This window comes from Ixodes scapularis, unplaced genomic scaffold (genome assembly GCF_016920785.2).
Source record: "Ixodes scapularis isolate PalLabHiFi unplaced genomic scaffold, ASM1692078v2 PGA_scaffold10__122_contigs__length_95168666, whole genome shotgun sequence".
NCBI classification, from domain to species: Eukaryota; Metazoa; Arthropoda; class Arachnida; order Ixodida; family Ixodidae; genus Ixodes; species Ixodes scapularis.
In genome coordinates, this window is record NW_024609836.1 from 76310658 (window position 1) to 76382746 (window position 72089).

Here is a 72089-nt window from a genome sequence, read left to right on the forward strand (position 1 = left end):
CGGAAAATGCACGAACGGATGGACGGACAAAATGTTAAGATTGGGGGTAGCGTCAAAAAACATTTCATGATTTTAAAAGGCGCGGTAAAGAGTAGTTATATCTTTATTCAGCAAGTACCTTTCGTGTGTAAACGAATGGGGAAATAGGGGAAAACGTGTGTGGATGAAAAGGGAACGTATGCTTATCTTACCTCGAAACAGCAAGTCGCATATCCACTTAAGTTTTCTTGTGTTCTATGATTCCTAAACAAAATTTAGGTGGAAAAGTGATCAGGATAGTTATTTCATTTCCGGTGATTCGAGAGCTGCGTGGGCACAACTCAAACGCGAGAGTAAGACATCGATAAAGCACAGCAATGCAACTAAATTTGGTGAAATCAAGTTCAATGAAACAGCGTCATCCGATTCGGTGAAACGGCATTCGATCAATCGGCGTTCAATGAAATGTCCAATTATTCGACGACACGGTGTTCTATGAAACGGCGTTCGATGAAATGTCCGGTACTCGTGCCTATTGGATCATAATACGGATCTTTCTAGTTAGTCATCCAACCAAATAGAGAAAAGAAAACATGGTTCGTGTTTAGGGTGGCTGTTAACGTAGACTGACCGACGTACAAACCACAGACGTTCCATTGAGGCATGTAGACTACTTGGCGGTTTTTAATTGTCGAGTGTACAACACAAAAATCATGTTTGCGTGGAAGAGGGTACAGCTCTGAAGACTGGTTGTGACACCAATCAGCTACTTTCTTCTAAATTTTCTTCTTTGCAGACGAACACCATTTCTTGTTCGTTTGTGAGTCTAAAGCCCGTTACGCTGGTCACCAAAGAAATTGAGCAACGGGACGAAGCGACGGAAGTTTGCAAGTTAAAGCTAGAGCTTTAACTTGTTGAACAAGTTTGTACGCATATCAACCTGCTAAGCTTGGTTTGTATGCATATGAACCGTACGTGTGCGGCGTTTCTAATGTATAACATCCATGGTAACCCTGCAACGTATATTTTTTCGCCTGCTTGGTGTTGACCAGTGTAAAGGACCCGAGGGCCAGTCGAGCTGCCTACTGCAGCTTTTTAGAGCGCAGCTCTTAGACGCCCGTTTCCAGCTTGAGCGGCGTCGGCGTCGGCGTAACCGCGAGCCCTCCCCCCCCTCTCCCAAGGACCTCGGGTTCCTTCGGGAGGACCTCGGGTACCTTCGGTGACCACGGGGCGGGGAGATCACGTGACCCCCCTTCTCCGAAGTCACGTGACACCCCCCCCCTCAGTACCCTTCCCTCCTCCTCCTCAAGAGCTGCGTTCTAATTCGGCGTTACAGGGAGTTGTAAACGGCTTTCACTTTTTTCTCTTTATTTTCATCATAATTTAGTAGAATAACATTATTTGTAAAATAGTTTGTTTGAAATTTAACGCTCTGTAGAAAAAAGATAAAAACAATTTTAATGATTTCGTCAGATTGTTAACGTTATGCAGTACACTCGATAAATAAGTCACAACTCCTTCACCAGATGACGTCAACCCGTTTTCTTTTTCGTTAACTTCATGTTAAAAGATATAAAATGTTGAACTTGGTCGAATCCTCGGCAGGTTCGAGACGACCCTAATTCTGTCATGACCTCCAAGCCGACAAGTCTGCAACACTCTTGCCTCGCTCGTGACGTCATGCTACAAAGTGTTGTACAAAACCAAAAATCTAAAAAAAAAAAAAAAAAAAAATAAACGGCACTTGTGGTAAGTGAAATACGAGAGAAGGGTATCCAATGGGCGGAGCCGGTGTAAGGCAGGCGTTGGCGTCGCTTACGGCACTCAAAAAGGGAAGGAGGGAGAGAAGGCTCTTTTGAATGAGTGGCCCTGAACGGCGGCTACCGCGAGAGGTGTCTCTTCAGCTGTTGATCGCGCCTCATGCACAAGGCCTTCTGTTCCGTGCCTGCCACGCCAGAATGCATCCCGAGCGTGCTTGCGAGGACACCGATTCGTTGTTGTGTCCGAATCTCTTTGCCCACTCACGCTCTCTTCTTATTGTTTCCTTTTACCGTCTTCTTTTTTTTCCCTTTACACCGCGCTCACGGACAAAGTTAGCCACCACCTTGTGCGAGGCACATACCTATGCTCTAACTAGTGGCCTGATACCAAGAAGTGGCATATACCTATGCTCTAACACCACCTATTCGCGCCGAGATTAGAGTGCTTGCATAATACACAAACGCGCTTTTTGTTTGAGTGGTGACATCTGAGTAAATGATCGGCCCAGTCAACAGTTTTTTTTTTGTCATTTGAAGAGCGTGTTATTCGAAACTGAGTGCGCCTACAAGTGGCGCGCTGGCCGGCCCACTCAGTGCAGCAAAGGAGGCCTTCGCCCTGAGGCAGACAGACATGTAGAGGCACCTGAAACACTTAGGTGGCACCCCCTTACATGGTTTCCGTTCGTGACGTCACGAACAGAAGTTGCCTCGCCGTGACGTCATAAGTCTTATGATCAGTAGCAAACCACAACTTCAATGGCGTGTGTAAAAAACACACACACAAAAAAAAAACTGTCAGTTTTTTCACTCTGGTGAAGAAGGAAGACCGGCGAAGCTGTACTATGATGGTGGGAATAAAGTAATGGCCGGCCGCAAGTCGACAAGCCAGAGTGGAAGTGGTTGACGGCCATCTATGAGCGACGGGGGCCACCAGACAACTGGCAAGCCGGTTGTCTGGCTGCCACCGTCGCTCATAGACAAGGCGTAGCTGTCCAGAGTTTAATGTCATCATTTGTTTGCTGACGGACACGATACTGGGGAAACTAGTCCTTAACAACTCCGCTGTAAAAAAAACAAAAAACAATAGGAGCTTGGAGTTGTCGCATACTAATACCCGATTCACACGACTTTTAATAGGGATGCCGCGAACTTTTTTCGAATCGAAGTTTCGATGATCGAATCAAGCGGTTCGAAAGGTTCGAAAAATTTTGATTTTTCGAATTGTCTATATCGTAAAATTCGACGGAGGTCGAATTTTCGACCTTGTTAAGCTAAGAAGTTCGACGCTTTTCGAACCGTCGAACTTATTACGCTAAAAAATTCGATCTTTTTCGAACTTTCGAACTTATTGCGCTGCAAGGTTTAATGCTTGTCGAACTTTCGAACTTGACTGACCAAAAAATTCGATGAATTTCGAACTTTCGAACTTATTTATCAAGAGAATTCGAAAAGTTTCGAACTTTCGGATTCTGAAAAGTCAGAAGTTCGACGAACTTCGAACTTTTAGGGTAAAAGTTCGACGTTCGTCGAACTTCGAACGGTTTCATTTGATTTCAAGTAGTGGGGTACATTCGTAATTTTTTTTTTCACGAACTTTTACACGCGGTGCTGCGTTCCTTACGAAAGACAATGTCGTTTATTTCAATGTTCTGGCATGCTTAGGTTTAAAGAAATAAATCCCCGAAGAGGCGAGGAAGGACGACGGGTTTTTGACGATTATCGTTTGTGCCAGATTTGAAGCACGCTGCAGCCGGAGCTATTTATGGTAGATATGTTATACTTTTTTTAAGAATGATCTATGTATAGCCTAGGTAAGTGCCGTCTTAAGATGTGATTATTGTTATTCAACGTGAGTTTCGAAGAAATGTCCAAACATGTATCTGCATGCAATTATAACCTAAACTTGATATTTATTTTCGTCTAAGTTGTTTGAGGTATCGCATTTAAATTAACACCACAGACAGTACATATCATTGCCATCTGCAGAATACGAAATAATATATTTATTGTTTTTTCACGTTAAGGAATAAATTAACTCATGGGAGAACATTTCTAATAGAGTTCAAGTTCAGCACGTCATTAAAAGAAAACTTTTTTTTTTTTTTTCGCTTCACGTTCCTGGGACGTGTTTCTTTTAGCCTGTACACATTTTGGTAAAAGAAACTTGTTTCGAAGTTCTGAACCTCTGAATATGCAAGAATAGAACACTTCCGACGAATTCTTGATAGTTTTTTTTTTTCTCCTGCTTTTTATTCCCGCATTTATTCTTTTTTTTTTTTTTTTTGTTACTATCGGCACAGGTGTTTAGGTCGAAAAGACAGCTTTGAACTTCCGAACCACTAAGCATGTGACGAGCAGTGCTTTCTGACAACGAGTTTCTAACAATGACCATCTACGCAACCTTTTATGCAGTGAAGAGCGACAGTAGCTATACATATGCATAAATACTTTCAGATTAAAATAAGCTCGACCACGCCCTCTTTCCCCGTATTGTTTTCTTTAACAGTTCGAAATACCTGCAAGGGGAAGAAGGAGGCTGAAGACCCCCCCCCCCTCCCCCCCCCCCCCCCCCCCCTCTCCCGCTACCCTCTTTCCCCCCGTTTTTCCTCTTCCGACGCAACTTGTATGGTAGAACGCTCCTCGACCTCGAGTTGTGTCGGCTTTTGTGCTTTTTGCAAACCGATTCCTCCGTCCCAGAAAATAAACCTCCAGGACAATTATAAACTTCACCGGATCGGATTACTACCAGCGTGCAAGGGGTGGCGAGGTAGTTTGCCAGGCCGCTTCAAGGTTTTTCTGAGCCTCAACCTCCTGCTCGCTCCTGGTCGTTTCGAACTGGATGAGTCTCGTAAAACAGTGTGTTCGTGCAATCACTACTGCGTGATGCAGGTTAAACCCCCCCCCCCGGGGCTGGCGGTCACAATTCTGCACTGGCAAATATTCCAGCACATCCGGGACACTCGTTGTCTCATTTAATTGCCTGACCAACTTCGCAGAATTTAGCTATCACACCCTAACTTTTCTAAACTTGATTTTGTGAAAACCAGTGAGTCGTGAAAACGTTATTTGAAACTGAAACTGTGGAAAAACTTGAAAATCGGACTTCGAACTTTAAAAACTTGGACTAAAAAAAATTCAAAATCTTCAAAGTTTTTTTTTTTTAATTTAGCGTTAAAAGAGAATCGAAACCTTCGAACTTTTCGAACTTTATGCAAAAAGAAATTCGAAATCTTCGAATTGTTCGAACTTCATGTCTATAAAAATTCGAAGCGTTCGAAGTTTTCGAATTTTGTTTACAAAGAATTTCGAGATCTTCGAATTTATCGAACCTGAAGTAAAAAAATATTCGAAATATTCGAATTCGAAATTTTGGAAACCGTGAAAGCTTCGAAATTGTCGAATTCGAAACTCCGCTGTGGTCAAAAGTTGCGAATTTTTCGAAATCGAACCTCGGTCGGTACGAAAATATCAAAATTTTTCGAAATCGAACCTCAGTTCGCTTCGCAAATATCGAAACCTTTCGAAATCGAACCTAGGGTGGTTCGCGACATCCCTAACTTTTAACATAGATTCCTTTGATCCCTTTGCAATCGGCGAATCAGCCCGCGCGTAAAAGAGATAATCGGGGAGCGAAGAGTCGATACGTTCAGCGCAGCCTTCATTAACGCCTCTAATTGAATCGATTGAATTTAATTAGATAACATAATAGAATTTGGAAACAAATAGAGAGATAGAGTAAACGTTGTAATTGGAGCGTTTTGGTTTTGTCTTCTTTTTCAATCTATCGCGTGGATTAAGACGGCTTCTCTTATTTTATTTCTTTTTTTTTTTTCAATTTCTTCGTAGAGAAACGTTGTTTACACGGACGGAATTTGGCGATTCTCCTGCCACTGGGTTCGCATCGACTCGTAGAAATGTCGACACACGCAAAGAGATAGCAGAGCTGGCCGAATGGGACACGCAGAGCCCAGAAGCTCCGCCCCACGGAACCAGCCTCGCACTCGCGCAAATTAAGGGACATGCGCAGCACGTCCGCGCTCGTCCGGAGTGACCGAATGGACGACGGAGCCGCCGCGAGCAGCTCGCCAGAAAGTCGTGTACCCTGTTTGGTAACAGCGGTCGCTCGGCTGCCACTTAATTCGTCATCATTACACCCGGCAGGGACACAAACGCTCGTTCAATTACTACCAAACAACGACCTAGGTGCCGCCACCGTCCTCCCCCTTCCCCCCCCCAACAAAAACCGCAACACACCGCGATTAAAAAGAAAAAAAAAAAAAAAGAATGAATACGCTAAATACAGAAGGGGGTCCCGGACAGGAAACGTGAAGGACTAAGCGCGCGCCTGAACGCGAGCGCAAAAAGCTCCTCGTTAAAAAAGATCCGCTTTGACAGATGCGGGCTGTTGTAATCGGAATTGCGCGTGACTCTGCTCTCCCGGCGAACCCACCGCCAGGGAACGAGCCGCCCGCTGCGTGGCGCTGCGGACGCTCGCGCCCAGTGTGGATGGAGGCTGCGCAGCACGGAGCGGTTGGAGTGTCGTTATTGGCCGCGGATTTGTTCTGTCGTGCGCGAACTGCTCTTGCTGTCGCGTACTTATGTCACTCCGCGCGTGCGCCGGTTGTGTGTCACTAAATCCGGAGTCTACGTTCGTAACCATGCAGAGACGGCAGAATTACCCACAAAGAGTAACTAAATTACTTTACTAATTAATTTCCTGAAAACTGTGGAAATGTAATTAAATTACGTTCTAAATTGACGCATACTAAAATTAACACTATTACAATTACTTTCCAAAATTAATGAAATTACTTTGACAGATACTTTCTGGGAGTAATTTTCGAGCTCATTTTCTTAACATTATGCATTTTAGAACTCGGATCTTTCTGTTTACGTCGCAACTGTCTTCGTGCGCCTCAAAGTGAACTACACTGAGCAGTCGACGTTTCGGTGGCGCACACGAAAGAAGTGTTGAACATGATGAATAGCTTCCTCTTTAAATGTTACCCTGAGACAGTCGAATCACCGGTTTCGCTGTTAATTCAACCGTGAACGTCTTTAGTTAAAAAGAACCCGGCGGTGTCTGTCAGTTTGTCAGCGGCGGGGAGAGAGAGAGAGGTTGGCGCGTGCTGACGTCAGCGCCTCGAGCCAATGGAAGCGTCACACGCGTCACACGCGTCACCCTCTCCCCCTCCTTCTCCCTTTCTCTCCGACGCTGGCAAACGAAAAACACCGCCGAGTTTTCGGCAAAACGAGCGTTCTAATGCTGACGCATTAAAACAATAAGAACGGCGTTTTTCGCACCGGGGGTGATTAGACGATTAGTTAACATGTCTGCCATAACCACCATACGTTACAGACAGCACGTACCATCTCGCCTTAATTACAGTCATTTTATTAAGTAATACGACGAAAGGCGTTTAGCTGAATACCCGTATGGGAGATTGGTTGAAAAGAAAGTACTCGTGATTCGCATAACTTATAATACTTGTTCTTAGAAGAAACGAGTAATCAATGTATACGATAAAATACTGATATAACCAGGCAGGTCACATCGCGGCTTGCGTCACTAGACGTGTCGTTATTGATCATTCTCCATCCGGTCGCAGACCGTGAGAGATCTCTTAAACATAAACCGGTCGCGTACCCACGTCACGTACGCTCCTCCAATTTATTTTAAAATGAGGGTCTGATCTGAACAAACTATGAAAAGTGGGGATGCCATTAGCGGTGCCGTCCTTTACTCGCTGCGTTCGTAGTCGCCCGAGAGTTCGATTACTAGTAATCAATTACCTTTTAGAGTAATTTTGTAATATTTTAAATACATTTATTATGAAGCAATATCAAGAGTAATCTGATCACTTTTGGAAGTACTAAAATTCCTCCTGACCGTTACTTTTTTTTTTTTTTGCCCTCCCTTTTTAATGATGCACATTGTAAGTACAAGATTACTACCAGGGAACCGTCGAATCCAAGCTCCCACGGGAGGATGGTTTACCAAAATTGGTGGATTAAGAAGATTAGTGGTTCATAATGCGCTGGTTATAATCTAATATTCAAGAGTAGACCCGTCTTCAAACCGGTAGAAAACTCTGGCGGTTTGTAAATCGGAAGTTATCGAAGTAACGCTTACTCTTTTTTCAAGTAACGGTCAACACATTTTTCGTCTCGTACATTCGAGTAATCTAATTGAATACTTTGTTTTGTTTTGTTTAAGCGAGAGGAATCGTGATCGTAACCGATTACTTTATTCGAGTAACGTGTATACAAGACTGAGCGTGAACGTAATGAGGGATGTCCCGCGTTTGTTAAGTTGTCTGCGACGATTGCATACGATAGTAATCGCCTGCGTCGGCCTCCTTCCTACCGGTGTCTCTTCACCATTGCAGGGGAAGTCGGTGAAAACTCAAATACGATGCGCGGCGTGCGAAAACTTCAGTATAACTGTAACACACCGACGAACGCCTAGTATTTAAAATTATGGCGCCGCGATAACACGCTTCGTACACCATACATAAAAAAAGGCGTGTTTTGGTTGCGGACGTGATAACAGAATCGTCTGCCGGCACAACTTCAAGCGCGTTCGCAGAGTATATACGTATATATATGTTCGCTGAATATACATCTGTACGCTTCAAAAATGTTTGCAGACATTTCTTTTTTTTTTTTTTCTTTACGATGTATTGGTTTTGTGGCAACGGCTCAAGCGAAGCGACGCCACGCCGCGGAAAAGACGCGAAGCTGTGGGAGGTATTGGCGCCGAGATGTTTCGGTGGCGCCCTCTTATGGTTTCCAACCGTGACGTCCCGACTGGGATTTGCCTCGCCGTGACGTCACCAGTTGTTATCCTGGCTACTTACCACCAGGTGCGACGACGAGTTCGGTGGTGTGTTTAAAAAGCACAGTAGAAGCTAGGAGCCATCGCAATCCGAAACTAACACTGTCAAAGTTGACAATCTGACAATACTCATATGCCCATGGTTTGGCCAATCGTAGAAAGCTGACCGCAGCGACGCTTTTGGTCGCGCACATCGCTAATACAACCTATGCTCGAGCGTGCAGTGAAAACTGGCGCAGTCTGGCCAAAATGTGAAACGGAGGATAATAACAGACATACCATTTCACATAAACGGGCTCTCACCATCGCCAGAACAAAAAAATGGTGTGTATGCATCAATAAACATACAAGAACATATAGGATGGCATAAGAACATGTCTACGAGCTATATTATTTGCATAAGTTCGGGTATGTTTACAAAAAAACTCGAGAGATTTTTAAAAATTTCTTTATTTTTTAGAGCACGTTTTAGCTTTTTCTTAATGGGCACGTGCCAGCTTTTCCCGTACAAATACTTCCGCATGCACACCATTTTGCATACTCGCTATCTCACGAACTATACATACACTCATTTTCACCAAAACATCTTCTCAAACAAACACGCTCACGCGCGCACGCACGCACACACGCACACCGACTGACAAACGTCTTCTATCTGCAAGTACCGATCTCCATCTTCCGAACAAGTCGTTCTCTCGTTCGGCTCTCAGAAATCCGCATTCGCCCACAGGGCGCGAACGCGCGCATAAAAGAGTTTCATTCCGAAATCTCGATTATTGACCAGACAACTCCTCCGCCGCCAAATTAAATTTGGGCCACCCCACGCCGACCCCTCCGACGAAATTTTGTGCGCGACGCCTTCTCGAGCCAAGTGTATACTACTTCTCCACTCCAGACTTCCCTTCCATGTTCTCCTCTCGTCAAAGTTGGTCGCCACCCATTGTGTGTGGTAGTATGCGCCTATACTTCGTTTGCCCCTAACCTGACAATGTGGCGGTAGCCACATGCTCGTTGGAGCTAATCGGACGTTTGTATATTTAGTCACACGATCACTCTCCCGCCAATACTCACGCGTAGAGAGGTGGGGTCAGCTGACGAAGGGGAGGCTGACGTTATAGGTCCGCGGCGAGCGAGCATCTCGCACCGCACTGTCAGCTCGGGGATGAAATGGAGTTTGTGGCTGCGCTAACGGACTAAAACTTTCACCATTTTTGCGCACGCGGCTTCGTTGCGTTGCGGGGTGCGCTTTTGTGGCCACGCGGGCCCCCGCACCTTTCGCGCGACCACTTTAAAAGTTTCTGTCTGTGTGCGAAGAAACCGCTCGCGTGGTATACTGACCTGATCAAGAGGTTTCGGGGGGACAGAAATCTTCAGGAAAGTGTGTGTACGCATGTGTGTCTGTGCGTGGGCTTGCACGCCCGCATGTGCGTGAGTGTGGGTCTGCACGCGCGCTTGTGTGTAAGTGTGTATCTATATTACTGCGTGCACGCACTCGTATGCGTGCGTGCGTGTCTGTGTGTATGTGCGCGTGCGGGTTCGGTGTGCGTTATATATCTGTGTGCGCGAAACTCTATGCGTGATTGTGTTTGCGTGTGTGTGTGTGCATGTGTGCATGCTTGTGCCCGTGCGTGTGCGTGTGTCCGTGCTTGCTTGCACACAGATGTGCGCGTGTGTGTGTGTGCATGTATGTGAGTGCGCGCGCGTGCACGCCTGCATGTGCGTTTGTATGCGCCTGTGTGCCTGTCTGCGTGTGTCTTTCTCAGAGAAGTGTACGTCGCAAGGCCGAGTTTAGAGTTCGACCAGGTTCGATTTCTTCCTAACTCGTACCGACCGCAAAGCTTGACAAACTTCGACCGAAGTTAGGCCATTGCGCTCATGCAGAAACTGAGAAAGAGTCGAGGCCATCTGGCGGAGAAGGAGTGAAATATCTGTCTTCTTCATTCTTTCACTATCTCAGATTAATAAACTAACCAGCCAAAAACCAAACTTTGTTCCAAGGAGCTGCGCTTCTTGGGGTATTGTCCAACATGTTCTTTTTTAGAGCGGGGCCACATTTAGTAGTCCTATTTTGGGTCAGACTCACTTGGGCACGAGTGAAATCCCTACATATATTTAATCTTCTTTTTTTTCTACTTTTTAACGCTAAAATAAAAAAAAACACACATAATGTTATATACGTACAACTCCAGATACAAACACACACGCATGCATAGAAGACCTCGCAACATGAATAGAAAAAGCACGCGCTTTCACACGCACGCACGCATACACACATACGCAAGCAACAAGCACGCACACTAATTTGCGCGTAAACAAAAAATAAGCGGAGTCAAAAGAAAGAAAAGCGAATAACGAAGGAAAACATTCCGTCAGTGCACCGAGCTGTTTATCTTAGCGCCCCGAAGCGCCCTGTCCGCCTCTCCGCTGACAATAGATAAAGCGGGTTCTGCTACAGCCTCGACGCCAATCCGTGTATTAGCGCTGGGGCTGATGAACACTTGTCATGCGAAGCGTGTGTGCGTGTGTGCGTGCGTGCGGTGCGCGGCTAGGCTTAATCGTCCTCATGCACGACGCTCATTGAACATGAATCCCTGTCTCTCTTTCCGTTCTCCTGGCAAACCTGGCATTAGCAGACGGAGATCGTTAGCTCACCTTTGAGTATACCCGTCATTTTGGTTTTTGTTTCATTCTGCTCCTTCCATGCAGTTTTCTCTTTATTTTATTTTTTTTACTCGAGTTAACGCTTATCTCGAGTCCTCGAAAACAAAAACAAAACAAAAGAAGCGCTCAAAATTCGTGGGGAGATAAAAAAGAAATGCGTAAAACCGAAACCGAAACTCGGCAGCGCTTTGTGTAAACCGTTTTCGTCTGCTAAACTCGGAGTGCATTCGTCGTCTGCTAGCTGCAGCTTCCCGAATCGTTCTTTTTTTTTTTTTTTTTTCTAGGGGGCGCTGTCCGCCGGACCAGCCTAGAGTTCCTGTATAGGCTCCCCCGAAGGGGGAGCAGAGTTGCGCATTTGTTTTCCCCGCGCCGACACCCCGCTATTCGCCGAGATCCATCACGTGAGGAGCAAAGCATCCACGCCGTGCGAGAAAGCCACCTTTACGGTCGCCCCGCCGACGTTTCTCGCGCCCTGGCGTATGTTCCCCTGCTTTCCGCCTCCTTTTCCTCCTCTCCTGTTTTCCGTGCGCGGCGGCGCGCGCGGCGCCGCTATTCGCCAAATTTAGTCACGTGAGGAGCAAAGCATCCATGGCGTGCGGAAAAGCCGGCGCTACGGCCACCCGCCGAGGCTGAATGCGCAACTCTGCTACCGTAGGTAGCATATACAGGAACTCTAGACCAGCCGCCTGCATGCCTCGCTTGCTCTCGCGCACTCTCGAGATTCAACGAGAAGATAGACTTTCTTTCGGTTGGCTTCTTTATGTTTTTTTACTCGTTTGAAAAGCGAATTTTTGAATAAAAGGAAAAGAGTGAATTTCTCCTTTGCCATTTTTCTTTTTCTACCGCCGTCAGGCGCGGCGCAAAAACGCGAATAGACGAGCAAAAAAAAAAGCAAACTATATATATATATGTTAAATAACATAACCAAAGCTTCGCGGTGCGACCACGAGGTGGCGTGCTTGTCGCTGCGAGCCCGGAAGTCGTCTGCACGCAAAAGTGGGTGCTACCGGAAACGAGGCGTTTCGTTTGTCTTCTACGTTTGTTTGTTCACGTCTAAAATGCTTATATATACCGTTTTTAAGTTTTGTATAATGTTTTATATGCCAGCACGTCTGTGTTCCAATTCCTGTTGGTGTTGAATGCTCTACACGCGTAGGTACACATAGGAACGCAGAAAGAGCGTGTTTTTATATCTTCCAGAGAAACAGCCGCGCGTCAAACGGCGGGATTTTTTTTATTGCTACTACTGCTTCTATCAATACCTGAAGCGCCCTTGGGTATTATGCGGGGACCATCAAACATTACATAAAACTTTTTTTTTTGTGTGTGTATATGCACTTCAAAGCATTAGTACAGGTTTTTATTCTAGAATACTACTCCGTAATTTATTGTAAAAATATAGTATTTTCAGAGACGGAGACCACGTTCTTCTATATCTCAATTCCACTCCCCAGTTGCTTGGAGTGGAATCGCCGCTTTTAATGGTACAGCCTCGAAGATACGCGGTGCGACTCCCGGATGTAAAAACTGCCTTCAATGTCAATTCCTCCGTAGCATACACTGTGAAAACATTTCTGCTTTAGGCAATTTGTTCCGTGTTTAAGAACGTCCAAATATTTTGTGGTCCTTATTCCTGTACACATTTCGTGGGTCGGGGGGGGGGGGGGGGGGGGGGGGGATGGAAGGGGTGGTAAACACTAGTCAAAAGATTTCGTGCCTGATTTTGAATAGGACTTTACTTAAATGCGTATAGTAAAAACTGAATTCCAAAAATTCAACCGACAATTACACAAAAATTTTAAGCACGCGAAAGTACTTTCACGCTACTTTCGAAGAGCCAAAATGGTTACCGCGGGTACATATAAAATATGGTTTCGGTATTAGCACGCTTACAATTTCCGTGCGATATTTATACCCACCCGTAGATTGTTGATAGAAAGAAAAAAATCTATCTTTATCTTTTATAACATATATGAGATTTCCGCTTTATTCTAAGATGGGTTAAGAATTAAAAAAAAAAATAAAAACACAAGCGCATTCTAGATTTGGACAAATAAAATATAAATAATTTGCTGCAAGCTTTACGCTATGGCGTGTATTTAATTCCTCCGGACGAAGTGCAACATTTCACTATAGACTTTGACACTTTGTTAATAAATTACATGATTTGTTTTAACGAGCGAGAAATAGAGTGTCGGGCACTAAGATCTCCCTCTACACATTCAATTATGACATTATTTCAGCTCATAGGCGGTCTGAAAATGAACACCAAGAAAACAATATGTGCAATCGAGAAAGCATAAACAAAAAAAAAACACATTTTTCTACTGTTCTATATATAAGTTGCACCAGACTTCCAACACCAAAACAGTCTCGCACCAATGGCTTAATATGAAATATTACACGCTTTTACAAGTGGTGTTTTATAAATATAAGAAATGACAATGGCCGCTATACACATCCGTAAAGTATAGCCCTAAGGCCACGGGCACTGGCGCGAGGATCTTTGACCGTTCAAGCACCAGGCTTTGATCGCGACCAAACATCGGCAACGCTGGAGATATCGTTTTATCTTAAATCTTGGTCAATAATAAATGACGTGGCGCGGAACCAAAAGCGTTACAAAAATAAAAGAAATGGCCCAATGTTCACGCGTTCTTTTAATGGAATTTAAAACGAACTGCGTAAATTGTGCCATTTCGTCGATAGTTTATCAAAACCTTTTTCAAAAGACCACGCTGTACACCTGAGGCTGTCCGTCATAGTTTGGTCGTGCCTGGCATAGTTTGATCGCACTTGCTCTGAGCGCGTATTGGACACGAGGGTGGCGTCAGCGTTCGGCGTAAACTCGGACCCAATCACAAGTCTCCGGGCCAAGGATGGATGGATGGATGAGAATGCCTACACCCTTTGTAACGGGCGGTAGCTTGCGTCACCTATAGACTAAGTTTAAAAAGACCAACATTTTTATTCCTCCCGCCCTTTTAGGACCAATTTTCTCCTCCTATCACCAAATATTGTGGGATGGCAACCGCCAGTGTTGCTTGATCGGGTCTTTGAAAGGGGTCTATAATTAGCACTGGACAGGACGAATTGCGCCATGTTGTCACGACCTAATTAAGTTGGCCCTTAAACTTCAAGGTAACCAGAAAATCGAGTTAAAGTCATACTCTAACCTATACCTGCGGTAACGTGTTTATAACCTCCGTGAATTATACTAACGTAGCCATTATAAGTCTTAAGCGACTCGCGACTCACAATAAGCTTCTATTGTGTGCCATAGTTTGTGCGGTAAAAAGCGGCCCTGTCCCGTAGACCACAAGTGCATCTAGACCAAAAGCAAAGAACCAAAACACCTAATCTTAGTTTAAGTTGCGCATGGTCCAAGTTGACGGACTATTAGGCCTAATTTGGCTCCAGCCGCAGAGAATGGGAAGAAAAGCCTGGAGCTCCTAATGAAGCAAGCCCTCTCCCACGACCAGACATAGAACGTGTACGGATGAACGTGAATATTACAACACACACACACGCATAAGAAAAAAAGCAGACGAAGAAGATACAATTACACGCAGGGACAGGCCACGATGCAAATATACAAGCATCATTCCAAAACCCAAAAGACTCGTAGAATCCCACACACGCGAGTGCTAAGACAGTTCTCGCTGCAAGCACATTAGCCTACACGTAAAAACGAAAATAAGAAAGGCGTCTACTATGTGTATAAAACATGTATATAAAACAAAAAACAAAAAAAAACATAGCTTGAAGAGGTGAAAGACACAAAACCCTAACGAGGCATCCTAACCGCCCGGTACATGATTGTAGACCACATGGACAACGACAGTTATACACACTTGATGCAAGTTCCTACGGAACCTGTACTTTGGGACAGGATGTATAATAATCTGGCGGTTCACGCCCCTCGCCTATTGCTTCGTGTGTGTGTGTGTGTTCCCCTTCGCTTTTCCCTTCTTTTAGCGGACCCCGCCATGTTTACCTAAAGGCGACAATTAAAACGGCCAGATTATCCGTCTGTCGCCGAACAGATAATTAACCTTGGCTAGCCGAAAAAAACAAAACAAATAATGCCTGGAACGTGGCCCGAGTCTGTCTGGTTCGTATGCCGACGAAGACAAAATAAAAGAACGTAATGATCCTCAAAATGACGCCACCCGGAAAAAAAAACAAAAACGATAACCTTGACGACGTTTTTCTTATGCAAGATCATATATTATAACTATAGTGCATCGCTATCTGCGTCATCTGGTTTTGGATATATAATGTAGCGCGGTCCTTGAATGCCTCCTCTGGTCTGCAAACTTTTCTTTGTTTCTCTGTAACCATTGAATGTATTTTTTTTTTTTCATTGTAATTCTACAGATTGTATCTATCCGTAACTATATAACGTAAATATATGAATAGATAGATAAAAATATAATATATATCCCGCTTTTGAATTGCTATACACGAACATTTAAGACGTATTGAACGTGGCTTTTATTCAAACTAATGGGTCTCCTGAAAAAATTCTTATCCTTATATATTGCGATCAGTGACACCAGTGTCGGAAAACTTTACCGGTCCTTGTTCCATTACGCTTTCGAGCATCTTTATCAATATACACTCATGTCACACTTTGCGTAGCAAAACGTACGATAGCATCAGCTAAGCATCATATACAGCAAGACCGTACACAGGACATGCAAACATCAGTACGAATCACGATGTTTAAAACCCGAAACTGTGGTGAGGGAAAAATAGGAAACTTTGAAGTCGAAGAAAAAAGGTACGGGAGAGGACGTATATTTCTGTGCCATTAACTATCACCAGCTCTTTGCACACTCGCTGTCTTTCCGTCAATCAACATGAACGCACACTATACCCCGATTACTGATTCCATATTCTGCGCTTCTGCCTTTTATACTCGTCGTTTTGAAGGTACGGAATTCCTCGGTGATCACCTGAGCAATATATAATGTTCATTGAGTAATGTAAGTAATGTAAGTAATATATAATGTTCATTCAGTAATGTCATTTCTCAAATGGTATTAGCAACGGACCAAGGGGTGAATCTCTTAGTAAGAAGTAAACGCCCATGTCGTAATCATTTGCAACAGCCGATAAAATAGCCCGCTCAGCCGTGGTTCCTGTGTTCGCTTCCCCGCAAAACACGTCGTAGAATGGTGTGGAGACGCGTTTTTCTATTGAGTATGGGTATTTGTTTTACTTCTTGCGCTGTTCGGGTGCGTTACGCCAGGTGTTGTGCTGTGACGAGTTCAAAACAAAGCTTCTCGGCCACGTCGACTGTCGACTAAAAACTACTCGGCTACAACACAAACCACATTTACGTTGCAGCACATTGGTCTTTCTGTTCGATTTTGTTTAATATTAATGTACCAAACTATTAATATACGTACTTTCCGTCATATCTCAAGCATGTTCAGCAATTCCCCGAGAACGCGACTTTACTCAGTATATAGGGAACAACGGGACATATAGCAGACAACAGTTACATTGGCCCGTATACGACTGGAGCTACGGCTCAGGCCAGCGTTCCAACATTATTACCTGCAGAAGCAGGTCAATCGATTGTACCGTAATCGCTGAAGCGGTCTTAAACTCTTTAATACAAATCAGAATACACACCTACGACAGTACACATCATCTCATCTTGCTGTTTCACCACCGGCACGGGAAACACACGATGACGTCGGTGACGCGACTCCATATTTGTTAACAACGCACAACACATGGAAATGCTGGTGACACGCTGAAATACAAAGCTACGGCGATCGTCGGCTGGCACCCGGTAACAGGAAACAGAACCGAACGTAAAAGACGCGGATACGCAAGGCAGAAAAACCTGCCACACAAAGTTGCCGTGCCATCGTTGACGCGTTGCCAAGTCGTTGCGCAGTTTAATTGAGTTAAGCGAGTTGCGAAGACGACCGTCTTGGCCCAGTGTACGAGCACTGCTGGCACTCCGGAACTTCGCTGTTTCTAACGGCGTCGTTAGCTTATTTGATAAAATTAGTGTTAAAAACTTCAATACAACCAAAGGTGCTCTGCGTGTTTCAATTTGGAGACTGAATTACAGGCGGCGTTCGCTGTCGCTGACGCAGAATAATCAGCCCAACATCGTTTATTAAACAACGCGTGCGACGTGCCTGAAAAGCAAAATTGAACGAAGACGAGGCGGCAGGGCGGAATGTTCCTCCCGTCTGCAGGAGAACGAAAAAAACGTTTCGTTCCTCCTTTCTTCTGTCCGCTTGGGGACGTGTCGGTAGAATGGGGGAAAAGACGACTCCGGGCAAGGTTGACGCAAGTCACGTTAAATAATGTGCCCGCGCTTATCTTCGATTTCTACAAGGAAGTCTCACTTTGGAACCTATCGCGAGGGACCATCGCAAAGTTGAGACCAGGGGGGCTCCCATACAAAAATGTCCTATGGTCGGCTATAGAAAATTCTTTGTATGGTCGGCTTTAGCTATTTGGCCCAATTAGCTAAAGAATTTTCTATGGCTGTCTTTAGCATTTCTTATGGTCGCCTTTATGGGGCTCTTTAGCTTTGTCTATGGCCCTATCGCTGTCCAGCCATAGCGCTCTTTAGCTTTTCTAATGGTTGGCTAAAGACTCCTCTATGGCTTATCCTATGGCTCTCTTTAGCCAGCAAACTCTAAAAAAATTACTTCAAGTTCCCCAAACTTGTGAACGCTACATGGTAGATATACATACATATCTGAACACACAGAGTACACACAACACAAGCAGAACACTACCCCACAGAACAGCAACAACGCAGCAACACCGGACTGCCATTTATACATTTAGTACGAACGTATGCTATGTTCGCACTAGCTGTATATATAGCAGTCTAATTTTTGAATCCGACTTTCCCGGTGACCCATCATTTGTCTCAAAAACACGGAGAGGCGGAGCAAATATTACTCGTACTTAATACATTATTTGAATTGTCTCTTGGAATAGCCCCCATCTCTTAATTCGACACCCTAAAAAAAGCAAATGTAGATCATTAGGCTAATTAACTAAAATTTATTGATTATCTTTTTGATAAGTTTGATGAATCACGTTGACAATGCAGTGATGACATGCAGTACACTGGTGCTGAAGATTGCAATCAAGCTATTGCTTGGTTGCAGTGTTCGGTGCCATTGTAATTTATTTTCACTTTTGGGGGGTAATAAATAATTTTAATTGTGGCACAAATATTTTAATGGCTTCTTCAAACAAACGATATTACTAATTTTCACGACTCGTTGCAACAGCAGAGAACATATCTTGGGTCATGGTTTGTCACCTCCATTACAAAAATTTAGTATTGATTTAATTTTCTAACGGGGAGTGTTTTTACTAAAAAGTAAGCGCCGGTAGTGATTTTCTATAGGCGTGGAAAGAAAATGTATTGGTTCTTGGCCTTTAGACTCGGGGCCATAAATTTTTCTATAGACGAGTAAAGACCAATAATTGGTTTCCAGTATTTAAACTCGGGGCCAAAGGATTTTTTATAGGCGGGTAAAAAACATTTCTTGGTTCGCTGTCTTTAGAAATGGGGCCATATAATATTCTATAGGCGTCTAAAGCAATTTTATTGGTTCCCAGTCTTTAGACTCTTGGCCATAAAATTTTCTATAGAGGGTTAAAGACAATTTATTGGTTCCCAGTCTTTAGACTTGTGTCCATAGAATTATCTATAAGCGGGTAAAGAAAATGTATTGGTTCCCAGTCATTAGACACAGGGCCATAGATTTTTTTATAGCTGGCTGTAGCTGTCTTTATGGATTTCTATGGCCGACCATAGAGGGCCATAGGGGGTGATAAACAGCCATATCAATTTCCATAGACAACCATAGACCATTTTTGTATGGGCTATGTTGCGCTTTTTGCACTCCCAGGAGACTAGGGAGAAGGAAGTGACGTCAATAACGCAGCAAATGCAGATTGGATGTTGATTTTGTTTTCTTCTGTCAACATCGAATCTGCGTTTGCTCTAGTCGTTGACGTCACTTCCTTTTTCCAAGTCTCCTGGGAGTCCAAAAAGCGCAATTCATAGCACCCCAGTGCACTGGCAGCTCCTTGGAAGAGTATAGTTGGAATTCTGTCTGCCTCTCGCTCTGTAGAGCTGCATCTTGTGTGGAACCCTACCTTGCACGGCTAAACAAAATGGCGTCCACCATCGTCTGCTATCTAGGTTCGCCGACAGTTGAAAAGGTGGCTGCTCCGTATACAAACGGCGGACGCTACTGCGCTCGCGAGCCAATCAGAGGAGACATAGCTAAGCACGTGACAACTCTTTACGGAGCAGGTGCGCTCATTGTGGTGTAAGGGGTCACGTGATTCGCTCCGACTCGCTGATTGGCTCGTTGGGGCCGCGCGGATTTCGCCGCTTGCCAAGTGACGAAGAGCGGAGGCTCGCGTGACGGTATGGGTTTCGTCGGCGAACAGTTGCGCTATGCGACTGCTCCGTGTTTTTGTGCGGCTCGGTGGCGTGGCATATCGTCGCTGCACGCACACACCAGGCTAATGATGCGCTGACGGACGCGAGCGTGCGACGGGATCGCGATCCAGCACGAGCACGCGGTGGGGGTCAGCGACAATTTTGTCGGGTACCTGTCATTTCGCGTGTGTGTCTGTTCTCTTTTTTTTTTTTTTGTGCGGGATTGTCGGTGCAGGGCGTTCACGTACGCTTATACGGATATACCTCTCGTCTGTGCCGCGCAGCACGGCACCGGCGGTTTTGCTACTTGGTTATAAATCTTGTCTCGCGTTTTGGGTCAGCCGAGGAGTCGCCCTGCAGCTAAAACAATAGCGTCATATGTGCGCCGCTGTGCGTGCGATGCGGATATTTATTCATACCTGCGTACAGTTCCATTTTCTGGGGTTATATTATACCTTGAGGGGCGGGCGAAAGAAGTGAAAGAAAAAGACCGAGAATGCGAAACGACGAGTATGAGTCGGGTATACTCGTTGGGAAGAAAGGCTCCTGTGCGCTGCCATGTTGAGCGATGCTGGCGCCGCGTAACGTTTCCGCCTTGCTGGGATGCGCCAGGACAACAAGATGGCGCCGTCTGGTCTATCGCCGACGGCTCAGCGTTAGCGACACACTTACTGTTTCGAAACGCAGGAGGAGATATCCACACAGAATCGTAGCATCATATATTGTAGGACGGGGCACCTTTAAGGGTCAGAGCTGACTTTATTACGATTGCAGACTCTGTTCCATCACGTCGTAGGAGCCAGAGCTGCCGCGAGCGCAGCCATCGTTGATGCAATGGCTATGCGGCTTCTGGCGCATCCTGATGAGCGCTTGGAGACTTTAAATATCTTTCAAGTCTTTATTTGTTATTGGTTTATGTATTTTATTTAATTGTTTTCGTTCTTTCGCGGCCGACGAAAACCCCTAAATGTTTTATTTTTTTTTTTTTCTTTCTTTCTTACTCAGTGGTGTATGCTTCAGCAAAAGACGATTGGCAACATTGTACGACGAGCAGCGAACGTCCGGGCTAAAGAATAGGTTCGCCTCACCTCGGTGCGCGGTTCAAGGTTAAGCCGGGATCCCACTTGCAAATGTGAAGATTAGCGAAATTCGTTTAAAAAGAAAAAAAAAAAAACATTTGAAAAGCACAATTAGGCAGAATAAGACGGAGATAACAACAGAAACAAATCAAGCTTATAGTGCGGTAATTAGTGAAATAATGGGCGTTTTCGTTGGCTTCGTAAAAGAAAGAAGCAAGGTTGCGCAGAGAGTTTGAAGTGTTATGTTGTCCCAACATGAACTCTGCTCTTTCCGGTTAAGCGGCAGGCGGAAACACGCCGATAGACATCTAAAAACTAAAAACTAATGAAAACATAATGCCCCCCTCGCAAAAAAAAAAAAAAAATGCCCACGAGCAACGGTTGAAGGTTAGCACTAATGACATCATATCACATCACACCTAGATGTCGCCACGAGAGACACTTGGGGACGCTTCACTCTAAATAAACGGCTCATTTACAGGACCTTCCCGAGAAAAGAGAACCGTGTTTTTCCGGCCCGGCTAAATAAACTATAGAAAGCCCAAACTCCGTGAGAAGGTGATAGGACGGTTGCACCACGAAAGTTTGAAAACATGGCGCTACTTGAATCATGTGATAATTGAGAAACACGAAATATCTGTATGAGCCGACGTCCACATAAACCTAATATCGTAGAAACAAGAACTGGCAGTGTGGACAAATGGGAAATTTAGATCAGTGAAAAAAACAAACAAAAAAACTTGTCAGCAAAAAAGAAAACAACATTATTTTCTTTGGGGCCAAGTATTTTTCACCGATAGAAATCCCACGTGCGTCTCCCATTTCAGTTCGTTCTGACAATATTAGGCTTAGGAGCAGACGTCGGCTCGTAGGGAGATTTCGTCTTCCTCTAATACCTTTTGATCGAGGCAACTTGTCGTTCTCAAACTTTCGCGTTCTGTCCCTATATCCGCATGTGTCACCTTCTCACAGAGTTTGTGCTTTCTGCGATGCACATAGTTAAGTTACGCGGTCGAAAAAAACAACAAAAAAAAAAAACACAGTTCTCTTTTTTCAGGAACGCCCGCCAGTATGGGCTGTCCCGCAAAGCTCTTGGCAGAAACAGTCGCCGCAACCTATATACGGAGGTGGCTGGACGAATGACGACAGTAAATTGATTCGCTTTGACCTTAAGAAAACACACTACGCAGTGACACTTGACATGACGCCAGCCCGTCAAACGTCACGATGAGTGTCGGAGACCCTTTTTCATTTTTAGGCCCAAACACAATTCCAGCCTCTTCATTCGCCAACCTTCCTGCGTACGTTGATTTGTGATTTGCTCTTCCAATGCGTTAAAGTAGGTACGCACCGGAGCTTTATCGCGTTGAACCGACGAAAAAGTATAAAACGCATGTAATCGAGTTGGCAAACTACGAGACAAGCGATGGCGACCCTTTTCGCTATCGCAATTGGCCAACCACGAGGCAAACCGCATGAAAGCGACGGGAGCAAGCGGCGATGAGCGACCTTTTCTAGAAATCCAAAAACCGAGCGACGCGACGAGCGACAATTAGAACTTCGGTCACTCGTCGCTGACTCTCGTCGCTGTCGCCGTTGCTTGTCTCGTCGCTCGCTAAATCGCTTACATATATACAGTTCGGCCTTAACGTCAATCGCACGCGCAGTCAAACACATGGGCAACCCTCCATCACCTTATCATCATTAGCAGCCATTTCTTCCAAACCGAGTACCCAAAGTGTTCCCCTACAGTCGCGTAGGAGGGCTATACGCGAGATAAGCGGTATCGCTGTCAGCGTGATAACCGCGAAGGGGTGAAGGGGATGGCTGCAGCGTTGCCGCGCTAAAGAACCCGTGCAGTGAAAGGGATAGGGACGATTTCACGCGGCGCTGAGTGCCGCCCCGCACCGCATACTAATTGCGCCCGGTGGTCGCGGGGAGGCGGTGGGGGGAAGAAATGCGGTACGCCGTACCGAATACAAATCGGGGCCTGTCGGGTCTTTTCGGGGGCCCCCCTTTTCCACACTTGGTTTCGCCTGATGTTGGACCGCTACGGATGGTATACGAGTCGTACCACGAACGATCAAACGCTGCCGAGTATCACGTGGCTACGCGCCAGGCGCGTTTTTACGCTTCAACCGATGGTCACGTGGTGCGTACGCGCGACATTTAATTGACTTTCGTGGTGCGTACCGTCCTCCGTGCAGTCCGTCGTATAAGGTGATTTTAACACCGGGGCGGTTGGAGTGAGGTGAGTTCGTTTGAAAGCACGGCAGATCGCTCATCTTGGCGCGATCGCGCAACACGTGGTGTGTAGCTTTCTATTATTGTTTTGCGTTTTGTTTTTTTGTGGAGTTGTTGTGGTAACAGCAATGAGCGTGGAAGTTCATCATCGGGTGGTTCTACGAGTTGTCATCAAATGATTTTTTTTAATGTCGTTTCACTGGTTTCGTTTGTTGTTGTTGGCAATCCAGTAATAGACCGAACGATGTACCGGATCATTGTATACGACGGTTATTTATTTTTATTTTTTTTACCATGCGCAGGATTACGGTGTTGCATTAATCGTTGCGGGGTCTTTATTTCTGCATTGTGTCGCTCGAGTTTGAGTTATATAATCTCTCTGTTTCACTCCAACTCCGACCGCAGGCAAAACCGCGACCCGATAGGGTTAAAGTCCCCAGAAAAGAGCTTCCTACAAGTAGTGACATTCTTGGAAGCGCCGACTGCGTGACGGTGCAGGTTTTAGGAAGCGAAATGGCGGCACACAGCAGAGGACTGTTAACTGAATGTGGACATTTGCTTCCAGGGGAATATGCTTTGTCATTTGTATTGGTTGTCGCTACTTGTAAAAGAGGTATCGAGGGACTTTAGATGGGGCCAATTAACCGAAAGTGCATGATTCTGGTGCCGCTCGTTGTCTTTCTGCGTTATTGGTTTAGCCATGACAATTCACTTTTGTCGCTGCTTGATTGGCCGTATCGGATCGTCGACAACGGACGCACTTTAAGTAAAACCGAGTATAGTTGAATGAGAAGACTGAGTTGTAAAGAATAGGAGGAGCAGTTTCTTTATATATCTAAATAATGCGTGTTTAGAGAGGGTAAGTCAATGGAAAAACTCAGAAAAAAGAAAAAGTTAAGCGCAACAAAGACGTATACAACATAAATGTTGTTAAATCAGAACTCAAAAGATTAAATCTTCTCTCTGCAGAGACGACCTTCAATTTCGTATTACCTGGGAAATGATAGCGACAAAAAAATTGTCTGCCATTGTTCTATTGTTCTCAAGAACACAAAATTGTGTGTCCTGGCTAATTTAAGTGCCACAGGAAAGAGATTCCAGATCAAAATCCAGGAGCCAATTTCATACCTATAGGAAGGACGAAATCAGTGACTTGCACACAAAAATGTGCCCTTTAAAAATCCTATTGCGACTTGATGATCCGCCAACCGTTTTATTCTCGAGCCAGCTAGGGTGCTGATGCCGATGACATTCGGCAGCTCCGATTGCATGGTTTATGGTTGAAACTCTAAATTGAAATTACTTCACCTTTTTTTCCCCTTTTTTTTTCACAGTGGGGAATGAAGAATACGCGCGCACGAATTATAGTCGTGTCTAAAATCGATGCCAACTTGTGATAACAAAAAGGGTAACCGCTCGATCGCCAAACTTGCCCAAAAAGCCGGCTGTGTGTGATATCATCGGGTAGCTCCGTTATTGTTTACGGACTTGATATACAACAATCATTAACGACAACGGCATTCTTCAACAACAAAAACACCCCCAACACACTCGACGCCGTTCGCACACAAAAGAGCGTCGTCCGCCGCGTCGCCGTCGTCTGCTTTCAGCATCAGCCGGCCAATGAGCAAGCGAGCTTCTCCCTCGGTGCCGTCTGCTTCGGCTCTTATCGCCTGCTTTCGCGGCGCGCGTGTCTGTCCGTCGTCTGCGAACATTTTAATCAACGCCAACGAACGCGAACGATTCCACGGCGAGCCGATGGCTCCACGCTTTCCAAAGCAAACAGGTTGCTCGGTTCCCTTCGCTTCACCGCTTTCGACTTTGATGCTGTGTCTTCCCCTCCTTTCTTTTTCTTCGTTTTGTACACTTCGTTTCGATTTTAGTTTCGGTTTTGTTTTCAGAGTGTCCGCTCGAAACACGTCACTTTTATTGTCGTCTGCTTCTTTGAGCGCTTTGTGTGCTCAGCCCCGGGCATACGGCTGCCCTACGCGAGTATGTGTGTGCGTGTGCGTGTGTGTGTTTGTGTTCGCGCGCATAGATATGTCTTCGGAGGCGATCTTGGGCAACATACGGGGGCTTTAATGAAGCCCGACGGCCCGGGTGCTGCCGCCGCCGTGTTTGCCGTTCCACGGGTTGTGTTTCTTCGCCGTGTCAAGAGTGAAACCAGTTTGAATACCCCGACCGAGGGTTTCGCGTCGCAGTCTCCCCGTCGCCTTCTTCAGAATTGATATTAAAACGTAACAAAAACGTGAGTTCTAGAAAGTCTTATACTTAAGAGCTGTCTCGCTTTCTTTGATTGTTTTGTCAGTTGGAGCCGGTGTGCGGGAAAGTTGGTATGTGTGCGCTTGTGATTATAGGCTGCCACGCATACTCGAGTACTTTGGAGGTCGCTGCGTAGTATAAATAATTCGGTTTGACTTTAAAGTCGCGTCAAGCTGGAGCCAAAAAACAAAAAGAAAAACGCGTATTTAAGCTTTTAAATAAACGGAAATATTCAACTTCGGAGAAAGGTGTCCAGACTCGGCTTTTTCTTTTATTGTAATCTTATTTGGGTTGGTCTTATGTAACTTGACTGAAAAATCGACCGTGACATGACTTATCTTCGTAGCCCACAGTAGGGGAGGGGAGAGGAGGAATGTACATAAAACGGAAAAGCACGTATAAAACGGGAAATGACGTGTAAAACAGGAAATTACGCGTGAAACGGAAAATGACGTGTAAAATAGGAAATCACCTAGAAAACTAGGAAATGCCTATAAAACGGGAGGACATTAACTGTAAAAACAATTAATTGTCCTCGGATAGGAAAAGTGGGGGAGGGTGAGAATGATGTTATGCAGGCATGTTGAATTGAGTAGTGACGCCATAAGTACGGAACGATGCCCATCCAAACAGCTGAAGTAAGAATGCAAAAAATATTCTTGAAGCGAATTTTGGCCATCCCCCACCAAATTCTTGCACGCACAATACGTCATAGGATCGTCTCGTGTCGTACGTGCTGAAACCCCGAGAAACGCCGATATCGCGTTGGACGCCTAATCTAGGCACCCCAAAAACACCGCATCTCAGGTAAAAAATAAACCCCGATACACGCGAAACCTATAGCTATGAGGTAAGAATTCATTACATTATTAAACCAAACAACGTCAAAGTTGACCGTCTTATTCCCGGCGATGAAAGCAGAAATAATCCCAGTATAAAAACAACATATCACCCTAAAAAAAAAAAAAAAATCCCATGCGTCTATTTTTGCGCACAACACCCGTAGAGCCAATCACCGAAACGTACAGAGGCAGCTCAGCGAATGACAATGCCGAAACACACGTTTAGTTCAAAAAAACGCAGTCTGAGTTTTTACATTAAGCAATGCAAGCGTGACGTTTACCTAATGTCAAAACTCAGACTGCGTTTTTTTTTTTTTTTAACTTATGTTTCGGCGTCGTCATTCGCTGAGCTGCCTCCGTAAGTTGCGGTGATTGGCTGTCTGATTGTTGTGCGGGAAAGTAGACGAACGGGCTACTTTTAGAGTGGGCCATTTTGCCGATCGCGGAAAACCGACCACAGAGACACTTTCAGTCGCGCACGTCGTCGCCAATACCGCGCGGCGAGCGAAGAAAGTCGAGACCAAAGGACGTTTTAATGCCGACAAAAAATAAAGCGCGAGATTCAGAGTCCGACGCCAGCTCGATCGTGATGAAGAGGGAACGCTCCATTTTCTCGCTGCTCCGTGGAACCAAAGAGCGTCTGCTAATACCCGACACGGGGCCAGGCGGCGGAAGTGCTTTCATGCATCGCTTTAAAACTCGATTAAAGCAAATGGTCCCTTCGCTTTCGGAAGAAGGGCGGGCTCGAATGAAGTGTCCTCCCCACCCTCCCCACCCTCCTCCAACCCGCGCCAAAGTGGCCGAGGTGTGCGCGACTGCTATAGCTGCTGCCGAGGAGCGAGATCGGTGTTGGAGAGCTTTGCGGGCACGCTTTTTAACGTCAAACTAGATTGGGTCGGCGAGACCTTTGGGGACCGAAAATGGGTTTTGGTTTTTCGAGGAGCCCTTTATTTGGACACGCGGGGCGACGGTGTTGAGTGCTTCAAACGTGGAGGCGGTGCACGCGGGCTTTTTCACTCAACTTACGCCGCCTCATGTTGTGCGCTACTGCCATCCTTTTTTTCTTTGTTTCTTTTTTTTAAGAGGGAACAACTTACAAGTATAGAATTAGAATGAGAAAAAAGGAATGTTCCCGAAAAAGGTGTAACGGAGGTGCATAGCCGGCTACGTTATGCAACGTTACAATTGTTGTTCATGGGCACAAAAGTAAAAATAGTGTGATGATGATGATAATGATGAAGTGTGTAGCGGAGAGTGGGTAACGGCAGTGACTAACGAAGGTGTAACGTAAAGGTGCAACAGGTTAAATTTAGCGCAGGAAATCCAATTCGTGCATGATTATTTACGAATTCAGGTACCATCCCGAATCCACGTCCCCCTCCCCTCCTTTTCCCGCTTGCTCTTTCGAGTCATAAAGTAGTTCGCTCAATCGTGTTACGTGTACTTTCTTCTTCTTTTTCGCCATTTTTAGTTTTTGGAGTTATGCACACGAGCAACTTTAATACGGACCGCGGTCACTACTCCACATACATCCGAAGCATATAAGTAGGCTGTAGATTTTCCGGTGCCTGTATTTATAAGAAAAATCGACGGATGTTTTTTTGGTGTTCATCATTTTGTTTTAAATATCAGTGTATTTTGACGGTCTGTCTCATGCGGACGCTAAAGACGGCGATGGCGATTACCTTTGAAAGTATCTAATGGAAAACTAAGAGGTCAAGTGAAAGCGGGGGAGGTCCTGACAAAGAACAGTCAGTTAGTACAAAAATTTCCAGAAATGGGCGTTTTTATTTTCTTCTTTTTGACCGAGTTAGTATTTTATACACCAACGGATGTTTATTATTTTTTGACTGATTCTGTATTTCTGACACCAATAGGTGTTTGTAGGTGTGTGTATGTTAAAACAGGAAATGCTACGGTATGCATCATCTAAACCGCCTCGGTGGCTCCGCGCTGTAACGCCCGCCCTGTGAGAGCTAACTTCATCGAAAGTATAGTCGGGAGGTTTTCCGATCACGCTCCGAACCTCCTGAGTGCTTGCCCCTTTTAAATGAGCTGGCATGCCTGAAATGCTTTTAATGTAATGGCGTTTCCCAAACATTCCCCATCGTCTTTTACCCCTTTTTTGTGAATCTTTTGTGATAATTTTTTTTTTTATAACAATATCTAAGCAGGCTATAAAAAAAAATCCTAAGTGGTTCCGAGGCAAAGCGCCGGCTATACGGGATCCCCAGGTGTCGGGTTCGAACCCCTCTCAGGCTGTACCCGTTCTGACGGAGGCTTGCTGCAAAGAAATTTCGCCTTGCAACCGGGATTACGGTTGTACGTTAAAATAATCTCAGGTGGTCTAAATTAATCCCCAGCCTTTCCCTGAGGCGTACCAGATGCCTTTCGTTGGGTTGGCACGTAAAAAAACACACTCAAATTCGACTTTGATCCGAATCACGTACTGCCGTTTCCTATCATATACGCGCGGCGAGGAGTGCAGCAGACAATGTGTAGCAACAGCAAGGGAGCACCGCCGCTGTTCACCGCCGCTGTTGCTGCTGCTGTCCCCGTCGAGGCGCCCACGTTCCCGAGAAAGCTCGCTCTCGAATTGAGTTTGGCCATTAGTGACAACAGAGGCGTCGATCGGCGGCGGCGGCGACGGCGACGCCAAAAAAGAACGTTGCCTGCGACGCGTCGGAAGCGCGGGACAGGCCAAATGCGATTGTGAAGAACGCAAGCTCGGCTCCGAGGCTCTCATCGTGTGAGCCACCGGCTCGCTTGAAGTGGTATGTTGCTCCCCCCCCCCCCCCCCCCCCGGCCCTTCCCCCTTCTCACATTCTCTCTCAATCTCTCTCAGTGCCTCCTCCTTTTCTCTTTTTTCTCTTTGTTCCATACTTCGTTTCACCTGACGAAGGACAGCAGCAAACGACACGAGCCATCTCAGCCAGGCCATTGTATTTTATGTGCGCGCTATATCTTGCGCATGCCATGCATGAATACTTATTCGTGCAACATGCATTACCCCCCCCCCCCTCCACTCAACCTGAGCTTTTCAGTGTGCAGTCTGCATCAATGTAAAAACTCATGATGCAGTTTGAGGCGGCTGTGTGGGATTTGCTTCGGGTCGACCCACAATCCTTGTCATGAGAAAGTCAATGAACATATGTTCTCCTGTCTTTCTGAAAATGAAGTTTCTCTGGCTAACGTCTGCTTGGCATCACCACATAAACTGCATCGGCGAATGGTAGGGTTGTGCGAATATTCGAAATTTCGAATAGTAGTTTCGAATAATACGCTATTCGATATTCGCTTCGAGAAGAACTGCACTATTCGCATTTGTCGAATTGTTGATTTTGGCGTGTTAGCCCCGTTGAGCGCGCTTCTTACCGAACACCGGTGCATTGCGGAGAAGCAATACCCGCGGAAGCGATCTCCACGTGTGTTGCTTCTCTGCATTACACGGATGCTCGGTAAGAAGCGCACTCAACGGGGTAACCTGCCGTGATAAACACTTAGGGATTGCATGTACGTTTATACAGCCTGCAGCTTGGTCTGCCTGAGCGGGCGACGAGTCTCCCAGCTGTGGATGAGAAATTTAGCCAGTGCAGTACAACCGATAGCCTGGGGTCTTTAACGTGCATCACGCAGTAGTGATATACGATCGCACGCCGGTATGATGATCATCCAGATCGAAACGGGCAGGGGTGGGGATTTTACCCCAGGATCTTTGAATTCTGCAGCGCGAGTTTTCGCTCCACGTGCTCCGAGCTGGTGTACGCTGCCCACTCGGCCACCGATCCCCCCCTGATAAACACTGCAAAAAGTATGAATATCGCAATTGCGTGCTTGGAAGAAAAGCATACATTCAAAGCGGGATGGTGCACCCGTGCGGGCCGTATTCGAAAATAGATTGAAACTTTGTGAATGTGTATATCTACATTGCAGCAAAAGTTTCAACATTAAACTGACGGTTATGCAAGAGTATTTGTCAGGTGGAGATGCCCTTACAACCTGCGTTCATCAAGCGCGATTCTTTCTTTTATTGACTGGAGATTAAAGGAAGAATATCTTATATAGCACGATTTGTGAATTCACTCAATGAGGTATCGTTGGCCATCTCTATAGGATTAATTTTATATCAAATCCGTCATTTACTTGCCATCCAATTACATCAGACCTTCTGAGGTCACAGTTCGTAAATATAGATAGACTAGACTAGCTTAAAATGGACAAGTATAACAACCTTTACGAGTTTAGCTGGGTTTTCGTTTAAGCATGATGCAACGGTAGTGAAAGGCCTGGAAAAACTATTCGATATTCGAATCGAAAATATTCAGCCGAAACCACTTTTCGATTCGAATTCACTTCGAACTCGAAATCCCCTATTCGCACAGTACTAGCGAATGGGTTTCTGATATTGTAGGAAACTGTCCCTGCAGGATCGGCGGATACATTGAGCGCTGCGACGAACGTATATATTCCGTGACTATTGCCTATACGAGATGCTTCGGTGCCTCTTATGGTTCCTATCAGTGACGTCATGACTATAGGATTATCGATTGCCAGTGACAGTTTTGACGTTGTGTGTGTGTGTAAAAAGCACGGTAGGGAAGCTCGCATTCATCGCGTCCCTAAACCAACATCGCCAAAGCTAAGAAGCCTGACATTTCTCTTATCTACTTTATTGAAGCTTAATCCACTGAAGTGAGCCTCTGTCCAACCGTGAAAGCTCGACCACAGCGACGCGTTTTGGTCGACGCGTCGCTGTGTTTCATTCTTCCGAAGATCTCGTGACACACACACACGCCATTGGATTGGCTGGGACGACTCGTATGCTGAGTGTAGGTCGTCTGCTTCTAGCACAGGAGTTGCGATGACGTCATAAGGACGCCGAGCTCTTATTGGCTCTGACCGAAGGATAGCGGGTAGACCTCAAAGCAAGCTGCCTCGGTGGTGGTGGTCCACCACGCTAAGCGGTGGTGGACCACCACCACCGCTTAGCGTCGGTGGTGGTCCACATTCGGAGGAAGCGGAGTTACAACAGCGAGTGCGCACACGAGGACGCTCCGCATTTAGTCGCTGCAGCTTCTCCGTGGCACCCACTTCGTCGTCGCCCCTTGTTGCCCTTGCGAGCTCTTTCTTATTTTAACGCGCCTCGCTACCGGAATGCACTCTCCTTTGCCCCCCGCGTCTCGCGGTGTTCGGATCGAATGGATGTCTGTCCGTCTGTTTGTTGTTTTACGTTGGCGCCCGCGACGTCTTGTTTCGGCGCTACCTCCGTTCTTTACGCGGTGATCGCGATGGAGAGCGACAACTGGCGCCCTTGGTTTCTTAATGCTATTTGTGTATACGACTGTCTTTTATTTTCTTGTTTTTTTTCGCCCGAGAGTTTAACTGAATTTCTTGCGGTATAGTGCATGGAACGCGACTCTGACTGATGTGCTTACCGCGTCCTAAAAAAAAAAAAGTGGTCCCTCAATTTCCGCCTGGTCACGTTATAAAACGTCCGTGCAACGTACGGCCATGCTTTTCTGCCGGCCACCATCCTGGCAGTGCACACAGAAGCGGTCGTGGATTTGGTGGAGGCCTGTTCCGCTGCGGGTCGGTCTCCATCTTGAAAGCCCGCGGAAGCTTCAGCATGTCAAGATACGGAACTTAGCGAGAGCCCAGATTGTATAGAGAGAGGGTCAATCTCTAAACCTTGATAGATTCAATGGCTGACGCCTCCTGCGTAGTTTGGTCACAAGTGCGCATGGCGCTCAGTTTTCGCGTGGCGACGAGGAAACCAGACGGAAAGGCAGATACGTTTGCGGACACGATCGGCGCTTTTGGAAACTCCTTTTGCAGCTCGTATTGTAAATGTGGTCCCATAAATAACGTGATTCCGATCGAGGAGTTCTCCGCAATTACGCGTTTGCTCATACTTTTTTTTTTCTGCCGGGACTCCTGTAACCACCATAGGGTCGCCACATATCCGACTGCGTGGCACGCCTGCTTCTGTGACGTCATTTCCTGCCACCTCGGGACCCATTTTAGCGTATGGGCAGGATTAAGCTTTAGTCAAGTTAATAGGGAGTTGTAGTAGACCGCGTCCGCTACCCCGTAATGCTTACCGCGACCGGAAACGAGACCTGAAATTCTGCAACCAAGGCTAACGGCACGAGGTCGTCTCCGGTCGCGGTAAGCTTCGGTAAGCTTAGCGCGACGGTGGACGCGGTCTACTACAACTCCCTAATATCACCACCTCTAAAACGCAATTCCTGCGCATGACGTTACCGTTGGTGGACTCCCGACCCGCCCCCAAGCGGCAAATACGCTAAAGCTCGACGAGCGTCGCCGCGTGGTTAGACGTAGCTTGCGTCAGCTATGCGAAGCGCAAGTTCGTCTGCTTCTTTTTCAGGCGTTGTGGTGACGTCTCAAAGACGCCGAGCAATGATTGATTCTGAATGGAGGATATAGTGGGTAGACCTCAAGGCAGCTTGCTTTGAGGTCTACCAACTGTTCTAGTAATCGGAGCCAATCAGAGCCAATCAGAACTCAGAGTCTTTCTGACATCACCACAACACCTGCAAAAGAAGCAGACGAATTTGTGCTCCGCCTCACTAGTGAAGACGGTCGGGGAGTCAAGGCTCAGTCTTGGTATACCGTCTAAGTGGCGTTGGATAGGACGCTAAACACAGCAGTCGAAGACGCGTTCGATGCAACGTACTTGTGGCACCCGAGCGATCTGTCATTTTCACTGTACTCCGGACAAAGTTACTATAGATTACGTCAGTTGGGGGGACTTCCGCGGAAGTGGGTACACCCCTCACTCTCTATAGTCCGCCTCCCGTCGTTTCTTCAAGCGCCATCTATAGAGTTTCGTTTCAAAGCTGTGTGTTCCACAGAGTACAGTGAAACGATGCATCTAGACGTTGGACTTCAAAACGTATACGTATCCTATAGAAAACACTGCAGTTACCATGGGAACCGTCCCTCGAAAACGATGGCGCTTGGATCGACGGGAGGCGAGCCGTTGGGGACAGGGAGGGTATGGTATGGTTCTCGTGCAGGAAGCGTCTACGGGCAGTTCCGTAACTGAGTAAGACCGCGATTCAGGTGGTGCCATGTATACTTGCGATTTCGAATTTGCGGCGTCGCTCGTGCGACAAGAAAAGCGCGGTGGAAGCTGCGAAATCGCAAGCAAAATCGCACCAGGTGAATCGGGCCGAAATCTACAAACGTTGTCTCTGCAGCTTACGTTGATGACGTCAGGTCAAGAAGACATACGCTGCCAGTTCTTCGAAAGTGGAACTTACTTTTCCAGTCTAAATTTTCGCTCCCTCTAACGGGATTTGGGGTTTTTAAAATATTGACAAGTTAAACAAACAAAAAAACAAAAAAAAACATAAGGGTTTTTTTTTGTTTGGCGAAAGCGCGTGTATAACATACCCAAAAAAGATATCTCGTGCGCGATTCAGTACCCCTCCATAGCACCAGCACGAGCATACACGCATAACTTGAAAAGCAAATCAAGATTTGACACGACTTGCCCGCGACTGCATGCGTCCATGAGGGGAAGGTGAGGGCGACCCGGTAGGGAAGAGAGAAGGAGAGGGGGGGGGGGGGGAAAGGAAGAACGGTTGGCGGTGTGCAACCGAACTCGAGCGTAATGTATGCAAACCAGCCGTCCGGTGCATAACACAAGAGCCACCCTCGTGGCCCGAACAGAACGCAGAAAACCCGTAGCCGGGGTCGGGCGCACGCGCGCGCCTACTTGAAGCGGAGTCGTTTCAATAAAAATGGGGGAGCTCGGTTGCCTCGCAGCTCCCTGAGCCCCCTCCAGTTTCACTGCGCCTATACTTTCGGAAGCATAAACATTTCGTGTTATGTGTATAGGTGTTCCCGAAGGAAAAAAAAAAAAGAGAAATTAAATTATGCGTTGCCCAACGCTCAGTCTCTCCACTCTAAATATAGCGCTAGCGGTTCGATCCAAATGCCGAATTTGCAGAACAAAACGAGTGATTTTTTTTTTTTAATTTCAATGGGGAGATGGTGGCCGACGAAGCCAACACATGGAGCTGAATGATGTCAACAACCAGGGAAGGGACCCATCTTCCTATTAAAATTTTAAAAAAAAATTTAAAAATTTTTATAATAGTTTTTGAATAATATAACAGTTAGTTGTGAAACTGTGCCATCTGGTTAGGATGGCGAGCGCCACATTTGGGTGGAGACTGGGACTCCTGCAATGTGCGGTTTAATTTTGCGGTGAAAAAAAAAACACTGTGTTCTTTTTGAATCGGGGGACACGCTGTATATGTGCATTACAATCGCCGACACAGTTTTAAAGCGATAGCTTTAATTGGGGAGCTCGTGCCGCTGAAAGCCCGGCGTCGGTGTCGTGCCGCGAAACTCCTGGTTGGTCGATAAGGTTATGACGTCGCAGCCACATGACCTCGCGCGAAAATTTCAAACACCCCACAACGCTCACGTAGAACGTGGCGTAGAACGTGACCTCACGCGTGGAATGAAAGTGATTAAAACATGGCATGTAACTTGATTTAAAAGTCGCCGCATGTATCAAATGATTTCACTTTATAGGGTAATTCATTTGCCTTAAAGAAAAATATGCCAAGAATTTTAGGAGGAGGCGGGATTCGAACCCACGACCCTTCGATTGCGTGCCAGACACGCTGCCGGCAGCACGCTTGCACGTTCCACTCTTAAAGGCGAACCTTAAGCGTCCCACTGCAATTTTAGAGGTCAACCTGTGACGCAAGGTGGGCAGGCAATAAGACAGTATAGTGCCTACGCAACCCGACAACAAGCTTTACTGTACTCGTTTTATTTTAAGCTATCTAACTTAGACTTCACTTTATCACGAGCCTTCTCCTTCTTTTTTTTATACTCCATGCGCGATTGCAGGTGCCGTGCACCGTGTGCCGTATTCACATCTGCAAGTGCATGCACCATGCACTGGGCGTCACAGTCCTGCCCCTTGTGTGTATGAGGGGAGGCGTCCGATTGTCGAGTCTGGATAGATGGCTGGATGTTAACGGCTGTACACTTTTTAACGGGCGGTAGCTTACGCCATCTAGCCTGAAGCCTCGCAAGGACTGCCCGAGGTTGCTAGACTGAAGCCCCAACAAAGCGTTTTTCACCCACATTTGCTATAGTGTAGACTTTGGGGCGCGGCTGCTTGCAAAAGTGTTATTTTTAATCCTCAGCGTGTGTCGCGAAATAGAGAAGCACAATAACCGAGTGGCGTAAACAAGTTACGTTTCCAGCATAGATGTGCAAAATTAAAGCGGAAAATTTGTTGCGTTAAAGGCGGATATGTCTTAAAATGTCATCATATTACACGTTTTCTATAATATAAAACCCCGAAATTTACCTAAGAATTCCACATTACATTGGAATCAGAGATGGGCATTATTTCAAATACAAGTATTTGAAATGCTCATTTAAAATACTTTTGAGTATTTCGTATTTTGTAATTCATTGCATATCGGGGAATGTATCTATCCATTGTATTTAAATACTTAATATTGAGTATTTTAAGTACATGTACTTCAAATACAGCCCCAAAAACACTTTTTGGCACTGCTCTTCGCAATCAAACGTAATTGTGGGCTCTCATTGCGAAGGGAGTCATATGCAAAGGGCATGAAATTTGCTGCGCTTTACGCAAAATAAACATAGAAGAAAAAAGTGAAGAGTAGAAGAAGGAATGAATAGGTAGAGTCCAATTGTTGCCTTCTTGGTGGGACTATTTATTTTTTTAACACATCGAATTGACGACATGTTTGAAAAGGTTTTGATGCTTCAAGCCAGTCTTCTGAATAAATCTTACACTGAATTCATTGCTTTTCCTTGTGTTGTATCCGCCTATAAAGTTATGACAAACTAATTTTATAATCGGAGCGGCAACATTCTTTCTAAGCACCTGATTCTTATGTAAACTTCACTCTTTATTTGGGAATGGTGTTATTACATGGGTTCAATTTAAAGTACATAAGATGTCAGCCTTTGAAAAAGACAATGTATTTGAAAAAAAGTATTTGAAGATTATCAAATACGCTTATTGTGTCTGTTTCTTTTATTTAAATACTTTTCTTAAAAGCGCAATTAAATTTGTAATTAAATATATTTTTGCTTAGGCAATTTTGTATCTGAATTTATATAATGTTTCTTTCTTCTTCTTTTTGTATTCTGACCATCTTTGCTTACAATATTTTATTTCAAAGCATTCTGACGCAGTAAAATTCTGACGCAGAGAAAGTGTATATGTCGGTTCACCGGAATCTCTTTAAAATAAAAATAAATTCAATCCATCGCGATTGCTTTAATATTTTGTTGCTCGACAATTTTAGGCACTCTCTACTCGTTGCTTTTAAAAGCTATGCTAGTTTTAATAAATCTGTGTGACGCTGTTTATTCTTCTGGCACCGAATATCAAGCTATGTCACCTTCCTGTTCTGGGTATCGGTAGCATAAGACATAAAAAGCAATGAAAACCGATACAACGGCACGATGTCGATGTGTTTTGACGAGCGGAGTCCTGTTCGGCTGCGCTTCGTTTGTAGTTCGCGGACAAACCGCCACGCGGCGTTCGTTACTCGAAAAAGGTAAAGCCCCTGTATACGGAAAAGTAGCGACATCCTTTGAACAATGCCGCCTGCTATCTTGGAGCGATCCAGGCGGCGCTACCGTCGACGTGCGAGCGCGAAAGAGCAAAAGATAACAATAAAAGTGTACATGAGGGACGAGAAGGAAGAAGGAATGCCTATTCTGTCGGAGTGCAGTGCATGCTATGAGCTGATGCCGCCAATCAAATAACGCCGACTGTGCAACGTCACGGCTTTCATTGCCTTTCTTTGAGCATATTCTTCGCGACTGGCAGACCGTGACAGTGCGCTTTTAGCCTGTGTCCATGTATTTCCGTGTCTTCAAGCCTTTGACTGCGCTCTGACTCAAGTATAGGAAGGCCGTCTGCTATCTTGGAGCGTTCCAGGCGGCGCTACAGTCGACGCACGGGTGCGAAAAAGCAAAACATAAAGATAAAAGGTGTGCGCGTCAAAGGAGGAGGGGGAAGATGTCGCTACCTTTCTTATTCAGGGGACTTAGAAAAAGGTCCATTACTGCCTCGATTTTCTAGTTACTCTGTTTGTGGTTTCGATTATAATTTGCGACGAAGTTCATTTCCACCAGAGATTTCGGTGTCAGCCTAACTTTCGTACGGTCACGAGCTGTATAGTACAGAGAGGACGATGCGCTAGTTACTGCATTCTACGAGTATGTCCTTCCATGTACGAAGGTTTTACTGAAATAAATACTTTGCTGAGCGAAGTTTTATTGCACGAAAAACCCATGAAATGACGAGCAAAAAAAAATCTTCAGAGCTGACAAGAAAGGCGTATTCAATAGGCATATATGCTGGAGATGTCCAGCATATTCTTGGAAGATCCGAGATAAGTTGAAACGAAAAGTTTGACAGGAGTTCCCAAAATTACGGACAGGATTGCGACCGTCTCAATCAAGGCCTGATATAGTTTTAACCTCTCTCGAAGTTGCTGGGCAAGGATGGGAAAAAATATTCCCAAACATGTATTTAAATACAAATTCAAAGTACTTGAACAAACTATGGATTTACATAAAAATGTAATGACACTTTTATAAAAAGTATTTAAATAGAAAATGCATGTATTACGAGCACGTTCCACCACGTCGAAATACTTCTTCAAATACATTTTGTTCTCAAAGACTGACATTTCAGACTTCAACTTGATCCGTAAAAAAGACCACATACCAATCAGGAGTGGCGTTGATATGTTAAGAATCAAGTGATTAAAAAGACTGTTGCTGGACACAACACAAGGAAATACAATTTATTGAGTGTAAGATTAATTTAAAAGGCTTAGTTGATGCATCGCGGAGCTTTTACAAAAAACATGTCCTTAATTTCACGTGTTTAAAACATTAAATCACCCGAACAAAAAGCCAGTAATTTTACTCATCCCATTAAATTATCGTTAAACTCTTCCTTTTATTTTTAGAGCCCATGCTCTAAAACTAAAAAGGAAGATTCGAAACGACCATTTTTACAGCGCCCGTTTCTGGCTTGAGCGGCATGCATCGTCGTCGCCGTCGGCGTAACCGCCCGTATGAAAAGGGTCCTGAAGGAAACACGCTTTTTTAATGTCGAAGGTCCTTCAAGTCAGACATTGCAAAGACCGAGATATCATTCTGAAACGCTTGGGGGAAAAATTCACAACATGCCGCTCAAACTTTAGCAGACGACGCCGGCCGGCCAAGTTACTCGGAAGGGGTGCTGCTAAGCGCTGCTGGCGGCGGAAGTAGGTACTACGAACGCCCCTCCAGAAATTAATTCTGATTACTTTTAGGTGCCCCCTCGAAGAAAAAAAAAAAAAAACCTATATCGATACTTCCTTTCTTTTTTTCTTTTTGCCAGTGGAGTTTGGAGTTTTATGACGCGCGCAGAGGGTCATGCAATTGCGTCGTCGACTTTGTAACCGTACAGTTACCAAGCCTAAATGAGCGTGTCTGAAATATCGACGTTATATCAATGGCCGCGATTTCGCTTCAAGCACTTCGACGATGGGAAAGAGAAATAGAAAGAAATAGGAGAGATAGATAACAAGTGGAAATAATGGGGAAGGGAATTTTTGACATGTCATCAATGTTGCCCCCCCCCCCCCCCCCCCCCCCCCCCCGCCTCTCTCGGGTTTCTGCTTTCAATAACAGTAGCGAAATTCCGAGGACCCAGACACTTGGCTCGGGGTTCAGTCAGCTGGGGACTCATTAAAATGCGGCGATCCGCGCACGATTCGGAATAAGGTCACCATCACCGCTCCCGTGCCTGCTCGTGTACGAGATGTCGCAGTATATTATATATATATATATATATATATAGAGAGAGAGAGAGCATGCGCTTCTAGCATACACATGAGGCGATGTGATATCGAAAGTGCGAACACGCTCGTTCTGCAATTGGATGCGTCTTCCGTAAACGCTACAAAAGTTTTTTTTTTTCTTTTCTTTTTTTAGTTTGTGCAGGCATTTTTTATTCATTTATTTTTTGTGAGAAGCTGCGGGAATGATTACTCCACTTAAAATATGTGAGAGTGCACTATTCTTATAACCTCGCGTCCTTTGTTGTTGTTATTCTTCAATCGATTTGCATTTATACGTTCTCATATGATTAAAACATACTAGTCTTCTAGTCATATGTATATTACGTGTACATTAAATAACTGTACAATGCAATCTTCAGAACAAAGAAAACGATCGTTTGAAACATGTTGGCCACTTAATAACCTATAAGTTATGATTTCAATTCACACATTTGTTCAGGATGACTCTCTTCGTGAGCCTGTACAAATTCTATAACAAAAACAGATGTGGACCTAAAACACTTTTCAAAATCGCACTAGAACCGGCTGCATAACTCTCACTCATAAAACATCGAAATGCGATCCTACGATCCGTGATGCCTATAAAAAGCAGTACCTTGATGATTCCGCTAAACATAACGTAAAAACAAATACATCGGTCGCCCTTATTACACCGACTGCTATATCTTGTTAACTTATAAACTGGGCACAGTCCCTTAACCGGGACGGAGAATAAAAATCATGATGATTTGACTCATGATTTTAATCGTGATTTAAATCAGACCAGTTTTACTACAATGATATAAGTCAAACCTTACCCGCAAAAATATTCCCCGAAAATATTGTTTTATTTACCGATTGTCTCTCATTTGACGCCTTCTATGTGCATTTCTTCTGCACTAATAAAAACCCCAAAATTGTCAAGTTTGAAATGTTAATTTATATCAAACTGAACACACACACACACAAAAAAAATTATCTTTAAAAAAATTAAAACAATAATTTTTTTTTAATAATTCGCTAGTGACGTCACGTCCTATATCAACACCACCTAGGGTCAAGGCCGGAGCGTTCCTCAAGTGACGTCATCGCAATGAGGCGATCGGGTCGGGCCGGGTGCCTCGGGATGGCGCTGCTATGAAGGCATGGTGCCTGAATAAATCGTCGTAAAAACAAGTTTGTATTAATAGAAACATGTTTTATTATCTATAAAGTATTTTATAAATAACAGATGGTCTAATAAACAAACATTGTTACACGGGAGGTGATATAGGACGCCGCGGAACAGCTCCGGCATGTAAGCATTGCGAGTGGATTTACATTCGCATAACTACGAATTTTTATTGACGCAGACACGCTTTATTCGTTAGAATTATAGTTACACGCAGCAGTTAAGCTAGAAAGGTGTACACAGGTAAATTATGAGGACACAGAAACATCATGGCACAGTGGAAGTGTACGCGTACAACGATGCCTCGGGAAAAAAAGGGTTTGCTTTCGGAAACTTCTTTAGTAATCATAAATATTGTTCGGAAAGACTTATGTTGTACGAACGATAATTTTTATAAAATGGAATGACACCGAATGATGCAACATGGCAAAACAGTTCATAGTAGCAAATGCATAGAGAACCAAACGCTCACGGCAAGTATTCCCTACAAAAGAAATAACGTGTTGGTGAGATTTTTTTTTTCTAAAGATAAAACAGCATGAAGCTACTTTATTGGTGGGAAGAAAAATGACGGAGAATAAAAGTAGGGAAATATTATTTTTGAAAAAGTTTATACGTGCCTCAATCTCCCATGTTTATTTTTAGTTAATCCGAGTTAATTCGGTAAATCAAGTTCATCGCGGCTTTACTGCTCAGAAACGTATAAACGCTCTAGATGTGTATCACTTATCGAACAACAACATATCATACTTTTAAGTCCAATGGCTCCGGGATGGAGGCCTTGGTAAAGGCGGAGTTGGAAGCCTACAGCGCGTAACGTAGCCGAACGCGTCGTCGTCGGGCTTGAGCTCGCTGGTGACTTTTATGCATATTCTCTTCTACGGCGTCTGGATGTTCTTCGTCGACATTCGAAACTCACAAACACACTAAAAAACACTCAGAAAAGAACGACGGAATATCTCGAATCGACAAGTCGACACGACACCATGCGGTTTCAACTTTCGAGCCCAGTGTAGGCCTTCTGCGTTGCCCAGGGGGCGCTGCGAAAAGGGACTCGTCAGAGCCGTTTATTGGGACTCGTTAGAACTTGTCTTGACTAGAACAAACTTTAGCGTCTTAAACTGTCACCGGCGTAAAAGCGTGCCTGCTCTTGTGTGGAGCGTTCGTCACCGCTGTCTCGGAAAACAAGGAGATCGAGATGACAAGGGGAAAAGATTGACCTACGCGATCACAAGGAAAATACAAAGAAAGAACAAAAATTCGAATGTCGTCGAAGCTTAGGTCAAAGGTAAGACCTAAGACCGGGTGCCAAAAGACGCCGCTTCACGCGTTCCAAACAAATAAAGGGGGGGGGGGGGGGGGGGGGGGGGGAACATGCGTTGGGACGCCAGATGTCTCGACGTCAGCACCCACAAGAATTAGAGACGCGGTGGTGGCATGAATTTGGCGGTTTCGATTGTCTTGCGGCGTGGAATCTAGCCGATTTTGGACGTCAAAAGGTGTTTTTGCGTTCTTCAGCACTACATAGAAGATAAATGCTCAGCGAAAGTGCCCTCTAAGTAGTACAAACCCCAGTCAGGTGAGCTTGTATTACCCAAAATGAGGGCGCCACAGTTTGTTCAAAGCTTCACCCAACGTTACTAGAATACACAGTTGGGAAACTGCCGTAGGAGCCTGCTTTGAAAAAGTGGCTCCGATCCGTATACTCGAGAACCGAACTAATGGCGATCGCAACGCCGCCATTTCTCCCGCAGCGGCCACTCCGCGAACTACACGGCTGCACGTATTCGTTCATGCAGGTCGAGTCGCGCAAGGGCAGGTGGAGCCATCTCGCTGCACCATCTTGCAATACAGCTATATATAAAGCAACTTTCATGTTTTGACTCTTCGCTAAAGGGTGGCGCTACTATCGTATCTAGTTTGGTCTCGGTGGACGCCAGCGGCCCAGGTTTCAAGGGTAAGTTTCCCGACATGAGTGTTCAAGTCACGTTGGCTTCAATGCAGGAGGCATATATGGCGGCGGCCACCGGCAGTCGGCCTCTGGGTCACGGCGATCGTTTCGTTCCTTTCGTCGTACAAAATATACAAAATTGAAACCCTAACCTCAGAAATAAATTAAGGATATAGCGTGTTTTTTATTATAGAAATGCAAACTTGTAGAAACGGGTACACTTAAAATTACTCTCAGCAACATTTTGAATACGGCACTACGACTGCCGCGGCGTTCGAATAGGCCGACAGCCCGGAAAGGAAGAAGAGCAGGAAAGTAGAAAAACCCAAATGGCACCTAAGGAGAAGCCCAACTTCCAGGATCGCCTCCTCCTTCTAACGTTGGTGACGTCATGCTTCCAAGCGCTACGGCCTATAAGCGCCGTGAAACTGAAGGAAAGAAGAAGACGACAGGTATTTTCTGGCTACAGTGATTTAAATAAAACCAATTTGATTTAAATAAAAAAGAATTCGATTTAATTAATTTTATTTAAAAATCACAATGTTTCCCCCTGTCAACAACTTCCCGGATGCAGTGAGTACGATAAAAAAAAAATACACAAACCCGCACGAAGTCAACTTCACTCTTCATTCTACGTATAAGGATGCCAGCTGTCCTGTCCATATCCCCTTGCCTACATCGAATGTATCACGCCCGACAAATGCGCCGCTTCTATTCAGTCAGCCGCAAAACGTGTCCCTCTTGTTCGGTCTCCTCCATAAACTCCTTAAAATTCCATTAAACTCGTATAGCAGCCATCCCCTCTCCAACGCAACCACCAACCCAATGCTATCACGCTTCTCCATACCAAAACATTTTTTTCCAAAAGCCGCCTTCTCCCCCAAACAACCTATCCTTACATAAACTCCCTCAAAAACCCACTTCAAGGGAGCACATATACAGTGGAGTCACAGAACCACGAAAAAGGCACCCTCGTTCCCATTGTAATTCGTCAGCTGTCCCCTTCTCATAATGGTGTGCCTTTATAAATCTACTATATATATATAGTTAGAACTATATACCACAATAGCTTTATGTATGTTGTATTCCCCTCTCGTATTATATGGAGTGTCCACAAGCGAGCGACGACAGCTCGCAGTTGATCACGCCACGCAGGGATTTGCAGGGTCTTTCATCTTTCCCTTTCCCCGTGTTTCCCTCTCCCTCACCCCGTCGCAACAAGGGGCGGGAATGGTTAAGGGTGGAGAGGGTACCGAAATCCGTTGGAGAATGGCTATATGGCGGCGCGTTGGGACCTCGGGCCACATAGCTGCAGGGGTTGTAATGAACGTCAGATTGGGCACGTAATTCCCGGAGGGGGGAGTTGGCTGCTCCGCGGCCCGAGTACCTATTGTACGTGACAATGGATGCCGTCCCGGCGTGTAATCCTGATCCTGCAGGGACACGGCGTTAATGCGTCTTCATCTCGACTCACCGTGCACACTGGCGCAGCGAAGGCTGCCCAGAGTATATGTAGGATCGAGGTTCTCCTCTCACGCTCGAATGTGTTTCCGTTCGTCCGAATGCGTTCAGACACTCGCGACATTTCGGCCCACGCCACGGGCGTGCGCCCAGGCGTTATAAAAGGCAGAACACTCGCGCTGGAGACGAGACATTATACTGGATCATCATTAAAGGCCGTTTTGATTACGCGCTTGCGACGAGAGAAAACAGACTCTAGCACGCTGGCGCCATCTATACGGTGACCCTGGAACTGCATTTCACTTAGAGCCAAGGTTTTTCAAATATTTCGGAGATCAAATTCTCGCATACTAACCATTAAAAATAATCGTTTCGTATAACAAAAATAAATTTCCAAGCTAAAAGAAAATGATGCACGAAAAAAATAAGAGGAAATATACGGGACTCTCATGTGCTCCACGGCTACCCGATAGGGCTGGGCGTCGATTAAAAGTCCTAACTCTATTAATCGTCACTCTTTAATCGATTAATTAATCGATTCATCGGTCTCGTTAATTTTCATCCATAATATTTACAAAAACAAGTAAGAATTAATATCTGTTTTCTGGTTTTGCATCTGCTGAGTATGAGGTAAAGGGCAGATTATGAAATTTGTATTGTGAATCAACCTTGATGTGCAGTTAAGAACAGTTCAAAGGCACTCACACTCACAAATTATTACTTCAGCTGCTTGAGGTAAAAAGGTTCGTCGATATTATCCGGCCAGAGCAACCTCGTTTGATCGTTGACACAAGTCTTTGCAGCGCTAAACGGACACTTGAGCGGCGTTGAAGTTACCGCGCGACACCTGTAACCTTCTCCACTTCTCAGCAGTTACAAATCTTGCCTTTATACAGTATACTTTAGGTTACATTTTGACAAAGTTTGCCCTTCATACAGGTGTTCTCGTCCACTTCTGCGTGGTGAAAGTGTTTACTTTTTACTTTGTTTTGGTTCGCTAAAATATTACCGATTAACCGGTTAAAAAGATCAGCGCGAAGGCCGCGGGAAATCACTTTTAAACGTACACACCGCTGAAACCCCTGCCTTCCCGAAGAGTCACGTCATAAAAGGAGTTTTCAGAATTTCCGCTGTCGCGCAACTTTAGCGCCTCTAAAAGCTATATATGCACGCGCGCTGCTGCTATTTTCAAACAAGTCAGAAAAAGGCCTCACGATTGGTGTCAGTGCGGATGGATACACCTGGCAAGCTTGCAATTACACGCGCTGCCCACACGAGCGAAACACGCTTGGCGACGTAACGACTGATCGAAGGTTTGTCGGGTTTTCTCGCGTTTAGTTAGACCTTTGGAGAAAACGAACATGATTTTGAGATCCACGGGATAAAACTACGCCAGAATCAACCCAATATACTTTTTTTCTAAGAAGCGTTTCAGCTTCTCTTTAATGAAACCGTGTATTTGCATATACGCCTGCCGGTTTTCAAACAACAAATTCCTTTACTCGATTAGCGCATTTCGAAAAACTATCGATGAGCCTCAAAATGTTGACCAACCTAATATGATTACGAAAACTAATACTACAATTGCGAAAAACGAGGAAAAAGGCCTAAATACGCAAATTCGCTGTAAACATGTGCATTAGCACTGCGCGAAGGTTTTCATATTTGATTGATGCTAAGCTAATGAACCAGTAAAATATAATATTTGAGCTGCTGGGTATTTGCGTCTCGCATCGCCAAACCTGAAAGAAGCCATGTAATTTTAAGGCCTTAAAATCTTCTACAACCTCATTCACAATCTTCCAAATAACAAGAAAACTGTTTAAAATGTTTCTTATGAAAAAAAAAAACTCATAATCATTATATGTTCACAGATTTGTGTTCAAATGCCAAACTCTAACGAACTACCAATTGCAGGACTCCAGCCATACTTAATAATGCCCTCCTCTTTTCATCAGATCAAACAGAACAATCATGTATTCTGTTCTGTCATCTCCCAGACTTCATAAGCTTATCGAACAGTGACAAATGGTGCAAACAATCAGGTCCCTCATCGTTTGTTTTTAGTCTTTCGTAAATACAGTATTTACGGCACACAGTCTGTTATAGTACCACCGCATTGTGGTGTTCGTTTTTTTCATACATATTTCTCATCGTAATTTCTAGTCGTATCCGTATACGAAAAAAATATTATATATCAAGACAACAGGCTCAGTTTCAGGTTGTTCAGTTTTCCTCATTCCTCCAAATATTTGTACGAACTCATTTTGTGTTAAATGTTCAGTATTGTCAACTTGATGATTATTGTATCAAATACTAACATAAATAATTACTTTTAAAAAAGTATATTACCTCCTGTGCGAATAGGCGACATAGAAAGCATCTACGGTATTTTTGTTTCTTCAGAACTGCAAAATTCAGTAAGGAAGAAGTTCCATATAGTTGTAGAATCTGACTCTTGTTTAAGAGTGAAATATTCCATAAAGTATTGATCAGGAACGTCGACAAAAGGGCGAAAAGATCACAATATGACCACTTTATGATCGATCGCCGTTAGTGTACACTTTGAGGCTTATCATCCTTTTTGTCGTTTCATATGACCAACAAAAGAGGAGTAAAGTTCGAGCATTGATGTACGGAAATAAGAGCATCGGGAGGATTTTGGAACGCTCTACTTTTTGAACATTGTTGTGTCCATGTTTCTCACATTTAAAACACTGGAATTAAAAATAAAATACCGGATTTTAATGTATAATGTCCATCTATGTCATATGAATAAGGATGGGTATGGTGACTGCACTGGCAGCTTCTCACGTGAACGTTTTATGTCAACAAGAGCCACTTTCATGTTGAAGAAATCCATGCGATGTAAAGGTACGGAGGTAGAGGTGACCACCTTTATGAAGCGTTATCCCGAAGAAATAGATATAGCGAAGTAAAGATGAAGTGCGCTTGTATTTTACTCGAATTCCATATTGTGTGCACATTTATGTATACACTAAACTATATCACATCTATTACTAGTGATACTTTTGTTTAGATAAATGTATGTCATTGTAGATGGTGTATATTATCACGACTTCTCCAAATTTATTGCTTTGCACCCTCATGTATTCATGCATGTGACCCGTGCCTTTGAGCTAAAAAAAAGAAATCGGTATTCTAGGTATTGGTAGGATGAAGGTACTGACATTGTGACGATTATTCTTGAGAGGTCGAGTTGAAAGGTCCGATAGCATGTGCACAGGACAGCAGCGATAATGGCAGTATACCAGCAAGCAGCACGATTGGAAGCCAAGCCGCAGAAGATGGGAGGCCCGACTCACCTGTTCTTTGCCGCCGCTGCCCTGTCCCTCTGCCGCCTGTTCTTGAACCAGTTGCCGACCTGGGTGGGCGTCAGACCCGTGGCCTGGGCCAGTTCCCGCTTCTTGGTCGGGTTCGGGTACGGGTCCTGGAGGTACCACTCCCTGAGCAGCGAGCGGGTCCTCTCCTTGAAGCAGTGGGTCTTCTGCTCGCCGTCCCATATGGTGCGTGGCAACGGGAACTTCTTCCTCACGCGGTATTTGTCCACGGGTCCCAGGGGCCTGCCGCGCAGCTTCTCGGCCTCCTGGTAGTGGGCCTCGAGCCACATGGCCTGCAGCTTGGCGTGCGAACCCCTGGCGAACCGGTGGCCCTCGAGGATCCGGTAGAGTTCCCGAAAGTTGCCCGCGTGGAAGGCGACCAGCGCCCGCGCCCTCAGCACGGCCTCGCTCTTGTTCAGCTCGGCGCAGTTGGGGTGGGCCACGGGCAGCGACCACAGGAACCGGCCCAGCCGCTCGACGTCGCCGCTTTCTTCGAGCGTCTCGCACACGGCAGCCACCTGGCTCACCGAGAAGTTGAGCGTGGGCAGCATGAGCATCGGGGCGGCTGGGAACACGGCCGCGGGTCCGGCGCCAAGAGCCATGCCGCACGTCGCAGACCCTTCCTGGAGGACGCCGCGACGCCCGACAGAAGACGTGTCCCCCGGGGACGCCGACGTCTTGGCGCGATGGTGCTTCAGTGTCGGCGTCGTCTGCTCCGAACGACCGTCTGCCACTCCACGGATGACCGTTAGGCGTTTCGCGTAGCGGACGCTACGCCGTCGTCGGCCACTCGCACTGACCGTTGGACGAAGGGCGCAGCAGGCGCCACGTCGTCGTCTGCCACCGCACCTTAGCAGACGGCTGCCCCCGTAGCAGACGATCTCGCGGTGCGTGGCCGTTGGCTACACCACCGATCGTTGAGACGTATCTTGGCCGCTACGCCGGCGTCCGGGCGGATGCGTGGGGTGGGGGGGGCCAATCAGCTCGTGGCGGATGGGCCACGATGCGAACGTAGCGCTCGCGCGCGCGCGACCTAGTGGGGTTGTGCGCGGCGGTTTGTGCGGAGCCGGCTCCGTCACCGATAGGGCTGGGCTTCATCCTCGTAGTCGGCTCATCGGGGATCGGTAGCGCCGCCCTTTGGCGAGCCTGCGAGCGTCGCCGTGGATACGGCCCGCCAATGGGATATCACTGAAAGGGGCTCGCCTTCTTTCCACGGGCACTGATCCCCCTCCCCGAGGACGGGCGCGCACGCTGAAGAAGGCCTCCCCCCTCCTGCGTTGCGGGGCGGTCGAGTATGCGCATGCGCGTGGTTGAGCAGGGCCGCGGAAAATATACTCGTTTGGAGGCTCGCTCGGAGCAGCGAGGCAGATGCAAGTCGTCGTTCGGCCGGTGTGGACGGCCCGTGCTATCGCGGACGGCGACTGGTGTAGTGTGCGTGGACTGTGTCCTCAACACTTGCGCGTTCTTGGCGTCGGCGGCGTTTCATTCGGTTTGGAGAGTGTCCCGGGGTTGACGGCTGCTTGGGACGACATTGGCCATTATCAGGTGAAATTTTCTGATATTTGTGCATGCATTCATTGAGTCCTTACATTGTCAGTGACTCTGCTTAGATAACATCAGTAAACCGATCAAAATGTAGCGCAGTACTGTATAGTCCTCCCGGAAAAGAGGCATGCGGTACTAATCTGCAGCTTATAGTCTCCCTATTTACCAGGGGTTTTCCCAGGAATTGAGATGGGGGGGGGGGGGGGGGGGGGGGGGGTCTAAATTCTTACGGGGGAGGTGGGGTTGGAGAAGGGGGGAGGGAGGGCGGGGCATTGAGAATAGAGGAATTGTACCGAATTAAGGGTGTATAACTTCAGAAAAACAAGACGGGGGTTTACACCCTTTCTCCGCCCCCCCCCCCCCCCCCCCCCCCCCCCCCAAGGGGATGTGAAAGGAAATCACTGCAGTTTAAACAGACTGATTTCAAGCACACGTGGAACTCAATATTTTTACGTATTTGTGCTTTATTGTTTCACTTCCAATTGTATTTTTAGTTCCGAGGAATGACTGGTTAAGATTGCATTTATAGACTGTAGAATATATGGCGGTTTTATGACTCCTTAGATTGCACACATTTTGCGATTTTATTACAGCAACCGCGTGTAGGGGGCAGTGACTTCGTCAAATTGCGCTAGCGTGTTTTCAGCCATACCTTCCTGCCAACCTGGGAAGAGAGTAATGGCCGAACGATTATCTTCGAGGCAGCGCAACAAAATGAAGTGAATCTTTAAACTCTTCTTTTGAGCAAGCTGGACGTTCATTTTATGTTAACCGCCGCGACTCAAGACAAGTCAGTTGTAATGAGCAGGTCATGCAGGTGAGAGCGAAAGTAACATGTTTAGCTGATGTCACTATAGTGTGGCCCGATATATAGGACATTTGTGGAACGGGTTCCAGTTGACTTCATTAGTCTAATAACGCGTTACTACTGACGTCGTTAGTCTAAAACGTCCGCGTCATAAGTGAAACACGTTACTTTAGTGGTATGGCGGAGTAAGGTATTCATTTGGGTCATCTCGCCCTTCTTTTTCCTAATTTCTTCGAAGGTATAGTCCAAATATGTCATTCATACAGGTGGACGATAATCAGATAATTATATTTCTTTGAACAAAGTTATCTGCTCGCACCGATCGAGCGAACTGTCGGCTGGAAGCAGACGGTGCTAGCGAGGCCTTCTGGGAGTAGCCGGGTGGAACTGACGTCTTGCTTGTTCGTCGTTTTCATTCGACGACGACGACGGGTCTTTCTCCGTCCTTGTCAGTTGCGTTGTTTATATTATATATACGTACCAGCTAGTCCAACTATTCGTTCTGTTAAGCCTAATCAGACGACACTTCGCTGCCTATCTGCAACTGTTGCTGCACGTCGTCATAGCAGAACTTAGCTCTGAGCTCGAGGTATACGAGACGCAGTTATACGAGAACGCTAAACGAGCACAAAGCAAGCCGAGGTTGGCAAGTACCGGATGGATGAGTGACTGGCGGCTATGCCCTTTGTAATGGACGGCATCTTGCGCCACCTATATCCTAGACCGCGCAGAGCGCTTGCGCAACCTGGTCTGCCTCCGGGCAAGTAGCGTGTCGCTACGAAGCGAGCTTCCAAACACGCGCACCAAGGGTTGCGTACAATATACTGATTTAAAAAATGCTTGACACGATCTCGCTCGAGATAATGTAACTTACAAGTAACTGGTGTGCCATAAATGGCATTAGGACCAACAATTGTCACCCCAAAATATCGGTGCAGGATCCCTTTGACGCTTTAATAGCCCATGCCTTAAAAACAACAAAATTATTGACTAACCATATCGTCATTTTTCTGTTCGGACATTAGTTCGTTTTGTTCTGATGGGCTGAAGCTGCGATTTTACTGGCCATCCACTGACTTTACTGACATCTTTATAGAGCTGTCAGTGCCAATCCTGAAAGGTAAAGTTTGACTCCAGAACATTTTCCTCTAACAATTCGTTATCCTTTGGTAAAAATGTACAAATTAAAAGCATATCATATAAACACAGACAGCGCCAAAACACAGGGACACGCAGAGTAAACATTCGCATGACAACACAAGGCGTTTTTGCTGGCGTCAATCCTTACTGTGTTCCTGTCTTTTGGTGTTTTTAGCGCGTAATGAAATGAACTAACTACTTCAACTCACCATTGTAGTACTAATAATCTATTTTTTTCACTTTATGAAATACCTCGCAGAGTATATTACGAAATATTTTGGGTTACTAATAGCATATGAAACACACTTTTAGTAGTATGACACGAGGAGAGCACATCTAAAATATAAAGTATAAGGAAGAATACATGAGGTATTACAAGCAAGCTAAGATATACTTAAAACAAGTGTATACTTGTCTTTTTATATATATATATATATATATATATATATATATATATATATGTATATAAAAGCACAAGAAAATATAGTTATTTTGAATTACTTTTCACCAAGCGATATGTGTAGGCCATCTAAGGCTTTGCGTATGTAAGACAAACACTTGGCAAACAAATATTGATGCCTCACTTCAAGATTCACCAATCGAAATTTCTATTTTTTTTTATCACCAGCACTATATTTTACAGATGAGTGTATAGCCTAATTTCAGTTCCAGAAGTACATATTTTGTCGCTGCGGATGTCATCTACACCGAAACGAACGGACTTCTAAGCAGTGTATACGGCTCGAAACGTTGTATACATTCTGCAAGTTCGTCGATGATTCTTTGTACGCAAAGCATCGCTGAATAATATCCGTTGATTATTGAATGAATCATATTCTCCCCTGAAAACGCCTTGCAACTGAGGTTCGGCGAAGTTATTAATTTATGGCCGATAATTCACTGGCAAAATATATTTCACAGCTGGGTAGGCTTTGTAAGTATAATGGCTGTTTATTTGCTGTTCACACAAAACAATTTGACGTGTTCCCAGGAATATATATATATATATATATATATATATATCACCTGTTGCTAAAACGTTTAACATTCCAGGGAACACGTCATATTGTTTATATATATATATATATATAGAGAGAGAGAGAGAGAAAGAAAGAGGTAATACATTTTACGGGTGTAGGGTGGACACCAGAAATTATACACCAGCCAGAAAGCTGAACAGTACATTATATCTGTCTGTTATCCGAAAGATAGCTGCACAGAAAGATAGAATCGAAGTTCTTTTTGATTAACAGGCTGTAATGTCTACGCTTGATAAAGACCGGCTATTGAGTATTTTCAAACATCTGGCCTTTCTAATGTGCTCGCCAAAGAACTAACATTATCGCATTTTTCTGAGAGCATTTTAGTCCGTTCGAGAAAAGGTTCTTCTGTTTAAGATCCTAAAAGGCTCCAAACATAGTCGGCCGACATGTGAAAAAGATATCTGAATAGGGATGATAAACTCTAACCAAAACATCCCATCCATCCTGCTTAAAAAGGCACCACAAGGTTGCCAGCGATATTTGTTAAATTCTTATTATTAATATGATAATAATTACTATTATTATTACAACCGAAAGTTGAGTGTTTGCCAAATGAAAGAGAAACAATTATTTTTGGGTCACTACAAGGGTTAAGAGTTTTAGTCATGTCCCATATCTAAACTTTAAGGGTAATCTCAGAGCAAACTACCTTTTCGCCAGCTTTATTTAGTCTTGTGCGAATAGTGGATTTTGAGTTGGAAGCGAATTTGAAGCGAATAGTGGTTTCGCCGAATATTTTCGATTCGAATGTCGAATAGTTTTTCCACGCCTTTCACTACCCTTGCATAATGCTTAGACGAAAACCCAGCTAAACTTGTGGAAGGTTGTTCCACTTGTTCATTTATAAGCTAAGTTTAATCAATCTATATTTTTGAACTGTGACTTCATAAGATTTGATGTCTTGGGATGGCAAGTAAACTGGACGTATTTGGTATACATAACGAATCCTATATATAGAGATGGCCAATTATACCCAATGAATTTATTTACAAATATTGCTCTATGAAATATTATTTCTTTAATCTCGAGTTAAAAAAGAAAGAATAGCGCATGATCAACGCAGGTTGTAAGGGCATCTTTGCCGGACATAGTCACTCTTGCATAACAATCAGTTTGATTTCGAAACTTTTACTACAATGTACATATAGAGATTCACAAAGCTTCCATTTATTTTAAAATACAGCTGGCACGCTTGCACTATCCCGCTTTGAATGTGTGCTTTTCTCCCAAGCACGCGATTGCGGTATTCATACTTTTCCAAGTGTCTATCGCAGTTTGGTTACCCCGTTGAGTGCGCTTCTTACCGAGCACTGATGTAATGCAGAGAAGCAACACCCGCGGAGCTCGGTTCTGCGGGTATTGCTTCTCCGCTGTACACCGGTATTCGGAAAGAAGCGCACTCAACGGGGCTAACCCACCACAATTAATCAACACTTCGAAAAACGCGAACAGTGCAGGTCTTCACGAAGCGAATATCGAATAGTCTATTATTTGCAACTATACTATTTAAAATTTGGAATATTCGCACAACCCTGCTTTATATTTGAAAATATATATATATAAATATTATGAGAAGGTGGCATTAAAGAAAAGTACCCTGTTAGCTTTAGTGCGCTTGCTTTGTATACTAAACTTTCTCTCTGCTTGTTTTTATATACAGTGATTATTGATATGATGATAAAACCTATATGCACGGTGTTTCACGAAAGGTGGACAAATTCGATATTGCGACAACTACGCGTCGCAACGAAAAAAGGCTTGTGTCGTTTAGGTCCTCGGCCAGGGGCCTATTTAGGAAAATGATTAAAGTCCGGGATAATTGGATTGTTAATTATTTTTGCGTAATTAACTTTTTTAATATTGTGTTTAAGGGCGTGGTTTCAATTAGAAAATTTCTCAACATTATCAAAAAACACTAAATCAACAAATTTCAGAAAGATAGAAGGCGCGCGAAGCATTTTACGGATTTCTGAAAAACCGCACGCATTCGACGGGTTTTAAAGTTTCGGTTTGTAATCGGAGCGCATTTCGGCCCCGACGGCACCGCGCCCCGTGGAGAAATAGCGCAACCAGCCTCTGCTGCGTTGAGCGAGGGCGCCGCGGCCGAGGTAGGTTGTACTATTTCTCCACGGGGTCCGGTGCCGTCGGGGCAGAGATGCGCTCCGATTGCAAACCGAAACTTAAAAACCCGTCGAATTTGTGCGGTTTTTCAGAAAGCCATAAATTGCTGCGCGTGCCTTCTATCATTCTGCAGTTTGTTGATTTAGTGTTTTTCGATGATGCTGAGCAATTTCCTAATTGAAACAATGCCCTTAAGCACAAAATTAAAAAGCTAATTACGCAAACATATTTAACAATCTAATTATTCCTGATTTCATAATTTTCCTAATAGGCCCCTGGCTCAGAACCAGAACGACACAAGCCTTTTTTTTTTTGCGATGCGTAGTTTCGCAATATCGAATTTGTCCACCTTGCGTGAAACACCCTGTATATGTACCATAAAATCCCGGGAGATGCCCCACTCCCGAGCGATAGTCCAACCCTATTTTTTACTTGATTGGCTATGTTTTTTTGAACACCGAAATATCACTCCTAGTGATAGTAGTGTTAGAATGAATGATGGCCTCGGCGTAAATGCGGCTAGTTCGATGGCGGGATATAAGCGAACGTTGCTGACTGGGAAGTATAGTCATCTTTGCTTTGTTGCCCCTCGCCACCATAACAAGCTTGGAAGGGGCACGATCTACAGATAGCAATTTTTTTAAACTTTTCTTGGTTGTACACCGAAAGTTAGCCCACTCCATATTTTCAGCCGATTTGCTCTTCATGTTAGGGGGGCTATCTCTTAGTATTTTACGGTATATATATACTGGGTATTCCACGTAACTTGACCCAAGGTTTAAAAAAATATATTTTGTGCATTTTAAGAAGACGAAACCGAACGAATAAGTTTGTTCATTGTTTAGAGCAAGTCAGGCTATTTTTTTGTATTTTGCCCAATTAACTTATTAATTAAGATTATTTCTTAAACTTTTGAAATATTCAATTTAGAGCAAAAGTTCCAGTAACAAAGTTGTAGAGCGTTCTTAGAAACATCTAAATCCAGTGGTTTTTATCAAAAACCTTAGCACCTTTTATTTATGGGCTTCGAAAAATCTTTGATAATTATTTAGAAAAACGTGTGACTTTGCGCATGTGCACCTTGTATTGCAGCACTCTCAGCCGTGGTTTGAATAAACTAGGCCTGCATGCTGAATAGAGTATTGTTTACTGTGCGCTGTTGAAAAATTTGTGTTTGTTGTGTTTTTCTTTCTTTTTTTTCATAATTTTAGCACTTTTTTTAAGCTTGCAAAAGTAACCGTGTTAGAGATTTCTTGATAAAAACCACTGAATTGAATGTTTCTGACGACGCTCTACAGTTTTGTCATTAGAACTTTTGCTCTGCATCAACAGAAACACTTGATTGAGAGCTCTAAATAATGTAACTTCATTGTCAACCGATGCTATTGTAATTTTGTCTACGAAAAGAAGCAGGTCGCAGTATACAATTTGCTATAAATATTGTTTCTTTTTTTAATTTTTTGTAAAAAAACAGTTTTTTTGTTCGGCGAATTAAAATTTTTGTTTTCCGCAAAGCAGACCGAGGCAGAATATGATGCGCAAACAATATACAAACCATTTTATTTTTCTTTTAGAAAATAATGTACTGATTTTATTTTGAGGATTCCAAAAAGCACTTGTTGTAGCCTGCTAAACGTTTCTAAAAAACAAAACAAAAAACAATAACACAACGTTGCATTATACGCTGTGATAGAATATTTTCTAATAAATCATTCGAGGGCCTAATCTTAAGCATCGAATATTGTTCCTTTGTACTTATAAACAGCCATGGCCTCTAATCGGTTAAGATAATCTATGACGACTCCAGTTTAACGTAAGGCAATTAAATGACATAATTGTCTTACATTTAATGTAAGACAATGAAATGAGTTGTCACGATCGGGTTTTACGTGCAAATCAATTGGCACGTAAAACCCGATCTTACGCAAATCATAATACTGCTGAGCGTAGAAAAGGACAAAGAAAAACGGTTATTAAACTTACTTTGTAACCTTATCATTTCACAAAGCATTTGGCCGGCGAAACTTCCTACATTGAATCGTAAGTATAAGAAATGCCCTATAAAAAAAATTATATTAAATACTTGCCCGTCATTGCAATATTTTCAGACTTACCTTCGTCAAAGTTTGGGAAAACCATGGAATTTTTAAAATATTTTCTTACATAGCATTGAAACTTACTTTGAGCATCGTATAATGGATTGTGCTTCCCTTTCCTTTATTTTTCAGTGTTCCAGGGATCTTCCGAAGCTTGCAGAAATATGCTGGTCATATGACCGTTGCTTAGGAGACGCTGTACAGACGCTTCCGTCAAGCAACTTCATGAAATCCGGAATTCGGTCGTCTGGTGTACACACTGCATGCGCGACAGTGTTAACGCGACCAAGTAATCGCCCATTCCCCCCCCCCTTTTTTTTTGTTTTGTTTTGTGTTTTGATAATCAATGATTGTCATCATCACTGCTGTTGGGATAGAAAGGGCGTTATAAACCTAGGTGGTAAAATTTCATGCCCATCGGTGTCCTTTCGAAGTAACATGCAAAAAAGCGTCTATGTCGAGTTCGCGCTAATATATAGTGTCGTTCAGTTTACGTGTTACATTTCAGTCGATGCCCGCGTTTGCACAATCTACGCAAAATAAAACGCAAAGCATCCGTGGATTTGGTTTGAGCAAGGGAACGCGGTAGCAGCAGCATTAATAATAACTATTTGATACGGTTAATTTAAATTTTAAAGCTGAGGGAATTATGAAACTGACACCCTTCAACTTTAAAGCCCATTTAAATTGATCTAAATAGTAATTATTTTTAAACTACAAAATAAATACGTTTGAAATAACGGACGATAGTTTGACAAGGCTTTCTTTTTTATTAGGTAGCAGTTGACCGTTTCAGTAAAAACAAAAACAATAATAAACAAATGAACTAAAAAAAAAGATCGTCAATAGATTTTAGACAGTTTCAGGCGCTTATTCCTTTTTTCATTGCCCTTTTTTGTTTACAGCGTTGGCTGCCCCTGTTCGAAAATTTCTACCCATATTGTAAAATTTAAAATGACCCTCCGCACTCTCGCTGCAGAGACTGCGTGATGTTAAAATTCCTCGGAAAAAAATATTAACATGACTTTTGATGTGTCCCATGAATAAACAATTATCAGTGGACTTCATAATTGTATTGGTTCGAGACAATCTTATATACAGTATATTATGCACTTATTACACACACACACACACACACACACACACACACACACACACACACACATATATATATATATATATATATATATATATATATATATATATATATATATATATATATATATATATATATATATATATATATATATATATATATATATATATATATATATATATATATATATATTTAAAAAAATCATTGTTGGCTGATAGATGCTACACTTAATTATTGATAATATTGTTTTTGTCAGATAAATACTGGCATCGGAAAACGAACTATGCTATTTATGGGCCATCTGACAGGCAAAGTATGCTAGACAAACTGGGCCGACAGTGAAATTGACACGTACAATTTTCATTGCGGAGAATGAATGAATTCTGCCATCAGGTTCTTTCATGAGGTACCCTGGGACATGGTACATATGGGTCATTACTTCTTTCAGTGAAACAGACATATATTACAGATCATTAAAAAATGAGGAGTGCATTAAACGCTAGTCCCCCAATAAAATAAACGTTACATTCATGACTGTCTCGGCTGCCTTATCATTTGCTTCGGCGATACCCTGGATTATTCTGCGGCCAGTGAAGCGCACGCAGATTTGGACGTCGTCGTTCAACTTGTACTGCGACTCATTTCGTCACGTGAACGGCTGCGTTGTAAGAGCATTCATTCTCGGTAATTCATCACAACGGTAAGTACGCATACGAAACCGACTATTACTCATTTATTTATTAAAAACGTTCGAAACAGTGCGCCCACAAGCATACGAAACTGAATATCACTCATTTATTTAATACAGAAACGTCCGAAGGGCAGTGCGCCTCCAAAATGAAGATTATATACAATGTATAACAAGTATACACCAACTCATGTTTACAAACAAACCGGAGCGCCCGGAGCGCCCCTAGCGGACGCCACCGGCGCCGCACATGCGTGATGGGGGTGTGGGCAAAAAGCTCGCCGTCGCCCATAAACAAACCATTGAAATGCGATGTTGTCGGCGCCGGTGTGAGTCCCCGCGCTCGTTTTCGCGTTGAAACTGTTGATTCTACGTCCTCCTAACGATGTCTGACTACTTGAGCAGCGTCAGCGAAATTAACGAGGCTCGTTACACCGCAAAAGTTCGCGTGAATAATCTGGCATGCGGCGATTCATTCCGCGTGGACGCCGCAGAACGTACGCTAAAGCCTGATTCACATGATGAGATTTCGCTCGCACTTTTCAGTAGCGACGTCGCTCGGACTGCAAAAGCGTGAAGCGTAGCTGAGATGGTCGACGTCGATACTGAAAATTGCAGGCAGAATCTAACCAAGTGAATCAGGCATATTGAGTCGGTGATGGCCACTGGTAACAATGATCAACATCTCCTTGTATCGACTGTTTACGTCGAGCCTGCTTACCAACCTTCAAACTTAAGCCTTTTAAGGCCTGCACTTAATTCTTATCGCAAGTACCGGGCCCACGTTTGGTCTACGGGCCGGTGCACGTGTCCTCTAAAAGAGCAGACGACAAGCAGAAACGTTTGAAAGAGCAGACGACAGTTCGAACGATCAGGCGGCCGTTTGAGCTTGAAGACGCACTGAACGTAGTCCGCAGGTGGTCCGTACAACTTGACGATTTTCCGGCGCTCATTTCGGAACAAAACAAATAAATTTGATGACCAGAAGTATTCGTGAATTCAACCCAAAATGCTTCCCGCCCAAGCAATCGTGGTCCGACGGCGTCTGATTTTGCCTTTTCACGGCACATATCCATATTCTCGGACGAACCGAGCACGTGAAAAATGACCTTCAAACCCTTCTCGACACTTTTGGTATGGCCCCAGTCGCAGCATTTTGACGACAAGGCAGGTTTTTGTCTGGTTCCTTTCAAAACAACGCAGGAATACACGTCTCAAATGGGCACTTCCGCCCACAGCCCCAGACCGGAAGTGCGTCCGACGCGCCACCACCGCGCCGTGACGTAACAGAGATGAGTTGGTGTATATCCAGCGCAGCTTTACTTCTCCGGGGAAAAAAGACAAAAAAAAAAACAAAAAAATACGGAAGTTTTTTTTGGTTATTTTATGCCCTCAGTGAATGGTGGAGCACGTCGTGAAGCCGAAAGAGATTATATTGTGAAAGACGACGTGGTTAATCGCGTTGCAGGGTGCTGATCTGTCTATACTTCGTTACGGTGGCTAGAAGGGGGGGAGGGGGGGGGGGGAGAGTCAGAATCGCGCAGCCAGCTCCGTGTGTGGCGTCGCGCTAGTGATCGATCATGACGACGATAGGTGGCGCGCTCATCGACTCTGAGATGCCAACTGCAGACGCCGCGCCAAGAAAGGCTCGTTCGCGTCGTCAGGGGAGGGCTCGGCTGTAGTGCTCTTCCTGGAGATTTTGCGCCAATGCGTCCAGATGGCGAAGCGGCAAACACACTGTTTTGTTCTCGGATGCACCAACGAGGTACGTTTCTGCGAGAAAGAAAGAGAGGAAAGCCTCCCTTTTCGCCGTTCCCGACGACGACGACAAAAGAACGTCGGCAGGTTTATTCTTTTGTTACGTGAAGTACGGGTCCGAAATCAACGTGGTTTAACTTTCAAAGGTATTCTAAGGAGCACGTCCCGCACGCGACACTTCCTCGTGAAGCAGGAAAGCAGCCGAATCGCAGAGGACGCGAGCGGACGACGCATCTCGGTGTCGACTGCAGCGCCACCACTGCATGCTGACCGGCTGCTCCTCCCGACACCTCCCCAACTAGACACCGTAACTTCTTTTCTTTTTTTTTTTCTTTTTTGCGCGCGCGGGATAGAACCTTTTTTTTTTAATTTTTGGCGTAAGTAATTCACGGGAGAGGCATGATCACCGCAATAGCTTCAGCGGCACAGCTGAGCCGAGCAGCAAGATTGGTAAAGCCCTTTGGTAAGCGGAAGACGACTCTGCGGTGATAAGAAATCTAAGAGAGAACGGTTTGTTATTTTTTAAACAGCGCGGAAAGTTACATGCGTTCACAATATCATTTACCAAATGAACTCTAAGAAAAAAAAAATAGATACACAACCACCATCAATTTTTTATATATATATTGTCACGGGTGCTGACGAATAAACAAGAAATGAACAGAAATAAATAAACGTTTAATGTGGCGAACTTGTGCCAAAAATAAAGAAGGAAACAGAAGAAAGCAGAGCGTCGCGGGCGTCGAAGTCGGCGTGTCAGCAGAATCGAGCGCTGGGGCGAGACTGACTCGACAAGGTCGCGGGCGGCCTCTTATCTAGAGTGCGTCGCTATCTCGAAGATTCGGCGAAAGCGGCTCGAGCGTCGCGTGATCGGGCGAGAATGAACACGCACTTTCTAGAAAACAAAAGCAGGAATAAATGAGAGAAGTTACGAGCGGTACATGAATAAACGAGAACTTTCTGGAGGTCTGTGACCGAGCGTTGCTTTCTCAGCCCTGGGCGCGGCATTATCCCCCCCTTTAAAAGTGCATCGTCCCGATGCAGCACAAAAACGGAAAACAAAAAAACAAAAGGACAGCAGAATTGCTAGCCGGAGTTCACAGTCCACAGTTCACTCGTCGACGAGAGTGGAGAGTCCTATCGTTCGTAATACGGCTTCAGTCGGACGACATGCACCACCTCGGGTCGCGGCTGACGTCTTGCAGATGGGCGCGTTCCGTCGGGTAGAACTTCGTAGTTCAGATCGCCGAGGCGTCGGATGATCTTGTAGGGCCCAAAGTAGCGCTTCAGGAGTTTTTCGCTGAGACCGCGACGACGAATCGGCGTCCACACCCAAACTCTGTCTCCGGGTTGGAAGTGGACGTCGCGGCGACGAAGATTATACCGGTGAGCGTCGACATGTTGCTGGTCTTGAATTCGTAGTCTGACTAGCTGGCGGACCTCTTCTGCCCGTTGAGCAACCACCTGGGCGTCATCGCTCCCGTCATTGACTGGCTCGTGCGGCAACATTGAGTCTAGCATAGTCGTCACCGCCCGGCCATACACCAGCTGGAAGGGCGTCACTCCTGTGGTCTCTTGCACGGCTGTGTTGTAGGCGAACGTGACGTAGGGCAGCACTTCGTCCCAGGTCTTGTGCTCCACGTCGACGTACATAGAGACCATGTCGGCGATTGTTTTGTTGAGCCGTTTTTGTGCTGCATCGGGACGATGCACTTTTAAAGGGGGGGATAATGCCGCGCCCAGGGCTGAGAAAGCAACGCTCGGTCACGGACCTCCAGAAAGTTGTCGTTTATTCATGTACCGCTCGTAACTTCTCTCATTTATTCCTGCTTTTGTTTTCTAGAAAGTGCGTGTTCATTCTCGCCCGATCACGCGACGCTCGAGCCGCTTTCGCCGAATCTTCGAGATAGCGACGCACTCTAGATAAGAGGCCGCCCGCGATCTTGTCGAGTCAGTTTTCGCCCTAGCGCTCGATTCTGCTGACACGCCGACTTCGACGCCCGCGACGCTCTGCTTTCTTCTGTTTCCTTCTTTATTTTTGGCACAAGTTCGCCACATTAAACGTTTATTTCTTCTCGTTTATTTATTGTTTTTGGTCACCACCCGTGACATTTTGGTGGAGGTGCGGGGTAACGCATGCCCCTGCCGCGTACCCCTCCGAGGGACCGCAGTGCAAGTCCGACGCCAAGCCCACGAAGAACCAACGAAGGCACTACCGAGATCCGGTTCAGTCGTCGCACCCAAGGCCTACACCCGGAATTCGGACTTCTGCCGCCCAGGACCAAGCAGCCAACCAAGCCCACGATGGCCAACCAGTCGCCGACCCCCGCCGCTCCTGCCGTCGTATACCTGCCCGCCGCCCCCCGTACGCCGACTCCCTTCCACGGTGAGATCCATGAGGATGTCGAAGACTGGGTCAAGCACTACGAGCGTGTGGCGCGGCACAACGGATGGACTGCGGAGCAGTGCCTCCAGAACCTCTACTTTTCGCTGGAGGGTACTGCGAGGTATTGGTTCGAGAATCACGAGGCTTCGCTTACGTCGTGGTACATCTGTGTGGCCGAGTTGCAGCGGACGTTCGCCAGCCTACACCGACGGGAGAAGGCAGAAGATCTCCTCCGAATTCGAACGCAGGGCCCCGACGAAAGCGTCACAAGCTTCGTAGAAGATGTCCTCCGCCTGAGCGCCCGTGCCGACCCACGAGCCACAGACGACAAGAAGCTGCGGGTCCTCATGCGCGGGGTGAGAGACGACATTTTTGGAGGCCTCGTGCGCAACCCGCCGGGCACCGTCGAAGCCTTCGTCACCGAGGCGACAAACATCGAGCGCGCCCTCCAAGCGCGCGCTTCCCACTACCAGCGACATCCAAGTGTCGCTGCAACCGCGCTGCTTGGCGGCGAGAACGCTCCTGGTACGGACATCCGCGAAATTATCCGGGAGGTCGTCCGGGAGGAACTCCGCCAGTTGCTGCCAGCCGCAAGTCGACCAGCGACGCTCTCCATTGCCGAGGCTGTGCGCGAGGAAGTACAACGGGCTTTCTAGAAAACAAAAGCAGGAATAAATGAGAGAAGTTACGAGCGGTACATGAATAAACGACAACTTTCTGGAGGTCCGTGACCGAGCGTTGCTTTCTCAGCCCTGGGCGCGGCAATATTTTGAATTTGATCTTTGACCTCCTGTTGTTGTTCGGTGACAGGACAGAAACATCCCGCCGTTTATATATTATATGGCCTCTTTTTTTATTTCTTCTTGTTTTTCTAGAGTCACTGTATAAAATGCACCGATTAAGTTACGCATATATGAACATACAATACGTGTATGAGTGAAGAGTCCTCGATATCAATCGAATCCCGCTCGCATCTATACGCCCAGCGGGGTGCACGTCGTATGCTTCTCCGTCCCGCGTCCCATTCACCAGAAACGACGGGTGGTATATGCATCGTTCTCCTCTTCAATTCGATAGATTTCTCCGGAACAACCAACGCCGAGCAGGCGCGCCCAAATTCTCCGCGCCAGAAAGCCCAGCTGTTGGCATATCATGGACGCAACTGCATCGTGCGCATCGTGCGCACGCATCGTCATGGATGGATGGATGGATGTTGGATGGATGCTAATGGCTACACCCTTTGCAACGGGGGGTAGCTTGCGCCACCAAGCCTAAGTCTAAAAAGACAAACTAAAAAATCAATTGCGTCAAAATTCTTTTTTTTTTTATTTGGCGACATTTTTATTCGTTGTAGATTTCGCAGCGGATCCCCGGGTGTGCTTCTTTTAGTGTCGTCCTGGTCGAAATAATTTCTCTAAATTTAGCAGAAAACAAAAATGTCTCCGCTAAATTTAGGGGGTAAGATTTACGGCTAAATATTTCGAGGATCAATTTCCCAGCCGCGTGGCACCGTGACAAGCCATCGTGATGTTGAGGCACGTGACCTAATCTAATCATTCGATCATGTGACACAACGACTGTGAGGTCACATGGCGTCATGGTAAGTGTACACAGTGTAATTGTGTGCCCACCAGCGTTTGCATGATCGCAATGCCTCTGTTAACCACCATGTTTTTTTTGTTTTTTTTTACGTAAAATGTTTTATAGGTTGCAACGTCTGACTCCGAAGACAGGCTGCTGTGGCGGCACTGTTTTTGACACGGCACATGTGCATGCGCTTCAGTTCACTCGAATTTGCTTTCTGCGCACAAACGCAGAAAGCAACATTCCTTTGTTTCTTTTTACAGAAAAAAAGCTGCAGCGCCGAAACGTTGGCATTATAGCAGGTACAGCCAATGGATTAACACGCTCATTAAAAAACTAAAAAAAAAAGAATAAATAAAAAGAACACCATAATATGCAGCGTCGGCTGTCAAGAAAATGAATACATACACGTTAAAAATAAATAACAACATTAAAAATCAAGACCATTTCCTGAGGCGAATGGCCCCACGTCGTCATTAATAAAAAAAGACTCGGATAACAGGTTCCACTGAGCGATTGTGTGTGCAAAAAATAGAAATTTCTTCTATTTTCTACAGAAAAGTTTCCTTGTCTTTCTGGAATAATCCGCACGATTTGAAATACAGCTAGGTAATTCTATGTATTTGCTTTTATGAATACCTGGCAAATCATTAAAGTTTGCGAGCAAGAACCTTACTCGAAAATCTTTGCGTCTTAACAATAAATGTTCCAAGTACATTTTTTTTAATTTCTGTAACGCTAATGTTTCTACTATAATTTCTTGTTATAAATCTCGCCGCCGTTTTTGAAGTTTCTCTAACTTATCTGAAAGGTACTTTTGATGCAGATCCCACAAAACACACGCGTACTTTAGTGTTGGTCTAACCCAGTCACGTAGCCAGGAAAGGGGGGGGGGGGGGGCACCCGAAATCTTCCATTTTGCTGGGGCCTCCTCTGCCCCCTCCCCCTCATACAGCATTGTGTCATGCCCCCCCCCCCCCCCCCCCCCTCCAAATCAAAATCCTGGCTACGTGCCTGGTCTATACTATAACCAAAAAGCAGTGCTGCCTCTCTTAGTTTCTGTGGACCGTTAAAGCAAATTTAAAGTTCGGCTGGCCTTTTTAGCAGTTTCAGTGACATGAACATTAAAAAGAAGTGTGGTAAAGGTAATCCCCGAATATTTAACATCAGTGTTATAACTTAATTTATGATGATCAATAAAATAGCATGATCGGACAAGGGTTACGTTTACTCCCATAAATGACTTGCACATTTTGATTGACTTGCTGCGTAGCCTCGTCGCTGAATTGTTTCCACACCGGGCAAACACCGGTGTGTTTACGATTAGCGTGTCGTCGAAAATAGATAAAAACCGGCATAAAAAAGCTACATAAAACAAAATAGCCAATGTGACCACGTGACGCTACATGAAAGCGACATAAAAGAAAACAGGGTCACGTGACCACGTCACGTGACGAACCCATAACGTACTCTACGTATGAAAATATTTCTCAGAAATTATCAAAACGGATCCCAAGCTTTTTCATTCCAACAGGGAGAAGGGGGCTATGGTTTCCGCGGGCGAGAGAATTTCCAAAAGATTCTACTAACGAAGTATCGCGTAGCGGTGACATTGAGCAAAAGTAGCACACAGAGATTTTTATTTATTTATTTATTTATTCATATTATTTATATTTCATATTATTTTATATTTATATATATTATTTATATTTATTTATTTATTCATATTTATTCATATTTCCTTACTTCGCGCGTGTTTACCGCATGCACATCAGTGATGGGCCTCATCAAGAAAGTGTCAGAACAAAATAGGAAAAAAAAATTAGACCTGAAAATAAAACAAAACAGAAACAACAAAGAACTGCAACGGGTATAAAAAATAAATTCAAACGAGTAAAGCACGAGGGCGCGACGTAAAGGTGATTGTGATGGCGGAATCGTGAAAAAATCCTTGGCAGGACGTAAGCACGCAAGATTTAGCGAATAGTGTCATTTTCCTGCTGCTTCTTTTATGCCGCTTATGAACGTGTTCGACATCACGTTCGGACTTCTCGACGAGTTTGGAGGATCGTTTTAGAAAGTCTGTAGAAACAACATCTAATCGAGCGTTTATAGAACGCTCAATTAGATGTATCTGGCGATTACGAGTTTTCAAGGAGCTCTTCTGAAATGCTTCGTAAATTTGGATTGTCTTAAGCAAAGGACAAGATATGCCTCTGGTTGTCTTTATTTTTATAACATTTTGAATGGTAGAACTGGCATTGACGAAGAAAAGTATTTAAACGAACCAACCTAACCCAGGCCCAATGAGTGACAGCCAGCTAAAACTGTTTAACGAAATGCATGGAATGCTGGTCGATCTTAATACACTATCGGTACAAATTCAAGAATCCCAATCAGGAATCCTATCATCCATCAACGAAATTAAACAAAACCAGGAATCACTGCGTGCTACTGTAGCTGATATGAACTTGAGACTCGTCACAGTGGAATCCAATGCCTTAAATGTAGAGCAGCTTAAAGCCGCGGTAGTCGAGGTGAGAGGTGTTGCTAATAACGCACAAAAGGAAAACCGCGTCTTGCAGGCACGGCTTGACGAGGCGGAAGACCAATCTCGTCGAGATAACTTAATATTTTTTGGGGTTAGCGACACCGTATCTGAGACGTGGGCGCAGACTGAAGCACGAATTTTGAGTATTTTTCAAACATCACTCAATGTACAAATCACGGGTGACTCGATAGTTCGTGCTCATCGGCTAGGAAACTTTACACAAAACAAATGCCGACCAATCATTGTAAAGTTTGCGTCATTCAAACTAAGAGATCAAATACTACTCGCTAGAACTGGATTAAAAGCACTCCGTATCTCAGTCAGCGAGGATTTCTCGCTCGCCACACGTAATGCCAGAAAGCAGTTAATTGAATTTGGTAAAGCAAACGGAGGTGTATTTAAACTACGCTACAACAAATTGCATATTAATAACAAGTGTTACGCGATCGATCAAACAACTAAAGAAATTTATGAGCTAGGTCCTTCTCGACTGTCTGCAGCCCCCAACGCGCAGCCAACCGCCCCTCAATCACCGTCATCATTTGCTCGGAGTTCTAATCAGGCGCCCTTGCCGATATAGGATCTGTCGAGGGGTAGGGCATCCGTGTCACGGTCTTCGGATATTTCTGTTGTTTTCACCAACATAAGAAGTGTCCTGAAAAAACGCGACGAATTGTGTTCCATTGTAGATACCACCGATGCTGATGTCATTGTACTAACCGAAACGTGGCTTTCCGGGAAAATACAAAACTGTGAACTGTTCGATGGAAACAAAACGTTCAATGTTTACAGACATGATAGACAGGAAAGATGTGGCGGTGGAGTGTTAATTGCAATCGCTGATCATATCAAATCCTTTTCTGTGGACGTTATATGCGAGTTGGAAATAACGTGGGTTGGCCTGCTTGTTAACCATAAGAAGTGGATTATGGGAGTTTGTTATCGGCCACCCTCGTATTCGTTGCCATTTGTCGAAGCGTTACATAATACACTTAACACCATTATGGTGCGTTTTCCGGGTGCTCCAATTTTTCTTCTCGGCGACTTCAATTTCCCATCTATATCATGGTCAAACGACGTTCCTTGTGTAAATGTACATTCTGAGGAATGTATTTCGTTTATTAACCTATGTCTAGATTTTAGCCTTTCACAACTTGTTCTCCATCCCACCAGAGTTACCCAGTCGACAGCCAATGTATTAGACCTCATTTTGACCAATCATCCTGAGTATGCAACTCCCATAACATATCTGCCCGAGATTAGTGATCACAAAGTGCTGCATTTTTCTCTAAAAGCGTCGGCAACGAGACCCACTTTTCAGCCAAAACAAATTCGTGATTACGGAAAGGCCAACTTTGAGCAAATTAATAATGACCTTGCCATTTTCTTGAACCAGTATCTAACAACTTCTTCGGGGCGTTCTGTCGAAGATAACTGGAATATCATAAAGTTGAAATTTATCTCTCTTATCAACAAGCATGTCCCACTAAGAAATATATTCGAAAATACCCAGTCACCATGGTTTACGAAAGCCCTAAAACGGTTATCAAATAAAAAAAAACGCTTATATCGTGCTGCGAAGTTTTCAACGTGTGGGCATCGCTGGGCTGCGTATCAGTTGTCTGCAGAAGTATACAAAAAGGCGATTGCAGATGCGAAATCAATTTTTTTTTCAAATACTCTCCCAAATATGTTAATAAATGACCCCAAAAGGTTTTGGAACACTGTCAGCAAGAAAGACACTTTTTCAATTTTACTCAAAACGTCAAGTAGTGATAGTGCCTCTAGTGATGACTGCGCTAATATACTAAATAATGTGTTTATTGAATCATTTTCCAATATTAGTAACATAAGCTACCCTTCAATTGTGTGTGCCGGTTATTTACCAATGGATGCTATTCTTGTTGACCCTATTGGTATAGTTAAGATTATAGATGGGCTGAAATTGTCTTCTTCTTCAGGAGTGGACGGCATTAATTCAAAATTTCTTAAAAGCACCAAGTTATATTCTTCAATTATTCTTGCTAAATTATTCGAACAGTCACTCCAAGAGGGTGACCTACCCTCGGACTGGAAGGTGGGGAAGGTGGTCCCTATTCCAAAAGCTGGTGACAAACATTCTCCTCATAACTATCGTCCCATTTCGTTAACCAGCATCCCATGTAAACTTCTCGAGCACATCATATTTTCCCATCTTGTAAACTTCCTAGAAATAAATAATTTTTTCACCACAGCTCAGCACGGATTTCGTAAATCATTGTCATGTGAAACTCAGCTTCTATCTTTCACTCACGACATTCATTCTCTCATTGACCAAGGCTCCCAGGTGGACTGCATCTTCTTGGATTTTGCAAAAGCTTTTGATAAAGTGTGTCATAAACTATTACTATTGAAACTTGCTAAACTTAACATTGACCCTAACGTTCTTGCATGGATTCATTCTTTTCTTACTAATCGTTCGCAATTTGTAACAGTCAATAATGAAAACTCTCCACTTGCGTCAGTAAACTCTGGTGTTCCCCAGGGGTCTGTTCTAGGCCCCTTACTATTCTTAATTTATATTAACGACCTACCAGTTAATATGTCATCATCCGTCTGTCTCTATGCCGATGATTGCGTAATATACCGTGAAATCCGAAGTAACCAAGACACGCTCACACTTCAGTCTGATATTAACTCTGTGTCTCGTTGGTGTGAGTTGTGGCTAATGAAACTAAACACTAGTAAATGTAAACACATGAGAGTAACCCGTCAGTTTAGTGAGAGTCCTTCTTACTACCTTGATGGCAACTCCTTGGAACAAGTGTCGTCATACAAGTATCTTGGTGTTAACTTAACCTCTAACCTTTCATGGAAACCCCATATAGAATATGTCACTAATCGTACTAACTGCATGCTGGGTTATTTAAAACGGAATTTTTCTTTAGCACCTGTTTCACTTAAATTGGTCCTCTATAAAACATTAATAAGACCTAAGCTTGAGTATGCAGCATCCATCTGGGATCCCGATCATATTACCCTCATCACTGCTTTAGAATCCATTCAAAATGGATCAGCTCGTTTCATTCTATCGAACTATCACCGCACCGCCAGTGTCTCGTCAATGAAGAATAATTTATCTTTACCATCTCTTTCACTTCGCCGTAAAATTTCACGCTTATGCCTTTTTCATAAAATTTATTTTCATAATCCCCTATTACGCGACCATTTCATAACTCCCCCCTATTACATCTCGCCTCGTGTAGATCACCAGCACAAAGTTGGAGTCCCAAGCTCATTAACCAACACATTTCATTCATCTTTTCTACCACGCACAGCTCAAGAATGGAACCACCTTCCCGGTTTAATTGCTGCCATAACAGACTCTAATCTTTTTCGAAGTGCCATAAATAACCATTTTTGCGCTGATTTCTGACCTGTTTGTTCACTTTTTATTTGTTTTAGTATTGCTGAATTGTTATATTTTCCCTGCCTACGCTCTCCCCCTCTGTAATGCCTTCGGGCCCTGAGGGTACAATAAATAAATAAATAAATAAAACCTACGTGTGTCGACTACACACTCAGAGATCATTTAAAGGTGCGCGAATCCAAGCGGAGAATAAGCATTTTCAAGTACACGCACTTCCCTTCTGGGAATGGTAAACGAATGGAATAATTAACAAGCTGAAATTTCCCTACAGCCCCTTCATTCTCTTTACTGTCCTGCCATAACGTGTTCCTGGAATAACTATGGACTCGAATGCCTAATGGCGCCCGTTTTTTTTTTTTCCGCGTTAAAATTTACAATATCATTTAAATGTGAATCCCGGTCTGCATCACACAATTTTCAGTGTGTATCTTTGTATTTTCGTTCGTCTATTTTTTTTATTGACTTACTATATTGCCCAGAATTGGGCGATGTAAATAAATAAGTAAATAAAAACGGACAACACGAAACGCCAGATTTGCACTGAGATCAAAGTCTGGTATGTCAAACCATTCATAGACAGAAAATCATCATTTTCATTAACGAAAGGATGTTCAGTATTAAACAAATGCTCCATTTCAATTTGCGTACACGATGGAGCGCAGATGACTCAAGCAATGGTGAGAACGTCGCGAAAAAAAAAAAAAAAAGCTTGTAACGAAATACGTCACTCGTTACTTGCTAATACTACAAGGAACGCTTTACCACTTTCCCTTACCTCAAGATCAAAGTAACAGGCTACCGTTACACATAAGAAGCTTCGCACGTTTCTTCGTCGTTACTTTCCATTCGTGAAAGAAGACTGTTACGATGCATGACCCGACTAAAATATTTCGGAACTTGAAAGATGTATATGCCAAATAGGGCAGGGAGGAGCGAAATACTCGTAAGAATATATTGAAACGCAAAAACAAAATTCTTAGACAAAAATGTATTTAATTACATATCCGATGTACCTTATAAAAAAAGTATCTAAATGGAAAATACAACTTACAATAAGGGTATTTGATCATATTTTGAAGACTTTTACTGATACATTTTGTTTCCACAGTCTGTCTTGTTAGTTGTGATATTGGTACAACACCACGGTGGGATGTCGTCCAGTGTCGCAGTCAGGGGAGGCCCTCCGTAGAAGCAGGAATGAAGAGCTGCTGCCGCCCGAATGTGCTTTCTTTTGAGTATTCTTGCTTGTTCGCGCTGGTTCCCCAGCTCCGTGAGAGCATTGAGCTGAGCGTGCTCTTCCAGACTTGGATACGGTGTAAGACGAGGGAGTGCCGTGGTTGCTCTCAAGGCTTCTCTATTGACCACCTCAAGTCTGGCCCATTGTTGAGAGATCAGTCGTTGTAACTGAGCCTGGTAGACAAGACGTGGTTGGAGAACAGAGCGCACGAGGCGGCGGGCTACCTCAGTCCGGGCTCCGCCGATCCTTGGTGCGATTCTGCGAATCAAGTGCATAATTGTTCACTGTGAGATTAATTTCAAAGGTTGAGTTGAAACAACAATCCTTTCAATCGTGTCTTTAATCCGATGTCTTAATAAAAGTTTCGTGTTCTTTGTATATATGTCCCATCGCAAAGAGTTCCCTAAATCACATCTGATTTGGAAGTAAATCACGCAAATTTCTATTAGGTATTTATTCAGATACAAGTATTTGAAATAAACTTCCAGTGTTTAAATGCCGTTGATAAATACATTAAACAATATGTAATTAAATACAAATTACTCAAAGTAATTTAAATACGCGTTTCAAATACTTGCATTTAAAATACTGCCCATCCCTGGGTATGGGTAAGCATTTGGTTGTACGCATGGTGTCTTTAGACATTCAAATTTAGAACATCATTCGCGTTTAAATTGGGGAAGCCCTCGAAGTCTTTGGGACTCGTGGAAGTGCCCAAAGAGATGCCATAACGTTTAAAAAGATAATGAATGGTCTTTTTTTTAACTCTTATTGCTCTCCCTTTTTTAAATTTTAACACGAATTATATCTTGACGGAAAACACACGCACGCACGCACGCACGCACACGCACACGCACACAGTTTTGGTTTTACATCTCGTCCCCAATGCTTTGACTGAGCACTACGGTAGATGCGAAGCACTCACAAAGGTGTTCCTATATGCTAGCAAATAAACTCTGTTCATGACGCCTCTCATTATATCTCGACAGACACATCGGAAACAAATGAAATTGTATTTATTTTAATTTAATTGAAGTTACTATAGTTGCTGACAATGTGAGAATGGCAGGGAGTGTAGGTACACTGTTGTCCCTGGCTATCTTCGGCAATGCTTCGGTGTCTCATCATTCACCTCGAGCCGGCTCGCGCAGTCAAAGCACGACGGAAGACATGGAGCGCCTTCATAAAGGCCGGGCCTTCGAAAGACACACCCTGCCGTTCTCACTCTGTCAGTGACTGTATAAGGCAAGAAATTGGAGGAGAGGGGAGAAGATGAGAGCGCGCTATGGGTCTCTTCCCCTCGATCCCTTGGGTTTCTAGTTGTGTCATTAGCTATTACTTTAAGCCCACGTAATCCTCCTCGATAAAGACCGATCGCCGTCACGGCACGAACTAAAAACACACGCACACAAATACACACACGCACAAGGTTGATAAAAAAAATTATGAATTGATACGAAACGACAAACTGAGAGCGTCTTCCATATAAATTATGTAAATTCCTCGCTAGGAACGATCTGGGAAATGGGGAGGCTTTATTCTCACCGGCTCCACATCGCAGATAGAAACGGAAAGAAAAAGAGGATACAACGGACAAGATATACATTGCACGAAGCCATAAGTGATACTACGGCGTCAACGCGTCAAGCCGGATGGAAGTTCCCAAACCGCACACACAATGCAAGACAGCGCCCGTCAC

General features: G+C 44.6%; 1 protein-coding gene across 1 annotated transcript; it reads right to left on the reverse strand.

Annotated features, from left to right (window-relative positions):
* Window positions 1-46909: 46909 nt before the first annotated feature.
* On the reverse strand, window positions 46910-47530 carry LOC8031347 (homeobox protein SIX6-like). The gene has a single exon (XM_002405173.3). The coding sequence runs from the start codon at window positions 47528-47530 to the stop codon at window positions 46910-46912; it is 621 nt and encodes a 206-aa protein (XP_002405217.1).
* Between the last annotated feature and the right edge of the window lie 24559 nt (window positions 47531-72089).

What these genes read in the sequence shown, in the direction of transcription:
- LOC8031347 (XM_002405173.3), bottom strand. Translation starts at nt 47,530, where the DNA reads ATGGCTCTTGGCGCCGGACCCGCGGCCGTGTTCCCAGCCGCCCCGATG.